Genomic DNA, 71754 nt, shown 5'->3' with positions numbered 1-71754 from the left:
GAGCTACTGTTATGATAACCCTATTTTAATTAAAGGCTCGTCCGATATGTTTTATTTAGGAGTGGATAATCATCAAAAATATAGCGTATTAATTTGAACAGGGTCACTTAAAAGTATTCAATGCATGTGAATCTCACTAAGATGTTTTCAATACCATTGCTTTAAACCGTGTACACAAAAAGTAACATCAGTTGCGGAATGGTTAAGGATGCTTACCTGAAATCTTGTTCATCTCGCCGCCAATGTCTCGAAATCTCTTTTGTTCAGTAGGAGAATTTCATTTGAGAAGGCTTTTTTTGAGAAAGCTGGTTTACGAAATCTCGGTTGTTCAGGTTCTCGCTCGTGCCTGAAAATATGCCCTGTTGGGGGCCTGTGACCTTCCTTAACAATCCAAAACTGGAAAATTGTCATGACAGATGTGTCGGCTAAACTTAACCCAAAAAAATATTGCATTTAAACACCATAAAAACTATTTGTTTCATTTCAGCTGCAGTACAGTTATTTCATAAATACGAAGGTAATGCCATCAGAGAAATAGAAAAGGAGCTGAAACTCATTCTGAAAAACAAAGTAGGAATTGTGAACTTTATAAACTGTCCAAGCGCAACTGACATTGATCAGGACAAGTTGCTCATCGTAGTGTGTATCGTCTCGACTAGATTAAGTGCAGATGCAGCAAAAGCTATAAAAGATATTCAAAGTAAATATATTTTTTTACCGTTCTGTTTTGTTCGTTTGGTCATCTGAACTGGTTTTGAGAAATATCATAGGTATTTTCATGCATACAAGACTGGTAATTCTGGTGATTGAAATAACGTATAACGAACTGTATTTTCGTAGCAGGTTTTTGTAGTACTTATTATGATTTTACGTGAAGCCGGATAAAACTCAGACACATTGATACCTGTCAAATTGTTCTAACAATATATTTCCCGCTTTAAAAGAAACGTTGTTTTAGGGAATAAAAACAGAACCTTTCACTGCAGATGATATAATAAAATCAGAGCTATTGCGTTGCGTTTGTCTCAGTAATGACATAACGGACATGACGGACGTATAGTTGTGAATGTGCTATTGTAAGACAACAGTGCTAAAAGAATGTCGTTTGTTAGAATTTAATTATTATAGTGTGTTGACTATGGCATGCAAGAAAAAGTTTCAATCACTGGTGGTATGTGCAAATGGAAATATCTGGCTTTGTTTACGTGGTAACTCGACAGTGCCTCATTACTACCCAAACAATTACCATCGAGTTACCACCAGTGGCAGAAACTTATACATTTCCCAGCGCTACAAAAATTATAACGTTCATAAAATTGCTGATTATAATGATATATATATATAATTATATGAATTTATATAACACAATTAGGTCAATTTTCGTCAACTTTCCATAATCTTGTTAAAAATGACTGCAGCTAAAGAATGTCACAAAGCGTCATTTTCGCTTAAATAATTGTGATGTATTTTGGCATCCATTTCCTTTAGTTTATACAATTACTCGTTTTCCAACGTTAGATTCTGATTGTTCTGATCTATCCATCATGCGTCGCCTCATGTGCCGTATATTCCGATTCTAAGCGACATCTCTCTCTTGACCAGCTTATACTAAAATTCTGATGAACGGAAGTTATGAATGGCACACTATCAAAATTGTTCCAAGAATTCGATTCAATGCAGAATTGTATGGTGGCTGATTTCTCCCATTTCGTGTTTAATATCTTATTTGTCGAGTTTTTGTGTTTTCATTTTGGCATATTCCGTTGAACATGCGCTCAAACATAACTGTACTGGACACAACATAACTGCATGCTAGAAAATATAAATGTATGCGTAAAAATTTTCTTATATTCTATGTTCATTTCGACCGAATACAATTTTGTTCTATAAAAATATCGAAAGACGAAGGCAGAATATCAAAATGATATTTTCTCACAATTTAGACCAAAAAAATGCACCATAGGCCACCATTGCATTACTATATTTCAAAAATGTCATTGGGAATACCATCTGACGTTCTCAATAGGTGGGCATGACCCTATCACGTACTAGTATTTCAAATTTTGGACACAAATGTGATCATACCTATATTTTAAAAATGACAAGTGAAATACCCTGTGATTCTATTGTCAGGAGGGGGTTAAACCCAATACCTCAAACATTGTATATTTCAAATATTTCCAGGCCCTGACCTGCCTAACATGAGGTGTTAACCCCTTCTGTACCTAGCCCCAATCAGCTCGCTGATGCCGCTCCATTTTTAAATTGTTGCCGCTCACTGCAACAGGAACCGTGTCGTTATACATACACTTTGTATTCTTACACAATAACTGACATCTGACATATTATTGTAATGTTTTATAATCTCAGATTTGTCAAGTTTTCATGTGTTCGTGTGGTCGAGTCGGCGGGGCGAAAACACTACATAATGAAAACACGACAATTTGACAAATACCCAATTTCCGAGTTTTCGTATTTTCATGTCGGCGGCGCAGCGAAAACACGAAAACTCGACAAGTAATGTATTCGTTGTGTGTTCGTACTGGCGAGGAGAAAACACGAAAACACGACAGATAAAGTATTTGTCATGTTTCCATATTGGATGGGCGAAAACACGACAAATAAAGGGCTCCAGCACGACAAATTTATATCCGGAAACAAGAAAACTCGCCCCGCCTACACGACAACACGAAAACTCTACAAAATAGCTATCGAGTTTTCGTGTTTTCGCCCCGCAAACACGAAATGGCAGAAACCAGCCACCGTAGTAGGTGAGAGGCTAGAGGAAAACATGTTTTATCTTAATCCAGATCATAAAATAACTTAACAGAAGTGTTTTTCGGGTGACTCTCTGATACGATTAGCTAAGCCATTATGAATGATGTAAATGACTACCTCTGTCAAAATCTGTACAATATTCTTCTCTAACATTACTGATCAAAGACCAAACTATTTAAGGTTTATCAAATCTCGGCGTTTAGTGTCCATGGTATTTTTCGTTATATGTATGTAGAACAGACTTAAAAATATTCGTACGGATCTAACGATTTCATAAAGTGAAAACAACTTGTAAACTTATTCTTAAAGATTAATATAATAAAAGTTAGTCTATCAAATACTTATCTCGCAAACAATCTAGGCTAAGAAATAGGCAATCCTGCTTTGGTCATTCAAAACGAAAAATTAATGTCACGATACTCTAGATTTATAAGTTTTCATACTGACTTTGTCCGTGTAGAAACTACGTTGGGGCGGTATACCCTAACAGACAGTTTGACATTATCGGTAAGATATCAAATGCAAAAAGTTTTTCCTTCCAAAATGATTTGTTTCTAGATAGCAATACTTATAAAAATGTTACGACAAAAAATTCTTTTCTAAGGGTACATTATTACAATCACGATTAAGCTAATACACTCTGTCTGATGAAATTCATCTTCCTTGAAACAAGAAGAGTAGTAAATCTAGGAATATAGAGTTTTGGAGCAGAATATATGTAAGGTATGCTATTTGACCACCGTTTCTTAACTAAGATGTTAAAAAGATGGTGTCCTGTCAAAAGTCTAACGATCAGGGAAATGCATTTTTAAATAATAACAAATGTACAAACTTAACAAACTATAGATTTATTTGTTGTTCACATTTACATAAACCTTAGAAACAAAACAAATCAATAGTCACTACAAATGGAATCGATGTCGTAAGTGAAAAACTTTTGACATCAAGCAAAATCTTCAATAAAGATTTGTTTTTCCTCGCATTAATAACTTTATTATTTTTCAGATCCTTTAAAAGCTGCACTTTTGATCATACATTTTACAGAGGCACATGCTTTGCCAAAACCAGAAGAGTTCTGGAATCGATGTCGTAAGTGAAAAACTTTTGACAACAAGCAAAATCTTCAATAAAGATTTGTTTTTCCTCGCATTAATAACTTTATGATTTTTCAGATCCTGGAAATGCTGCACTTTTGATCATACATTTTACAGAGGCACATGCTTTGCCGAACCAGAAGAGTTCTAGACATTTGACCGACCAAAGATTCAAGAACTTGCGTGGTATCTTTGACATGTCATTTAAGTCAGGGAATGGATTTTTTCAGTGCGACATGAACGAAGAAAGCATAAACGAATTGTGTTCATTTTGTAAACAAACACCTTTTGGAGAAAGATTATAATTTCATACTACACAATTATTGTCGTTTGGTGAGGTCGATATGGTATCGACCGAACTTAAAAAGGCAACAATTGTTTTATTATTATATCAGCCTACTCAAGTATAAAATAAAATATCTACAGCCTTTAGGCATTTTTCATGGTAAATTCTGTACGACGTCATACTGTTTTGACGTCAAACCGTGATGACGTCACAGCTGGCAGTCAATACGTATTTTGGCACCGCCTTCGAGTCAATACAACTTCTTATCATTGTAGTTTCATCTAGACCATTACAATGAACTATAAATACAGATTTAATAATAATTGGAATTATCATACGAATCAGATAAGATCAAATGTAACATTAGTGATGCATATTGAATATTCACGGTTCATTTAGTAGCTTGACTGATTGATTTTGTCATGTTTGGAGGTAGTTTTGTCTGTACAGTAAAACAAAAACGGTTCAGGCGACATTTGTTTCATGACAGCGTACCAACTTTGAGGTGTCAGTTGATGTATCTCAGCATGACAGTTTCTTATCTATGTTTAGCATATAACAAGTGAAGAAGCATTTGAAATCAAAGTAACTAAGTTGTAAGGCATAAAATGAACAACAATGTGTCACACCTTGGTCCTTCTAGTTAGTTTGTTAGCTTGTTTCTGAGGCATTGACAATCATAGACAATTGTTGAATATGTATAGAACATGTCCATGTCATCTGTATAGAAGTAATAAAACATCAATAGCAAAACCGACGGCGACAAATAAATAACCTACTAGTACATCTCACAAGAGATCTTTTAGATCCAGGTATACCCTGTTTTTTTACCAGAAACTCTGATTCTTTAACATGTATAAAACACACGAAGCCCTTATTCTTAAGAAAAACCATTATCAGAAATGTTCAGTGCCTGGACCTATGGATTGACGTTCAAACGTGCTACCATTTAATAGCCGTTACATGTGAAATATATCCCCCGGGATAGGTACAGGAAGGGTGACACCAAAACATTCCTCCTCCAAAATAAGTGTGTTTTCTTTATTTTCTTCGTACGTATAATCACTATGAAGTGTTAATGGTTGTGGTAATTTTTCCATCAACTTCCCCTCGAACAAAATGTTTAGCCCCCCCCCCCCCCCCCCCCCTCCCATCCCCGCGTCAAAACATATTTTCTATTTGAAGTGCGAATTTTTTCTTGAATGTACATGTACATACATTCTCGACCAAACCTCTGCCACATTTTCAAAGGAATTTAATTGGAACTGAATCCAAATGATTAAGTGCATATTTGTGTATAATAGGCAATGTTTAGGCCGAAAAAAACATACATATAAACAAATGAAAAACGGTATTCAGGTGGTATAGATACATCTTTCATGTACTTTGGTGCCATCAGATTATATAGTCAATATAATCACAATCTAGAAAACATCTCCTGACATGTGTATATTAGAGGTAGACTGGAAAGCGTAACCGGTTTTAAAGTGTAATTATAATAAACAAAACGCACAAGGTTGAGATTATTTTCTACACATTTCATATACTTCGATTTAGTATCAACACTGTGCAGTTTCAAACTTTTAAATAGTCAAGCGTAACAAGAACAAAATGGCCGCCGACTTCTAAAATTACTTCTATCAAAAGATGGAATATTATAACATAAGCTTATTGGATCTTCCAAAATATGTTTTATCTACCGATTATTCGTATGAAGACAGTTCGCTATTACCGAAATAATTTTATAAAGGAAATTGAAGGAATCGGCCGGAGAATCCAAATATTGCTCCTTTTATCCAAAAATTCGTATCAAGCGTGTTCGTATTAAGTGAATTTGACTGTAAATATACATTTGTCAAAGAATGGGGAAAATATTTAGAAAAAAAATCAAAGAAAACATGTTCATGACTGTTACATACATGATTGTGTTATCATGTATGGTAAGTAACATAGACAACTTACTTTTCTATTCAACTGATTTAATATGGACAGGATAATGATGTTCACGTCAAGTCAAGTCAAGTCAAGTCAAGTCAATATTTATTTATTGTCGGCAGATAAAATAACATTATAAAACATAAGCTATGTATAGCTTTTGACCGACATATTCATACATAGAAATCAACATGTTAAATTACACATTTTACATATATAAAATCTATCATAAATTGATATAAATTAAGAACTGAAAGACAGTACATCTCGAAAGACAAAGGTAATAAGCACAGAAGAGTACTATTTGTTTAAGAGTATGGAAATAAAATTTCTAATTCATTGGTTAAGTAAATAAATAAAATATACTTTATCTATATAATAAATTACTAATCTGAATAATAAATAACTAAACTCAAAATATCTAAGCACATGCACATGCAATGACAGAAATGGATAAAAAGCTTAAAATAAAGTACATGCTGTTTGCAACTAAGAATATAAAGCATACACAACAAACAGCCTAAAAGCACATAATAATTCAAAATTAGAGAACAGATAAACATCGAAAGACTAGAAATTAAGACTCAGACATAGTTAAAAATAATAAATAAAGCAGACTAACACAAGCTAAGGCAATGCAGGTTTACTGGCAAAATGAACATGAGCAGCTCTCTCCGTTCCATGCACCAATCAAATTTTTAAAGTTATTGTAATTGACCTCATCCCTAAGGTGTTGTGGCAATGAGTTCCAGAGTTTAGGTGCATAGGACCGGAAAGAGTTGCTACCATAACTGGTTGTTCTTACCTGAGGAATATTAGCTACATTTGTGTACCTAAAATTGAAAGAGTGAGTTTTAATAGTAACCAAGTCATGTAAATAGGTCGGTCCTTGTTTATGAATAATTTTGTGAATTTCTAGTGCCATGGTTCTAATTCTTCTTAATTTTAACGTTGGAAGTTTGGATTTGGTTAGAAGTAAATCATAATCAGATATATAATCAACATAGATGAAGCGCAGCGCTCTTTCCTGGATCTTTTCTAGTTTTTTAGTATATACTTCACCACAAAAATGCCAAGTAAGGGGGCAAAAGTTAAAATTTGATAAAATGAAAGAGTAATAGATATTTAATTTGCCTAGTTTACATAAGTGTTTCCCAATTCTCTTTAAAACATTTAACTGCCTTGAAGCCTTTTTACAGATGTTAGAAATGTGGGTGTCAAATTTTAGTTTGAAGTCAAAAGTTACCCCTAAAAGTTTAACATCGTCATCACAGGAAATGGTACTTCCATTTAAGTTAAAAGTTATATTTTGATCTTTTGTTTTTTTACCAATGGCAATTGCCTGAAATTTATCTGGATTGGCTTTCATATGGTTGTCTGAGAACCATTTTATTAAAGATTGACTATCTGACTCCAAAGAGTTAACAACGTTTTCTATATTTGTGTCACTGCAGGAAAGGGTGTTATCATCCGCATAATTATACAAGTCACATTTATGGACGAAATCAAAAATATCATTGATGAAAATATTAAAAAGTACGGGACCTAGAATGGAACCTTGAGGAACACCTTTATAAATATCTTTGAAAGTACTTAGATGTGAACCAAGTTTGACACATTGTTTTCTGTTACTAAGATAGTTTGATAGCAAACCTAGTGCTTCATCCGAGACACCATAACAGCTAAGTTTCATGAGTAAAAGGTCATGGGGGAGGCAGTCAAAGGCTTTTGACAGGTCCATTAAAATTGCAGCAACATACTTATTATCATCTAGTGATCTTTTCCAGTCCTCAGTTATTTTAAGGAGGGTACTTTGACAACCATAACCTGGCCTAAAAGCAGATAGGTATGAATTAAAATATCTGTTAAAAAATTCCATTAGCTGGGTATTAATTGACCTTTCAAAGATTTTAGACATAATTGGTAGTATACTAACAGGCCTATAGTTGCCTTTATCAAGTGTACTATTTTTCTTGTGAACAGGGGCAACCTGAGCTATTTTTAAGCAATCAGGAAATGCTGAAGTTTGGAAACTTAAGTTTACCATATTTGTAATGGGGTCTACAACCGAAGATTTGGAATATTTTAGAAGTTTAGCAGATATGCCATCATGCCCAGTAGCCTTTTTTGAAGACAGTTGGTCAATTTGCTTACTAATAAAAGAATTACTGACAGGCGTAAAAGAAAATGTTTTATCTGACTTTACATTCTGACGAATTGAATCTAAACTAGGGTGATTATCACTAATTGGAATTGAGTCCTTACCTATGTCATTAGCCACATTGACAAAGAAATCGTTGAAAATATCACAGACCTGGGTTTGATCGTTTATAAGTATATTATTTTCACAGAGAATTGTATCCTTTTTTACATTTGTACCTTTGTTTGTTAGAAATGGTTTGACAGTGGGCCAGAAAGACTTATTTTTGCACCCACCGACACACCTTTCTAAAAAATATCTATTAATTGATTTTCTTTTAATGCTAGTTACCAGATTCCTTTGTTTTCGATACTTTTCCCAGTTTTTGGACGTTTTATACTTATTAAATATATTTTGCAGCATGCGTTTTTTATAAATTGCCTGTTTCAGTAATTTATTCATATATGGCACTGACTGATTTAAAGAGCGCTTACGCTTCAAAGGAGCATGTTTATCTGCTACACTTACAAAAGTCTTACTAAAATTATTATAAACGGTATTTACATCATCTTCATTATGACTCAGGTTTAAAAAATCTGATTGCAAGTCTAAATTAAATTTTTCAGAGTCAAAATTTTTAAAAGATCTGTAGTAGCACCATTTAGTTTTTTTACTAGGTATTTCAACTTTTAGCTGAAAAGCAATCATATTGTGCACATCACTGAGCCCACAGTTAAAATTACATACTTTTCCAAAGCAGGAATGACAATTTGTTAAGATAACATCTAGAAGAGAGGGTTTACCAACTTTAGTAAAACAAGTTGGCTTTTTGACTAAACTTGACATATCAAAAATATCAATGATATTATTCAGAGGAGTGCATTTGGTAGAATCAAGTAAATCAAAATTCAAGTCCCCTGTCAAAACATAGTTATCATATTTACTTGTGCATTTATCCAGTGTAGTCATACAGTTTGCTTGAAAAACATCATTAGACATAGAGGGGGGTTTATAAGCACCTATCAAAAGCCATTTCTTTTTATTTAAATTTACCTCAATACAGATAGATTCAATATCATCAAATTCTAACTCAAGTTTTCTGTCCCCGGCTATGTCTGATCTGAGATAGGCTGCTACCCCGCCACCTTTATCATTTCTATCAGCTCTCCAAAAGTGATAATCATTCACCAAAAATTGGGCATCTGGAAAAGAGTCATTTAATTTAGTTTCTGAAATAAATAAAACATCAACAATATTCTTAACTAAGATTTCTTTCAGAAGGTCAAATTTGTTCCTCAAACTGTTAATGTTTATGTGAGCACAGATGAATTTGTTTGGGTTTTCTTTTTTCATGTTTACAAGTTCATCAAATATGGTTATAATGTCACTGTTTCCAGAAGTTGAGCAGGTGGAATCATCTAGGTTTACATCCGGTTTGAAAAAAGAATCACTAAAGTGAAAAGTATTACAGTTTCCACACAACCATGGGTCATCTGAGTTACCAAGATCAATATACTGCTTCGCAGAGATGCCTGCACATTTGATATGCCACCATAGATAACATGCCTCACAGTAGATTGCACGGTGGTTCGATGCTACTGCTCTATGGCATCCGCCGCAGGGAAATTTGATAGGTCCAGGGTTTGAGGCCACATCACCAGAAAGCACTATGATCATAAGCTTTATACAGAACCGAAAGTTAATTGGTTTCGAGAATTTCCTCCTGGTGTGCTTGGTGTGGTAGAATATTTCACAGAAAATATTTATTTGGTCTGTTTGTTGCACCAGAGGAAAACTGGATTTTAATAAATCATTTTCAGCATATGTATACACCAGGCTATTTTTATCAATTTTAGCTTTACTTTGATCCCATTGATGTATAGTTGTAATGGCAGCAGATATATCTGGATGGAACATATACCTTCTCCATTTGGGAAAGACCTGTTCTTCTGAAGTTACCACCAATAAAATAAAAAGTTTCAGAGCAGTTGATATTGTCATGATGTTTACAAAAGTCTATGTTTTACAGAAGCTTTATCACATAAATATGTATTGAGCGTCTGAATGACTCGCCGGTCAAGCGTAACTATTTCACTCCATATTCTATAAACAGATTGTTTCCGTTTTGATGATACAGACTTATTACATTTAAGACATTTTATTTGATCTTGGTATGCTGTTTGCAGTCGATTGCAATAAGCAGAAAAATGCCCCGACAACAGTGCTTCAAATGGCATATTCAGTTGGCAAATACACGTATTATTTAGTAAACGGGAGAAAATACGGTCTGACGTATATTGCAAAAATCAGCGCCACAAAGTGTAGTAACTTTTGTCTCCTCTGATAGATCTTTCAGCTACACAAAAAAGAAAACATCTATTTAAAAGAGTTATCTTCATTTCAAAGGAACCTTGCTTAATTGTGCACATGAAACTGAAATATGTATCTGGTGTCAAAATATGATTCCTTGGATGGAGCGCGTTATTTTTTTTTTATTATTATTTATTTTGCATTGCAAAATATCATTTTGATTGTTCATATTTGATACTTACAGTTAGACATAAATTTGCAAATGTGACTTTAAAACATGATTTAATTGGTGCTTTTTCAAAATGAAAATGGACAAGTCACACAAATTACGGAATATCGCCTTACAGTTTGATAACAATAAAACTTTATCAAGTTCAAATTGACATATTTTTTCGAAAGTCTAGACACTGTAACTAAAAAATTAAAACCGGATTTTTTTTAACATTTAGACTCCAAAATATATATTGCTAAGTGCATCAGATAATATAAACACAATATTAAAATGTTGTGTGTTATTTTTTAAAAGAGATATTTACACCAAAAATTTAGTCCCCAAAACATTTTTGCAAATAGGATGGACAACACCTGAATGACTATTCCATCAAATTTGCTGATATAAAAATAAACTTAGGTATTTTCCCGGGATACCCTCACTAAAGTTGGTTTCTTCATTTCATTCTGACATGTGATGTAAACAAATCTAGCAACTACTTAAACATACAAGGACATCAAACACTCTTTTTTATTTTCCTTCAGGACAGGTACACATGTTAGGTCATACTTGTAGTTAATAAACCAACATGTAAAACAATTAATTAGCTCATCAAAGAAATGAAGACTATTAACTTCACAATATTTTATTACCTCCCTTCATTATATTTTATCATCTACATTCTACATAATTTTTTATAGAATTATCTCCCTTTATCTCATATAAGCTTTCTTATATTGCAATTTAATCAGTCAGTATTTTTACCTTAATATTCAGACAAATAAATATTTTTTTATCCATGGTAAGATGAAAAGCATATATTATATTAAAGAATACCATAAAAAAATGATCACACATGAATGCAAGGTATACACAAAAATATTGAGCCTTGTTGCCAATGGCATGTTGAAAAATATTAAAGCTCCGATGACATAACAGTGAGATAAAAGCTATTTCAAGTTAATAATTCCCATATTAACTTATGACTACAAAAATTTAAAGCATGTTATTATTCCCATTTAAGTCCAACATATCTAAAGAAGTAAATACTACAAAGACTGTATATCATTTTTTAATGAAATTCTACCAACATAATTTTTTTTATTTCTTTTATCCTGATTATGTAGTGTACTTATCTGGAATGATGATATATTTTAAAATGTATATTTCTCTATTCCCCTGGATGGAAATAAATAAAACATATAAACAAAACAACCATTTATACCAACCAAATTGTGAAATACTTAAGTTTTGTTGATGTTAGTAATTATATGTTTAGACATCAAAACAACATAAAATATAACTGAAAAATTGTGGAACATCATTTCTAGATTAGACTAGACTGTAATATACAAATGTTTATATGAAAATATATGACAAATTTGGTTGAATAGAATATTAATTAAGTTATGGTAAAATGTTGGACTGCTTTAACATTAATCTACATGTGATGAATGAGTTCATCTGACAAATGCATAATTTTAATATTTTATGCATTGTTAAGAACTCTACAACATACAAGAAATGACTCACAGACAGTATAAGTTGCTGAATGACTTGGTCAATCTCCACAAATAATATGAAACTTCAAAAGTCCAATGAAAGGTTATAAAGACCGTTAAATTAGATTGATCACATTTTAACATTTCTATCAATGCAATTGTTAAGTTAATACTTGCTTCTTACATGAATGTCATAATGGAAATAAAAGTGATTTAATAATATATATGTATACAGTCTTGTCATAAACACATTCTGTACAGATGATAATGCATACAAAAGTCAACACATTTCATGTGTGGGTCTATCTCAGTTTACAGCTGGTGCATGGCTGTCTCACACTTGAATATACATCATGCCGCACAGTTAGGGTAAAGTCCACTTCACATGACAACACACTTGTAGCACTTCTGGAAATACAAAAGTAAAACTTTATTACATAAAGAGAATAAAAAATAGCACTTTGTAAAACAATTATAACATCATTTTTGACATTTGCAGGAATTCTTAGAAATGTATTATCAAGCAGCAAGTCAGGTAACTCTAAAAATTGACATTTTGTCTAATTTCAACTTGTCTGAGGAATAACCTGTCTTAAGCAGCAAGATTGTGTTGCTACTTGGTTTGTTGCTTTATTTAAATTTTACATATACTTAGATTCTCTAAATGACTAGTTATATAGTAGGACTGTCTGAAAAGGTTGCATATTTTATAAGTTTTAGTGTACATATTCAGTAAAATGGTGAAAACAATAAACAGATAATTCTGATGATATTCATCTATGATCTCACCTAAAAGCTCCAACAACAACCTACAACCTCCGATTAGTATATGATGTGATAACGATAAACTACCTAAAGTGTTTTTATATAACATGCAAAAACAATGAACTTGAGAAATGCCAAAACTTAACCTTATGAGTAATAGATGTTCACTTTTCCCCTTGTTGTAAGTGTTGTGTTTCATAAAGCATTTGAAAAAATAGATATTATAAGTACAGTGCAACCTCTGCAGAGCAACATCCTGTGGGATATACAGTTATGTTTAGTTATGTTGAGGTTGTTGTTCTGGAGAGGTAAATTTCATAGTTATATTTCAGCTTAGGGAAATTCTGATGATGTTGTTATGGAGAAGTTTTTGCTCCAGAATAACCTACTCTCAAGAGGTTGTACTGTATAAATTGCTTCAAACTCCATCTCTTTTGAACTGAGCTAAATGAAGAAAAACAACAAAAGATTCTCCAAATTTAGAAATTCCTTGTTTATAATTTGACATTTAATGTTAGGCAACTATGCAGACATATGTTATGTGATACAATGTCGCCTTTAGCCATTGTATCCCAATGAACAAATCGTCAGTCTTGACAAAATCATGTGGAAAAAGGTCACAGTAAACAACATTAATCCTAATCATTTCATACATAGTGCAAAATCAGCTTTACAAAACTCATAAGTGGCAAAATTAAATTTAAATGTTGCCTTTTGATGTGCAGCACTGGCCATGTCTTTTAATCACAATAGTTTACCTTATTAATATCTGTTACTTTTATGATTACTTTTATTTCCCTTCTGCACTAACCATTTTCTTCAAGTTCTGAAATATTGTAAAACATTAATTCACACACTTTCTAGGTAATCAGCATAAAATCAGTGTCAGAGCATTTGAATATAACTGTTTTCATTTTCTTAATATAAAGATACAAAATTAATGTACTTCATGTTTTTACTGTCTGATACAATATACTGATAAATTTGTATTTCAATGTTTGTTATCAAAGTACATTTTCATTCTATTTTACAGTGTTTACATTACAAAGCTATCACACATCTATTACTAAAACATATCTAGAAACAGTATCTTTAATGGAGATATGTACTTAGTAAATTGAGGGATACACAAAGCTACAGGAAAGAAATGTTTATGCCAGGCTGACAAAGTCCAGAAGGTTCACATCTTGTCAGGAATGTCAGTCTTATAGCTGACTTGTACAATTATTTTAGAAGTATGTAGTCATACAGCATATAACTGCTTTAAGATCTTTGTTTAACAATTACAAAAGCATAATTCCACCTGCATTTATTCATAATGGTAACATCTTCTGGGACTACCACAGGGTAAGACAGGTCAAACAACTATACATACCCAAACTTCTCTCTACCAAAACTGAAAATGAAAATTATACAAAAGTATTTATTTCCTTAATTTTTGTACAAAAGATGACCTGTACATTTGATATAGACTTTTTACATTTATTAATCTAAATATAATACAATTTATAAAATGTATCATAACTCATGTTTAAAATTCTAATCATTAATAAACATGAACCTGAAGTGTTCTAAATTATAAAGCTGCAATTAATATTTAAAAAAAACCTGCAACTATTGTATATATTAAAAACAGTAAAATGAACCTGATTATAAAACAGTCCAAGTTCAAATGTAATAACACATGAGGGTCAGAAAATCAAAGTATGGTACACTTTAATGATATCATGAATACCATCATAAACTTCATATATAACAGCATTATATTTGAAATGAGAAATATTTTTTGTTTGAGAAACAGCACAGACATCTCTCGGGACCAAAGTCCAAATAAACTAGTGTATAAACTATTAGGTTTTGCATTGCAGAAATGATATCAATTTCCGCACTGACCAATTTGTAGTTTTATAAACTGTCTCATCCGTACTATTCATAAAGAGTGCACAGCAGAACACTTTGATCTTAATTCCATCAAAATGTTCTTGTTGTTTTTTGCGTGGTGTGTTTAATTGCTTTCACTTGGTTGAAATAGCATCACCGTTTTCTTTCTAGATTCCAAAGTTCACCTTTATTCTATTCCACGGAATATTTAAACCATTTCCTTTCGGACAAGAAACTATGATTCTTCAGATTATATCTTTCACTCACTCTAAAATATTCCATGGAATATTAAATACGGCCATAAGGGTACCACACGTTTTATGCATGACATTGCAGATATTCCGTGGAATATATTGTTTTTCCAGATTATCACATGGAATATGTGTTAAAAGGAGATGAGTGGTTTCAACCTACCAGTGTATTTGTTTCATATCGTGGGCTGAGCGCGAAACTATTGTAACTGTATATAAATAAAGAACAAGATACAATAGTTTCGCGCTTATTAACTGCATCTTTTATGTAAGCCAGGAGGATGAATGAACCTAAGACATACTGAACATAGAAAAACATTATTCACATTTTTAAATTATTTTATTTTGTTCCAAATATAATTTCAAAATCTTTAGCTTTTCAGTTGCAACGGGCTGCTATACATACATTCACAAAACAAATTTTCACATAAAATCAGAAGCATGCACAAAACTTAAAATCATAATTAGAAGTACTAAATCATTTTTATTTTCTTTCTTTCTTTGGTTTTCTTTTAGTAGTTGTTAATGTTACCTCATAATTGGTCATGATTTAGGATTCAAAATCACATATACATTCACAACTGATTAAATACTATTTGTTCTTTAATTTTCAGCAAACATTCAAGATGTAAATACCCCTAAGTCATCCTTACCCCTTGAAAACACCTAAAATGCGTGTCTAGGGGTACGGATCCGCACCCCTGGACACTTCCTACTCCAAAGTACCACTGGTAACCTATATAAGTTTTTCAAGTTAATGTTGATATTTTCAGATTAAATAAGGAAAATGCAAAAAAAAAAAACAACCCAACATATTGGCGATGATTAATGAGTGCCAGGTCCAAAAATACGTATAAAATTTTATAAATCCTTGCTTTTGACGGAAAACAGACAAATCATGTTTCTTCTCTTCCAATCAAAATTTTTTTCTATGCCTTATTGGGAGATTCAATTCCCCCATGTTATTACAGAAAAGATAAAAGCTGTTAACTAACAAAAGTATCCGAAGAGATTCGACCGGTATTTGAAACAAAAGGGCCATGATGGCCCAAGGTCACCAGAGTAACACAACATACACCACATGACCTTGTTTCAAAGTCGTCTGAATTTTTTCAAGGTGATCATTTAAAATATTATGATAAAGTTTTATGAAGATTTGAGCAAAAATGTTGATTTTAGTGATTATTTTTGCCTAGTTACCTAGTTTTTTAGCCAACCTGACGTAATTTCTAATCTGTTCTAGATTTTACAAAGACCAATATTCTGACCAATTTTCATAAAGATTGGGCCAAAAATCTGGATTGAGTGTAAACAAGCATTTTCTTTCATTTCACCTAGTGAACTAGTTTTTGACCCCGAATGACCCAGATTAAAACTCGTCCATGATTTCCTGAAAACAAACATTCCTACAGAGTTTCGTGAAAATTGGAGCGAAAAAGTTGCATCTAAAGTATAAACAAGCTTCTCCTTTGAGTTTACTAAGTGACCTAGTGGTTTACCCTACATGACAGAGTCGAAATCATACAAGACTTCATAATATCAAACATTCTGACCAAATTTTATGAAGATTGAATGAAAATGTTCCCCCTAGAGTGTTTTCAAGATTTCCCTTTGATATGACCTTAGTGCCCTAGTTTTTAACCCCACATGACCCAGATTTAAACTTGTACAAAATATCATCTATATAAACATTTTGACCAAGGTTCATGAAGATAGGTCATGAATATGCCTCTTGGAGTGTTAACAAGCTTTTCCTTTAATTTTACCGAGTGACCTAGTTTTTGACCCCACATGACCCAGATTTAAAATGGCCTCAAGGTCATCAAGACAAACATTCTGACCAAGATTCACGAAGATAGGTTCATAAATGTGGCCTCTAGAGTGTTAACAAGCTTTTTCTGTAATTTGACTGGGTGACCTTGTTTCTGACCCTATATGACCCAAATTCAAACTTGACCTAGAAATCACCAATATGGGGACTGTGTTAAAAAGAAATGTTGTCAGCAAGAGTTGTACTTTTAACACTGCACTCTTTCTCACTCACTGAGTTGTATCAATATGTAAAGTATAAAGTCAAAATCTTAGTCTGGACAAGGTTTTCAAAAAAGCGAATTAATTAAAAAATGTGAGCACTTAGGTTATGGTTCCTAGACTGCACTTCCTATCACTGAACTGACCTCTTTCAATATATTAAGTATGAAGTCAATACAATATAAAGCATTCAAGTTAAGCACTGGACAAGTTATTCAATAAAAGAAGATAATTCAAAATTCATAATTCAGAGTTATAATTACGTGTCACTGCACTCCCTGTATAACTGACCTCTATAAATACCTATAGTTTGAATTCAATATTTTCATACTGTTCAGGTTATACACCGGAGGAGGTATTCTAAAAAGGGAGATAAAATAAAAAGTAGGAGCACTCAGAGTTATGGTTCTTTGTCACTGCATTCCCTTTTACGGACCACTATCAAGATATAAATTATGAAGTCAATGCCATAGTATTCAAGTTATTCACCAGACAATGTTTTCAAAACAAGGTAGATAATTCAGAAATAGGAGCACTTAGAGTTATGGTTCCTTGTCGCTACACACCCTCGCATTGACCTCTAACAATATGTACAATATGTATAGTATCATGACAATACCTATCGTAGCTAGCGAGTTATTCCCTGACAAGGTTTAATACACAAATGTATTTTCAAGTTATACTCCAGAAAAAAAAGTATGACGGACGGACGGAGTAGAGCATAAAAATAAATATAACTATGAAATTATTCTTCTTCATTGAGTTTCCTTTTCTTCACCATGTCTTTAAAAATTTCAGTTTTTATTTTTTTCTCATATTTCTGCTTTATATCTTCGCAACAAATTTCTCCACCGTCATATTTAATTTCAATGTTGACTGAGAGCCTATCGGGATGTACTGGCGGTGTCTGGTCCTCTTCTGCGTTCTTTAAGAATTCTAGTAGTGGTCTTGGAATGTTATTCTGCATTCGTAGCCCTGGAATATGTAAATAAAAAAATTCTGAAAGGAATTGGCGCTGTAAACATTAAAGGAGTTACCTCAAGTTTACGGGTGAAAGGTATTATGGTGATTTCATGTATTTGCAAAATGTTAACAAATAATTAAGCCATTCTGTAGTAACGTCATCAGAAAAAAATCTACATACTTCTATATACTCAATTATAGAAAATGATTTTCATTTGAAATAATAAGACTTTTTTCTTTCTTAACCAATAGTTTTCCGGGAAACATGACAAATATCCCGATGGTTAACATAATGTTTCTTGATTGAGAAAAACATTCATTATTCAAAGTGATTAGATATCTTCTCTTTACAACGCTGTTATTTAAGAAAAATCGAGGAGGAAATTTAACCCATATTTGCATTGCGCTCAAGGCGAATTACAGGATTTGATCATTTGTAACAAACAAAAGGGTCACGAAGACTCTATATCGCTCAACTGTTAAACTTGGAATCATTAAGGTAATCACTTTGACCAAGTTTCATGAATACTGGGTCATTAATGTGTTTTTCACAGTGTCACGTGCTTTTCCTTTAATTCGAGTCGTGACCTAGCTTTTTATCCAACATGACCCTGTTTCGAACTTGGCCTAGGAATCATCAGAATATTAAACATTATGACCAAGTTCCATAAAGATAGGGTCCTAAATATGGCCTCTAGGGTTTTAACAAACTTTTCATTAGTTTTAATGCGACTTAGCCTCCAGCTGCAGATTGTTGACAACAAAAATATTGTTTTAGATATCTCTAAATAAATGCTATATTTCTTAAGAAGGCTTTAAAGCTAAATTATGCTTAAAATTATTTGTTTTCGGTAACATGCAAAAAAATAGGGTAGGTAGGTCAGACTTTTTAATTTTTTTTTTATTTAGTGAGACTTTTCGGAAGTTATTTTAATGTCAAAAATGAATACAGATAAGGGGGTTATGCCTTTAGAGCATCTGTAAGCTGATTTCTAACTAATTTAGGGTAGGTTGGGATACCGGAAACGAACAATTTTTACGCTTTACTGACAAACTTTATGTTACGGAAACGCATGAGAATTTGATGTTTTTACTACTTTTCACGATGAAAATCAAAAAGCGTCTGTCATGCTTTCACTCGGGGTAAACTGTCTCGATAATAAATATCTACATTTTCAAGCTATTATTGTCTACTTCAGCTATAGCGCGGTTAGTTACGACCCCTGCAAAATGTCTTTATTGCTGCGGCGGTCCGGTGTTCGATTCCCGACGCAGTCATCTTTTATTCTTGATTTGGATTTTCTGAAATATTTTAGAAAAACGTATTCTTATGTTCATATTATAACTTCAATTTGAAAGAATGATTATTTTTTCGCCAAGTCTGGGTGTCAGTCTTTAAGCGGGTGACCTAGTTTCCCAAATAAACCAGTTTGAATCATGGCCTAATTCCTCAAGATGAGAAATCTAACCAAGTTTCATATAGGTCGGGTGATAAATGAGAGCTCTCTATCTATTGTTATTAAAGATATTGTGCAAGTTTGTACCAAATCAAACCATAAATGAAGTTTCCATATGGCTGCAAAAGCCAAATTTTGCAAATATTGGCAATTTAAGTGGCCATAACTCTGGAACCTATGATATAATCTTGCCAGTTTTCAAAAAGAACCAAGATATTATGTAAAAATTTTGTACAAGTTTAATTGAAATCGTTTTGAAAATTTGGTTTCTATAGTGTTCACAAGTTTGGCCCTTTAAGGGGTCATAACTGTGAAATCTATGATGGGATCCGGCTAATTTTCGAAAGGAACCGAGATATCATTGTACAGGTTTGACTAAAATTGACTTTCAAAATGTGGTCTCTATCGCGTTCACAAGAAATTGAAACACGTCCGACGGACGAAGGGCGATCACAAAAGCTCGCCTTGTCATTACTCGACCGAAGAGCTAAAAGAGTTTAGTTTTTTGCTAAGTCATTTCAAGTTAACTGATGCTTGATTGCTATATTTGCTTCATTTCTACGTGTCTTTCCTGTACTGAAATCAACATTCAGTTTCAATTTCAACCATATTTATCTATTTATATCGAAGCACGAAATCGATCACCTTTTGTTGTAGCATTTAGCAACAAGGTTTGCATATTATTAATAAAAAGTAGCCTTAAACAAAATTGTCATCGCCAATGTATCGGAGGAACTATTTGCATTTTTTTTGTAATTTTTGGTGTTATTTTTCTTTATCACATGTTTGATATCGCGGAAGTGAAATAAAGCCATTACTAAACATTATTCTAACACGATCCGATTCATTTTCCTTTTAAACAAAGAAGGCAGAAAACAGTGGATTATTATACAACAAATCACTGTTCTGGCGTCACAATTATTACGTCATGGCGTCAAACGGCATAGCGGCGCGCTGGAAAAGAAACCGATTGAAAACGGGCAAATATTTAATGCATGTCATCAAGGATGTACTTAAAAATCCTTTGTAACGTGTTAGAATCGAAATAATATATCTCATTTAGTGATTTGCTCTTGAATAAATCATTGTTTTGTCGTTCAGATGCGCCCTAGTGATATAATTCCTTCGCATCTGAACTCCAAACAATGATTTATTCAACGACAAATCACTGGATGGGATATATTATTTCTTAAGTAATACACTTAATGTAATAAAGTTTTGACGTCGACGTCGTTAAAGTATATGAGACGTTAGTCAAATCAGCTTGTTTAAAATAGTTTAAAAAAAGGTAGAGATAGCTCGGCTTGAAAAGCTAACATGTGATAAAAAGAATATTACATTTGTGATTTTCCACATTGAATTAATTAAACTCGTTGAATAAAATTGACAATAGGGCCAGGAAGGCCCTGTATCGCTCATCTGACCTACTGACCTAAAGACCATCAAGATTAACATTCTGACCAAGTTTCATTAAGATATGGTATAAATGTGGCCTCTAAAGTGTAAACTAGCTTTTCTTTTAATTTGACCTAGTGACATATTTTTTGACCCAACATGACCCAGATTCAAACTGGATCTTGAAATCATCAAGATTACCATTCTGACCAAGTTTCATGAAGATACAGTCATAAATGTGGCCTCTACATTGTTAACAAGCTTTTCCTTCGATTTGCCCTAGTGACCTAGTTTTTGACCCCACCTGACCAAGATTTGAATTTGACCTATAGATCATCAAGATTAACATTCTGACCTAGTTTCATTAAGATATTATCATAAACGTGGCCTCTAAAGGATAAACTAGCTTTTCCTTTGATTTGACCTGGTGACCTAGTTTTTGATTCTACATAACCCAGATTCAAACTGGACATTGCAAATATCAAGATTATTACTTTATCCAAGTTTCATAAAGATACAGTCATAAATGTGGCCTCTACAATGTTGACAAGCTTTACCTTTGATTTGACTCGGTGACCTAGTTTTTGACCTGACAAGACCCAGGTTCGAACTTGTCCTAAATATTATCAAAATTAACATTCTGACTAAGTTTCATTAAGGTACAGTCATAAATGTTGCCTCTAGAGTGTTTACAAGCTTTTCCTTTGATTTGACCTAGTGACCTAGTTTTTGACCCCACCTGACCCAGATTCGAACATAACCTATACAGCCTCAAGACTAACATTCTGACCAAGTTTCATTAAGATATTATCATAAATGTGGCCTCTACAGTGTAAACTAGCTTTTCCTTTGATTTGACCTGGTGACCTAGTTTTTAATCCTACCTGACCCAGATTCAAAATGGACCTTGAGATCATCAAAATTAACATTCTAACTAAGTTTCATGAAGATAAGGTCATGAATGTGGCCTCTTCAGTGTTATAAAGCTTTTCCTTTGATTTGACCTGGTGACCTAGTTTTTGACTCCAGATGACCCAATATCAAAATCCTCCAAGACTTTATTAAGGGTAACATTCTGACCAAGTTTCATTAAAATTTGGCCATAATTGTGACCTCTAGAGTGTTAACAAGCTTTTGCTTTGATTTGACCGGGTGACCTAGTTTTTGACCCCAGAGGACCCAATATCAAACTTGTTCAAGATTTTACTGAGGGTTACATTCTGACCAAGTTTCATTAAGATTGGACCAAAATTGTATCCTCTAGAGTGTTAACAAGCTTTTCCTTTGATTTGACCTGGTGACCTAGTTTTTGACCCCAGATAATCCAGTATCAAACTCATCCAATATTTTATTAAGAGTAACATTCTGACCAAGTTTCATTAAGATTGGGCCAAAAGTGTGACCTCTACAGTGTTAAGGAGGAACCACACTATAACTTTTTTTCAGAGCCCACGTTATTGACTGGTACCAACAAAAACTGGAAGATATTTCTGATTTAGATCTGTGTATATTTTTACGTTTAATGCATCAGTGACGTTTCCATGACGTCGCAAACATGACCACTTCGCGCACTTTTGACGTCAGATATACGGGGACAAAATCTGCCTTGAAATTATTGTACCGGCAATATTTTTTAACATAAACCCATAAATTATACATGAAATAAAAGCTGACATGAAACTCCAGACGATGATTTAAAAGGAATTGCTCTACGTTTTTGCTTAATAAAATGAGAGCCAAAAAACGAGTTTTCTTTTTACTTAAATTTTTCACAAAAAAATAGCTTCGCTCAGCATCAAAAAAAATCCATCCGTAATTTTATTACCAAAATTTAATATGTTTTACACTAATACGTCCTGTAAATATGTAGTAAAAAACAGAAAGTTTTACCGTGCCGTTTCGTGGCTATAAGAACTTTTTAAACAACACTACAGTAACATTTTTCGACGCTGAAAAAAATGACGTGACTGTGAAGATATGGCCCTTAAGGTTAGGCAAAAAAAGTTTGTTTCTGGTAACATGCTAAAAAATAGGGAAGGTAGCTAAAGTGCCGCCAGTTTTTATTTACACAGTTACAATTAACTGTAATATATTCATTATTAGGTATAAGGCCATGTCACGGCTACGAAGTAGGTTCGAAATGGCTTTTTTGACCATGTCTGGAAGGTTTTCGACCCAGTTGGGTCCCTTTTGACATAAACTTGTACCCTTTTAATACATGGCCGACTAGGTATGGGTCCTGGCTACGGATTAAGACCATGTTCGAAAACCTGGGTAAGCCATATGTGTCAGGGGAGGTAATACATAGAGGAACGGTATTGTATTAAATTCATACTGAATTTCAGCTGATAATGACACTATGTTAGATTTTGACCCTAGTTCGAGTCTCTACACCACTGGTACCTACCTATACCATATATGAATATGTTTGTAGATGTCCTAGCTTTACATTTAAGCTACTTACAAGTCCATATGATGCCATCAGAGCTCAGAACAGGTATTAGAAAATGACCAAACTTGTTATTTGCAGTAGGGTGCTGGCCAAGACTGAGCTGGTCCGCCCCGGGGAGCCGTGAGAATTGCCCCAATGGTGTCATTGGACTCAGTGAAGGTAGTGCCTGAGTTTTCAGGACTGTCATGACTGCTCTGAAAAGTTCATATTTTGAGAATATTACCGGAATTTGACCTATGACCTTGACCCCTAATCGACCGGGTTCGAACCTGACGTGGCCTGTTTTCTCTAGGTACTTGCTTGCCCTTCGCAACAAGGTATCATTTATTAAAACTGAAGATATGACTCCTCTGACAAGGCCAGACCCTCTATTTAATATATGAAGAAGTATGCATATTTTCACGAAAAATGGTACACTTTGAGACGGTCCTCCGACGAAACCGTCGGCGATCAAAAATATGCAAATTACATATCTGCTTAGGCAATGTTAAGATATAATGTATAAAAGTTATTTCATTAAAATATCTTGAGTTTGGAACATTCTACAATTATATGAATTTAATGAAAATCACTGCCTTTTACCGTACGGAAAAGTACGGAAATACAGCTTTTATCCTAAATTACGTACAGACGGACGGAAAGATGTTGTCTTTTTTGTCACAAACATTCAAATTTTGTCATTTTCTGTCAAGGCAAGTTTAAATTTGCAGTTATTTTGCCAAAGTAAATATTTTATAAGCACTTTTTCCTTATTTTACGGCAAATATTTTAAGCTAAAATGGCAAAGTTCAGCAAATGTTCCCGACAGCGTGCTCATCGGGGAAGACAATTGTTTTTCATATTCGATTAGATAATATTTCCAACTACTTTTTAAAAGAAATTTCAGTTTGATATCTTACTCTTAACGCTTTTTATAATAAAAATAAATTGATGAATTTTTCGAAAAAATGCGACCAAGATTAGCGTTATACGGTCCCTATAGCAAGTCTACAGATCGTACAGACGGACACAACTTACCTAAAACTAATTATTTCCATAGAAATAATTGATATTCGCCAAAAACGTGTTACTTAAGAGCCTTAGTTGATGTAAAATATTTTTTTCAGAAAAATAAAGTGTATTTTCGTAATGTTTTTGCTTTTTGACATAATGGCACCCATGTTCGAGCCCGGACGACCCTTGGGGTCGGGTTTGAGCCTTGCGCTATACCTTTATGAAATAGTTCTTGAATAGTTCTACAAATGAATGTAACTTTCATTAAGATATCTAGAGTAATATATCGTATACCAAGTAATAAAGAAGCGATAAAAATCGTAAAATATGCGTCGATCCGTGCAGAACTACGCGCTATTATCTGAGTTTACATGTCTTTTTGACCACACCAAGCACGTGATCGCGATCGGCCAATTTGCTCTGAACAAATGTGTAATATTTTGTGCTATTATAAACAAATTCGGTCATTTCTGTAAAATTACTACATAAATATGGTACGCTGTATACAAAGTATATAAAATATGTTAACTATTTGCGTTGTTAAATAGGCTCAGGTCTATATCTCTCTTTTGCGAAAATGTATTAGCAATAATTTTATATATGTTAGAAGAGTTTCAAATAATACATGTTTATTATCTTGCATAACTTCGAATATGACTACGTAGATAATGAGGTCACTGAAAGGAAATTTACACTAGTGTTTCTAATGATGTGATAATTATTCTTATCACTATAAACTAATGCCATAGTCTCAGCCTATTCTTTAATTAGTACTTATCCTCGCAGAAACATAATATTTCCGTATTTCGGGTCTGAACGGTAGATATTCGGATCTGGCAGTATGTTAACTAATGATAGTGTTACCGTCTGTGTGATTACACATTCCATAAAAGCTACCACAATTACTAAATAATGGGATAACTAATGTAATTTCATGTTTATCTGAACGTTGCGTAAGTTGTCAATTCTTCCAAAAAAAAAAATGAAACGGTGACGTCGAGAAAACGTAAATTTATTGACCTAGTATCAACGCATAACAGCTAATTACCTTAAAAACGACACCGCAGTACTTTCTAAATTTTTACTGTTATTCAGAAAACATACTAATGTAAAACATAATCGGTTTTAATAAAAAAATTACGAATGGATATTTTTTTAATACTGAGCGAAGCTATTTTTTGTGGAAATTTTAAGTAAAAAGAAAACTCGTTTTTTTGGCTGTCATTTTATTAAGTGAAAACGTAGAGCAATTCCGATTAAATCATCATTAAATACAAATCTATTAGAGTTAATTGTAAATGTGTAAATAAAAACTGGCGACACTTAATCTTCCTACCCTATTTGTTTAGCATGTTATCAGAAACAAACTTTTTTTGCCTAACCTTAAGGGCCATATCTTTACAGTCACGTCATTTTTTTCAGCGTCGAAAAATGTTACTGTAGTGATCCGTAAAAAGTTCTTATAGCCACAAAACGGCACGGTAAAACTTTCTGTTTTTTTACTACATATTTACAGGACGTATTAGTGTAAAACATATTAAATTTTGGTAAAAAAATTACGGATGGATTTTTTTTGATGCTGAGCGAAGCTATTTTTTTGTGAAAAATTTAAGTAAAAAGAAAACTCGTTTTTTGGCTCTCATTTTATTAAGCGAAAACGTAGAGCAATTCCGATTAAATCATCGTCTGGAGTTTCATGACAGCGTTCATTTCATGTATAATTTATGAGTTTACTTTAAAAAATATTGCCGGTACAATAATTTCAAGGCAGATTTTGTCCCCGTATACCTGACGTCAAAAGTGCGCGAAGTGGTCATGTTTGCGACGTCATGGAAACGTCACTGATGCATTAAACGTAAACATATACACAGATCTAAATCAGAAATATCTTCCAGTTTTTGTTAGTACCAGTCAATAACGTGGGCTCTGAAAAAAAGTTATAGTGTGGTTCCTCCTTAACAAGCTTTTCCTTTGATTTGACCTGGTGACCTATTTTTTGACCCAGATAACCAAATATCGAACTTATCCAAGATTTCATTAAGGGTAACATTTTGACCAAGTTTCATTAAGATTGGCTCAAATTTGTGACCTCTAGAGTGTTAACAGTCAAATTGTTGACGACGACGACGACGACGGACGACTGACGACGGAAGACGGACACAGGGCGATCACAAAAGCTCACCTTTGAGCACTTCGTGCTCAGGTGAGCGTATAAAAAGCTCAGCACATATACAAAGACACATATAATATCCTCTAGATGTACATTGTTTAACAAAAATTGGCTTGGTCTGTATAATATGATAAACTGCCTACCCGCATAAATATCTAACACTTCATCGGATGTATAGCTGGGATAGTGAGTCTTAGCTTGCTGCCAGTCTTTAGCATTCAAGCATGTCACCACATTATTTTGTATGATTTTCGTCTTCTTCAAGGCTTCTGCTGAAGTGGTGGCATTAGAGATTCCTTCATCTCTGGCTTTTATCAACAGTCTTGTTTTCTCTGGCAATAGTACACGTCCTTGGAGCAGGCGGAATAACTGTAAATACAATAGGGTTATTATAACAGTAGCTTGATCTGGGATGCAGTATTCGGCTCGAGTGGATTTTGCCAGATCGGATCTCAAGAGGCGCGCAAGCGCCGAGTGTGATCCGGCCTTGCAAAATCCACTCGAGCCGAAAACAAAGTCCCAGATCTAGCTACTGTTATAATGACCCTTTTATTATATACCTTTACCATTTTGATTCTTGTTTTGTTCTTGAACGAAATCTTCAATGTTTATCGATATTAAATGGAACATAGTGAAGTTTTTATGTCCGCTTTTTATAGAAATGTGTCGGGTAATGCATATTAATGAAAATAGTCCGGCAGCAAACAATACGGAAGAGGTACCATACGGAATTTTTGTCTGTCTGTTCATATTTAATTGTGAAATACAAGCAGATTTTTTACAGAATTTATATAAGTATATTATAAAGACTGATACAGTAGTTTTAAACACAAATGATGCTTAATGAAAGAAAAATGTTTTTGAAAAATTAAATCTTGTGCTGCTTTGATGTTTTAAACAACAATATAAGTGATGGAAAACGAAAAGTTTTATATAGAAGACATAACATGAGTGACTTTCCACACTTAAATTATTGAACAAGCAGAACAAATTAAGCAGAAGAGATTTTGATAAATTCAATGTAGAAAGACACAAATGAAATATCTGAGTGTCACATGTAAGCATTTCTTGCTGAAACATCAAAAAATGCTTCTATCTTTACTTTTTATTGACACAATTAATTCGACAATCGTTTTCTATTTTGTAAACGACGTGAACGTCCAAGCTATATAACACTAGTGTAACGCCAGCTTTACTTAGTGGCTTTATTTCACTTCCGCGATGTCACGAATGTGATAAGATGCTGAATATTCTAGATTGAATCTTGTCGAGTGCGATATGCCCTAGGCTTGCAAAATCCAAGATAACAGAGTACGAAATCAAAGATCTAGCCACTGTTGTAATGACCCTTTTATTATAAACCTTCACCTTATTGATCAGACAAAGTCTTAATGGTTTGATGATTTTAAAATGAAATGAGTTGTGTTTTTGCGTTCGCTATTTAAATGAATGTGTCAGGTCATGCACATTCAATGAAAGAAGTCCGTGAGCATACAATACAAAAGGTACAATACGGATTTTGTCTGCCTTGTCATGTTTACTTATGAAATACAATCCAAATTTTTAACAGAATTTACATAGGTTATATAATAAAACATCATAAGTAAAGTACAGAAATCACTCCGTTTACGTAATACATCGGGATTTTATTGCTATTATTAGTTTTTTTTTTTCATTTCACGATGTTTCCGAGTAAGTTAGGAAAATATTTCTTTCTATGTAGCAATAGAATAAATTGCATAATTTGAACCATTTTCATAGAGGACAATTAAGCCTAATATTAAAGTTCTACGCCTTGTGGTTCTGGACAGCAAGATATTTTTCCTTTCTGTTGCCATGGGAAACAGGCTAGTGCGTGGAATTCATTCTTTTAACAATCTTAAAATAGAGCCATACAATGATCATTACTGTGAAGTTTCATCCAAATTGAACTGGTTCTTAAGGAGAAGAACTTGTATAAAGGAAAGTGCGGATAGACGGACGCCGGACGGATGGACGGACGCCAGAAGGTGAGCGGTAACAATAGCTCACTCTGATCCTTTGGCTCAAGTGAGTTAAAAAAAAAAACTCTCGTTCTAGTTTCAAGTTACATTGATTTAACATACATTGCTATTTTTACGGTTTGTTGATGATGACAACATTCATGTACGCTTACAATCCAAGTTCCTTATATCTTTTGCTTATAAATTACGAAAAATAGATTTTTCGACATGCATACATCATTTACCTTAACAGGAATACTTTTCCCTGCTCCTGCTGTTCTCTCATAATTCTGGAATATCTCTTCAACCAAAGCATACTCTTCTGCCGAGTACTTTGCAATGGACACAATTGTTGTACACGTTCCTGGTGAAACCTCCTGTAGTAGGGAATACAAGTAGTTGCATATTATCATAGGGACATATCAAGACAAGTAGAAAATGTGCAACACCGTTCACGCTCCCGTGAACTATGACTTACAGACATTCATGATATGAAATGTTTTGAATCACTAAAAGTGATTACTTTGATGTTCTTCGTTAATCACCTCTTAAAAGAGTGTATCTGTTCATGTGAAATTTCATTATTTTCAGTCTATTTGAAGCTTAATCCACTTTAATGTATTTTCCAAGTATACAACATACAGTATGTCAATCAAACTATTTGGAATAGATTAGTTTCTCTTGTCCCCAGTTTAATAATTAGTTATAATGGAACTTCCTCACACACACAAATATATCACATTTTCTCGAAATATGTAAGCAAATAGTACTGTATGTTGGTTATGTTTACATAATTGACCAACTTTAGCGGATTATGCCTTATCATGTTTCTGAATGTACATATTTACCATAATTGAGCCGTGCCATGGGAAAATCAACATAGTGGGTTTGCGACCTGCATGGATCCAGACCAGCCAGCGCATCCGCACAGTCTGGTAAGGATCCATGCTGTTCGCTAACAGTTTTTCTAATTCCATTATGCTTTAAAAGTGAACAGCATGGATCCTGACCAGACTGCGCGGATGCGCAGGCTAGTCTGGATCCATGTTGGTCGCAAACCCACTATGTTGGTTTTCTCATGGCACCGCTCATATTAAATTTTGTAGTTTTTTTCACAAAGTTGAGGACGTCACTGTCGTAAATGTAAAAGTTATTTAAGAAAGGAGATATTTGTTCTTAGCTAATAGGCACATTGATATAATACACTGACAAAACAACATTAAAATAATAGCCAATAGACTAAAGTCGAGCACCCTTTTATACTTCACCTGAAGTGTAACTTCAGTGAGCATTTTACTCACAGCTTGGCTCAGTTTACTTTCATCTACAACTTCTGTAAGTTTCCTTGCCTGGTATACCTTATCCTGAAGCATAAATGTTATGCTATTAAGGAATTTCATTATATAAAATCCTAAAAAAGTCACATTTTGGAAGAGTAAGTGAATATAAGTTACAACTAGAAGATGCTTTTGTAAAAAAGCGCATGTCACCCCCACTGCATAGTCGTAGTTACTGACCGGAAATGGTTTCCCATGTTTAACCCCCTGTGACCTTGACCTTTAATAGAGTGACCCTAAAATAAATAGGGGTTATCTCCTCTGCATGACCAATCATCCTATGAAGTTCCAACATTCTGGGTCAGGTGGTTCTCAAGTTACTGACCGGAAACGGTTTTCCAAGTTCAGACTTCTCTGACCTTGAGCTTTAACTAAGTGACCCCAGAATCAATAGGAGTCATCTACTCTGCATGTGCAATCATCCTATGACGTTTCAACATTCTGGGTCAAGTGGTTTTCAAGTTATTGATCGGAAATGGTTTTTCATATTCAGGCCTCAGTGACCTTGACCTGTAATAGAGTGGCAAAATATCCCACTATGTCCATGTGTAACCTCTTTCTTTTTATTTCAACAGCTTCCAAAGACAGGCAGCAGCTATATGTATCAGACACTGAAATCATTACACAAGAAAATTTTTCATGATAAATAAAGGGAGTTAATTAAATGCAATCTGAGACATTATTGCTAAAAAGTAAAGGGAAGTAGTTATTAATAAAATAAATGAAGAAAAATGTATATATAAGGGAGGTAATTTAGAAAAAAAACTTCAAATGTCAGTATAATGATAGTTGACATGACAATGACCTATATCAAGTATGCACAAGATAAGAAACAGCAAGCACTTGAATAATGCATTATATTTCTTCGCAATTTCAAGAATATTTGACTGTATGTAAGGGTTCCCTAGATGCTGTTATACTGAAACAAACTTTAGTCTAAATATAGCTTGTATCTATTTATATCTTCAAAAAAGGAAGTCCCAAATTTACACAGCTATTCACAGGCTGAAATTTTTAGGTACTAATATTAGCAAAGAGGTTGATATCTATACTTTTTAATAACTATCGTCAAAGGTATGGAAACCTTACTGGAAAGGCATACACTTCTGATCTAGTCATTTCAATGCATTTTCAGCTCATTTGCATATAAGAAGAAATTTACAGAAGTCCCCCTGTTTCTCTTCATTTTCAAAAAATCTGTACGATGAATATAAACCAAAACATTCTCCTATGTGTCAGCTATCAGATATATATTTCAACAAAGACTGTCAACTTAACTTGTTTTTAGAAGAAGACAAATTCCAGCAACTTTCGCTTCCCCGCAAAAACTGTACCGGTGCGCACATAAAAAATCTCAAATGTGATTTTCAAAATAATACAGTCAGACCACAATTATTTCCCTTGAAAATAAAATGCTCTAGGTAAATGCCTACATGATCATATTACAATACATGAACTAGACAATTACGTTACATGATTATTACCGCTTTCCCTTATGCATCCGACCACGCATAATATACTGAAACAAACTTTTGTTGTTGCATGACTTCTCGTTTTGTTGTTGCATGACTTTGTTTTTGTCGGAAAATAGCTGACTAGCTAATGTTTCTTTGTTTATACTACCCGACTTAAAATAAAGCTTCTTGTATCTTGTATCTTGTAATATAACACTTTATACATGCCAATGCCTAAACTATGTGTAGATGGTCTAGATCAATCTATTTGAGATCATATGACAACAGTTCAAAACATTGCACAATAGATACTGTTAGATTGCGCAAACCAACATGTTAGCAACAGTATTTAGTAAAATATCTCCAGCAATGTTTCCACTCTTTATGGGTTAACGGTATCCATACAAGCTTCTTACTAACATAGAAATTATAGACTACTACAAGAACTTAAGCACGTGCAAGTATTTCGGGTATAATCAGAAGGTCTCAAATGTGTGTTTTAGACTAATAAGTATTATCATATAAAAGGCTGGTCATTGTCAACATTGTTATCATTACACTGTATAGGCATGCCAAACATGTTTACTTTTCCGCTTTATAATAACAGGATACACAAGCTTAATCACAATTATTCTGTGCTGTATACAGTAGAGATTATAAAGTTCGGAAAGAAAATGTCGTTAACAAATGGAGGTTGTTGAAAATGCAGAAGTTTTGACGTTTTATCACAACGCGTGCAAGTAAGAAACGTGCGGTAAAATGCACATATAAATTGAGATGTGTCAACAAACGTTGATAATCTAGCGTTGCTACTTCTAAATGTCATGATAATCATTATGCAATTTAAACAGTTTCATTGAATGAAACAAACGTAACAAAAAGTCACATCAATTAATAGTTACTCCACATGTTTTCACTTATAGCATAAGATTTCTCCTGTCAAAGCATTAGATAAGTGGACAAAAATATTATTTGTATGTATAATTCAAGTATAGACAGCAGTGTCATATGCCCATAAATTATATGTTTTGTTTATGTCGTAGTACAAAATTGCTTGACATTTCATAAAGGATGTAAGGAAAGTTCGTTCCAAATGGAAAAATAAATAAGCATATCAAAAAACATTGAAAGTAAGACATATATAGTTTTCCGTCCTATTAAATGTTGTAATGCTGCTACATGTATAGAAATTTTGTTAATTTCAGATTCCATAGTAAAAACATATTTTCTTTGCATTAAGTAAAATTGAAAATCATAAACGTTCGATTATAAATGTGCGTTTTTTCTTTCATTGATATTAACACATATGACAGCTGAATTACAATTTGTACAATACAAATTCAACTGCTATAATATATAGTAATACAAATAGCTTCCAAATCTCCCAAATTTATTGCAACACATGTGTGCTGTTCGCCGAATGTCATACATTAATGATCATGCATCCAATAGTAAAACCCTGAACATGGACATTTGAAGTCTTTTAGTGAATGGAGTGAACTTTTCTATTTTCTCTTTAATATAAGTAAAATATTATTGGTATTTTGTAACCAGAACGAACTTCCCTTACACACTTTATGATCAATTGATATTGTACAAAACATGCTCAGTTGTAAAATAATATGATTGTAAGGTTAAAAAATGCAAACAAAATCATAACTAAAAACATAATATAAAACCAATAATGTTGATATCGATACGATGTCTCTATACAGTTTTGATATACCGGGCTCAAAACATACATTTGTTTAATCACTCAACAGGTTGAACTTATATACAAAATGTACTAATTATTAGTACTATTTTTATGATTGTGTACAAGTAAATAAGGTTATCTTAAAAAATCCCCAAAAAATAGGCAAAATTTATAATGAAACGGTCTTGATATATTTTATACTCACTTTTGTCAGAAACAAAATGTATTGATTTAAGTCATACTCATGAAGTTTTTGCATATTTAGTTCTTTTAATTTTGCTGTAGTTGGTCACATCTGTTTTTTTTTCTTCTATTTTGAACCGAGAATTCCGAGTTATATTTTTCCGTTCTACCACAAGTTTAATTGAAAGGTTGTTAACTCCTAATAAATTTAGGTATTTATTCCTAGAAAATTTGTTCCCCTTTGTAAAGACGTTAACATTTCATTACTTTTTTTGTAAATTCCTGTTCTCGGGATTTTTGTCAAAGTATTTGTGAGAATTTCATTTGTTGTCAAGGAATTTTATGTTTATGATATTACTAAAACTGTATTTTTTTTTGTTAAACCCTTATATGACAATCCACTGAACTAGTCTGTTTTTATAGAAACTCTAAAGAAATACTTGGAATTAGTTTAATCTAGGTCAGCATTCTGACCTTACGTTTAGTATGCTTATTTGACACAAAGCGGGTTTCCAATAACTCTTTTCTGTCATAAACCTACTGGAGGTTCCAAAGTGGATCCCTGTTATTACATACGCTTATGTACCTCTAGAGGATACAGACAGCCATATTCTATCACGATTCTGCAATGAGAATTCATATAAATTTGGTTATGGGTGGCTTCTTCCATCACAACCCGTAACTTCCCTTGAGGATCTCTATATTTAGGATCCGCTGACTGACGATGCTACCTAATTTTACTTGTTGTCACAGATTGCCTAGATTATTTTATCGTAGTATGACTTAAATTTGGCAAACAAAAAGTTATTGCTAGGGGCTTTGTAATAACATCGAAAACTGTGATTCGACTTGGTTTATTCAATTGAGACTAAATTTGATATACCCGGTGTATGAAACTAGGGTTGTAACTGTCCGTTTTAAATGTTTTTGTAGTTAAAGCATGACTGGACATCTACATCACTCCGGGAGAACTACGTTCCAACGTAAGTCATGTCTCAACGATATCATGTGACATATCTCAACGACTTCTGGTTACCGTATCGCTCAATATGACACGGCTTATATTATTTTCATATATAGCAATTACTTTTATGATATTTACTTATGTCTTGACTTGAACATGTATTCAGATTCTAAAAGTAATCGCATAAATTTATCAAAACATTTAAATTTTAAAAACAGTTGTCTGTTATTTAGAAAATAGAAGCATTTTGCTATTTTCCAGAATAAAACAAATATACTACATTTTTCAACAGCAATACTTACTGACAGTCAATGATCGATTAAAGGCAATGCCAGTTATAATCTTAGAAATATATTACTGCAACTGCTTTATCATAAACAGGCAATATTTATTTAATATGATGTTCCTCATTCTAACCGATGATGTTACTAACTCTAAACGCGACATAGGTAAGCGTTACTGACACTCATCGAAGTCTTGCGGCTAAACATTATTTATATTCGAGTGAAATGTACCAGCAAGTCTGTGACTGAAAATCAGATTTTGTTCAAAGTATGTACATATGTACTAGTATTTTTTTTATCCGTTTCTTTTATTATCATTTGACGGTTTCCCCAAGATATCTTACTAGCAATATGTACGGGGTAGCGTGGAGTTGACTTATACTATTGCATGCACACACCTTAATTATTATTAAGTCTGTAAAAAGATTCTTTTGAAGCACAGGACGCAACTAAGAAACCTGAAGTAAGCATGTAATCGTAAGTTATTAGATTTGTATCTAGGTATATGCACGCGTTCTGCAGCGGAAATAGAGAAATATTGCGCGACTTTATGAAGAATGAATGCTTATTTATCGATGCAAATCTAAAAATCTTTTTATAATTACTACGTGTATTATTCATTATATCAATGATAAAAAAATTGTTCTTTAACCCAAGTGGAACTGAAAATGTCCTAGTTAAAGAATTTAAAAACATGACGATATCCATGAAACTGACGTCACAACTGACGAAACGCATCCGAAATAAAACTAAAACGTCAATATTTATAGGTTATTGACTTTGTATGTGGATATAATGCACTTGTTCTGCAGCAGTAATATTGCGCGACTTTAGGAGCAATATTATACGCGAAAGAACGAGTGCATATATCCACATACACAGTTGATAACGTTTTCATTACATATCTACTATCAAGTAAATACTTTATGTCTAAATTTTCTTTCTGGTACGAAAAACAGGAGAAATACGAGAAGAATTTCTCCGAAAATCTAATAAACAAATCAAGCTGACGCGCATTCATATTTTCCGCAAGTTGAAACGTCAAATAGATGTCGCAACGTGCGCGTGGACGTCATGGACATGACGCGATTCTTTCCATTTAAACGTTTAGAAAACATTACTCTCCGACATGAAAGCGTTGTCCACAATATGTACAGTTTAATATATGGGAGAGTGGTGCCTTTGAGTAATAATGGCCCTGCCAAGGTGATAATAGCCCGAGGGCTATTATTTTCTTTTATGGCCATTATCACTAAAAGACACCGTTCTACCATCTATTTACCTGTTTATCACACGTGTACCTATAATCGTGTAAGAAAAGTTTAAAGTGCATTTTTCATTTGTTCAAGCATTTACTGGGGTTTTTCAATTTCTATACCATTTGGATAAGAGGCTACATGTTGTATAAAATCAAATGCCTTGATAGTTGTACTTTCTTACATAAAGCATAATTTAGGGTTGAAAAGAAAATCATTTCATGAAGAATTGCTACGAAGTTAATATACGACTGGGTTGTGCTTTCTTGCCATAATGGCACGTCTAGTGTTATAATCGCCCAAGGGCTTTATTCCGAGGACCATTATGAAACTAGGTGTGCCATTGCGGCTAGAAGGCACAGCCAGCCGTTTATTGACTTTTTATCATATACGTTCACTTCATATTTATTTTGGTATTTTCATTTTATATATTTTCCAAACACCTCAAAGAATTATTTGTTTTGCTTTTTTTATCAACAATGCCATCAATATTTGACAATCGATCTGATTCAGCGACCTTTCAATCGCCATAAATAATGTTGCTTCATGACGTCAACATCAAAACGCGCTGACGTTCTGGTTACCCGGGGCCGTTATGGTTATGGCGCCAGAGGCGCACCGCGCCATTATGGATACATAAACAGAAGCCGTAATGACCGTTTTAAACGGCTTTTTGTTACTATTTATAGTAACGTATATAATAAGGAAAAATATTGCACGATCGCAGTCCATTGAAACTCAGTTGAAATAATTTTAGATACGTAATAAGGAAAAATACACCGGACTGGCCTTTCCGTCGACTTTACCAATGCCTGCAAAACCCATCTGGCACCCCATGCGATGGCTCTCGTGCTGGTTATGACAACTTGTGCTGCTTTGATATTATATGGTATGGTATATGTGAACTTAGACAATATCATGTACCTTGAGACCTTCTCTTCGTCCTATTTACATGTAGTATTTTTGTCGGTCTGAAATACGTTATTTTACGGAAAGAACATACCGTAACGCTTTAAGGAGGTAGGTTACCTTGTTACAAGGGTAAATTCAAATTAGTTGAGCCGCAGCATGTTTTTGTATTTCGTCTAATATGAAGTTTTAACTGGTACAATTTCAATTTCGTTTGTCTCTGTCCCTTCAAGTTCAGTTTTTATCCAGGTTTGAAGAACATGACCCTCAAAAGGTATTTCATATTGAAAGAAGAAGGAAAATACGGATATTTAACACTTTTCAGTGTATTTTAGTTTCATTGATATCCGTAGAAGTCTACATAATTGATAATTTTACTAGTATGTACGTTAGCTTTCTAATATAAGCTTAAAATGTATATGTCGCGGGGCTCGTGTTTCCATGGTAACGCATTTTCTCTCATTTTTAAACAACTATGTATAAAATACGGGTTTTCGACGGCTTTAGTGCCATTCCATTAATGACCAACATGGAATATTTTGGTAATATTATCAGCAAAATACCAAGCGCTTTACATGGTACCCTATTTTTCTCAAAGTTTAAAGTAACCATGACAACAGAAATGTTTAAAATAGCCTGTATCTTGCTTTTTGTCGTAATTTCTTATTAAAAATATTGAATAAGATTATCTTTCTAGTTAATGTAGTTTTAAAACATATTATTTCTAACGTAAGTTATATTTTCGTGTTATTTGCATTTATTCAAACAAATTTCACAGCTAAGAATACTCAGTGCAGTACACCTCGTCTGGCATTTTTCATGGAAAAATCGTTCAGCATGCTGCTATTATTCTGATGGATATTGTTAAAATGAAAATAAAAAGCTGAAGCTGTGTTTCTTAAATAGACCAGTGTCAACGCTTTTGAATTTTACATTTAGATACATAGGTCACGGGCTTCGTTTCCATGGTAACATCAATTTAATTCAAGAAACCACATTTTCTACTGAAATTTGAACAACTTTGGGTCTTAATTTTAGTATATACGTTACAAATTATCAACGGAACCTGAAAAATAGGTATTACAAATCAAACTGCTAGATTTTTTATTTGAAAATGGCCGTAACAAGTAACCTTTCACCCAGTTGTATTCCAAATAACATCGGTTACCATCGTCCATTTCCTTACATTCCGCATAACATTTCAATATAACTACATAAAAGAAGCAAAATATTGATTATTATTCAGAGCAACAGACTCATAAAAAAATATTTCAGCAAATAATGGTTATTTGAAAATAGTTAAAATAAAGAAAATGCACAGAATTACGTACTTTCAAGATAACAGCTATTAATTTTGCGCGATAACTGACACGTAACGTCTTGACGTCAATGACGTCATTTTAAGGCAACATTGTTTTGAAGCGTTTCTGCGGCAATTTATTCATTATTTCTGCACTATAAAGCCATAAAGCATCAGTTCGAAGACAGGTTCATGATTTGTTTTCAGAAGAATGAATATACAAACACATTTAGTTTGTCGTAAACGTCGTCGTAAATCGTCACGTTAGCTTCCGGTTGGACATGCGCACATACAAATATGAAGGTAACCTACCTCCTTAAACGATAAAACTAAAGTGGAACTTTGTTATTGTGCTTCACTTGAATGTAATGACGTCACTTCGGCTTACGGACGTTCATTTCCCGCGCTGTGGGGGCATGCTCTGCCATAAGAATGAGTACTGCAAATGAAGTGCTTCTAATTGCTTTTAAATTTCTGTTGTTATTTGTAAAATACGGCATGCAACAAAAATGATCTGTCAGAATGAAACGCTATTTTTTATACGATATGCAAAAAGAAAAAATCAGTTATGTGTTTACGAACTCGACAGAAATATCCGTCCTGAAGGCACTTGCGCCTTGTATGGTTACGAGTTATGACGTCTCAGGTTCCTAATACATTTGCACGGCGTAATAATAATTATTATATGCGGACAAAATGAGCAATACGTCTGCACATGATATCGAAAACATTTGTTACGAAATAGCTAATTTATGTGGAAAGTTCTCGAAGTAATGCTTTACGATCCTGATTATCTATACAGTATTGATTACCGGCGTACGCATGTACGTACTATCTAATAAGTGTAATTTTCTACAAGTTCAAATGGTAATTATGATGCTGAGACTTTGCAACACTGTATGTGAGACGTTGTCACATAATGTATGTTATCGTTGCGGCCTTGCAACATTTATGTAGCCTACATAAGTGTATTTGTAACTAGTTCGTTGTATCTTGCAAAATGCTGCAAATAGCTAATATATCTTCTACAAATCAAACTTATCTTTTCAGTTTTGAAAACGTAAAATATATGCTTAATTACACATAATAAGTGAATCAACAAGGTCATTCGAAGCGATACCGTAGCTTCATCGTTGAGGTATGTCACATGATATCGATGAGACTTGACTTACGTTGGAACGTAGTTCTCCTGGAGTGTACATGCTGTGTGAAACTTAATAAGTGAAATTTAGGGTTGCTAGTTTAGTGCATCGTAAAAGATCAGCTTAGACTGACATTATTAAAATTCAAGAAGGTAGAACGGTTAAAATATCATGAAAACAGATAAATAAATCTAAGAATAACATTAAAGCGACTAAACAAAACATTGAATTGTAATTTTAAACTAATTTATCATCTGTATCACCGAAAGGCAAAATATCTCCACTGTTTAATATGTTTAAGTGAAACATAATAGTTGACCAGTTCATACTTTCCAGAATTACGGTGACTTTCGAAATTTTACAATGTCTTCATGTATTTTTATAAACCGTTACAACGCTTTATCTTATAAACATTGGTGAATACAGAACGAGACGCCACAGTATATTTAGACGCTATCATCACGCGGGCAGCAAATCAAAACTGCGCGTGTAGTTTGATGGGTCAATTTATATATATGTCTACCAATAAGGGAAGTCAGCATGATTTATTTTCCTATATTTAGGTAAGAACTACTAAATTGTACCGAATAACTACCTAAATAACGGACAGTTCCATTATTAAAAGTACACAAACATCGCTGGCTACAAAACCGAACTATAGGTAGCGAACATTATTAAAGTAGTTCAAAATATATATTATAAAATTAAGTCAAAGCACTAAGTTACGATTTAGTTATTGATTTTTCATTGGCCGAGCGGTTACGGTATTTCTATTATTATCTTTCGTCGGGAGTTCGATCCCCAATTTGTTTTGTTTTACATTACATGCTTTGTGTAAGTTTGTTTTTCTGTGGTTTCTAATCTATTGTTTTATTTCTTATTTTCGTATCAAATTGAAATTATCTATAAATCAATCAGTCCTAAAATTATGGCAAGGCAATGCTTGTATTGAAGTGAAGTGTAAGACTGTTATAAGATCAACCTGTACAGGTTAAAAAAATATCACTGGACAGCTTAAAAACATTAGATCATATTAAAGGTGGAGACAGGATTTAGACAGGATTACGTGCCAATTGTGACATAAAATTTTAGTGAACGTGTTAGAACTAGATTTACTGAAAATCGAACTCATGACTTCATATTATGTTATCGTTTTGTTTGTTTGTTTTATTTCAAAACGTCAGAATAGTGTGCGATATCTATACCTGTTCTCTTTTTTCGAAAACCACGCGATGTTTGCTGACGGGAATTACGTTTTTTTTATAAACCGGAAAACATGGAGCGGAATTCATATAAGTTTTAAGTAGCTTGTTTTCCAATTCATTCCATTAAAATTTTCTATGTTGTTTGTACTATTTTGATTGATGTATGTTTTTTATCAAACTTTGTTAATTTAAATGTACTACTAATGTTTGTAAAATATAATAGGGTGATTATAACAGTAGCTCCTTCTGGGATGCTGTATTTGGCTCGAGTGGACTTTGCAAGATCGGATCTCACGAGGTGCGCATGCGCCGAGTGTGATCCGTCCTTGCACAATCCACGAGAGCCGAATACAAAATCCCAGATCTAGCTATTGTTGTAATGACCCTTTTATTATATACCTCCATCTTTTTGTTTGTTTATTTGTAATCGAACGAAATCTTATTATAAATGTGTGTTGATGTTAAAATGAGTGATGTTTTTATGTGCGCTATTTATATAACTGTGCCAGCTCATGCATATCAATTAAAGTAGTCCAGCAACATACAATACTGAAGATACAATACGGGATTTTGGAAGGTACAATACTGGATTTTTTCATGCTGATCGCAAACCCCCTATGTTGGTTTTCTCATGGAGCGGTTCATATGTCATTTCTACTTAAATAGCATGTTTAAAACTATATTTCAAGCTTATAACTATTTTCAAGTGGCTATTTAGAGTAGTCAGAGTAGCAAGAAATCTGGTCACTTTAGCCAGAGTTTAGCCAGAGTAGCCAGAGTAGCCAGAACTCTGGTTTCTCTGGCTGGCTAGAGTAGCAAGAGTTAAGCAAGAGTAGCCAGAGTTCAGACAGTATCCAGAACTCTGGTTACTCTGGCCGGAGTAGCCAGAATTCAACCAGAGTAGGCAGAGTTTCTAGGTTTTTAACATGTTCTGGCTACTCTGGTCAACCTGAGTAACCAGGTCCCGTTTTCGTAAAACATTTTCAGTCTTATAATAAATGACATTTATGGCCAAAATACCAAATAAAGGAAAACAATAGATAAGAATTGATTTTTATGTGTAAGTATTATTCAAGATGTATGTAACAACACATAAAAAGTATAGAAAAGTATCAAGATGCAAAATGTCTACTGTAGGCTTACTTGTTTTAGTGGTGTACTAATAACAGCGCTTTTAGCGCTATGCCACGTGCGCTAATTAATGACCGCGCATTAATTCGCCAAGCATTTTCGTGTACATTTTCATTTGATGATGTTTTCTCCGAACTTTTGCAAATAAATACTCCTGAGAGTTTGTACTAGTTACACTGCTTGCTAATATTTTAAGGTTCGTATGATATTCCTGTTTATTGTTCATATTATTATTTTAAATATATGATCATGCAAAATAAAATATTTAAGCTTGTAGTTTGTGTCTTTTTTTTTTCATTTGATCAAGTTGTTATCGATTTCCGTATCACCTTCGGGCATGTCCGTTGCTGCAGTCGCTCGTTTACGGAAAGGTGTGAACGTTTGTATTAAGACACAATGCATGTAGGACAAAGGGGATCCAATGATTAAAATGTGTGACAATCTCGTTTCATTTCAGCAATTATAACTAGTATACAGAATATAAAACACGCAGATTATTATAATAAAATACAAGAAGACAATACAGTTACGTAGGCAATATTATACTGGGAGCTCGACAAAACATCGACAGACAAAACATCGACACGACAAAAGCTCGACAAAAACATCGACACATAATTTATTTACACTTTTTCTTCATTTTCCGGGGTTAAATTACCTTGAAATTTTTACACATATCTGAAAGGTGCTGTCTAAGTCTTCAGACAGTCAAGATTAAGACTCGAACATTTACGGTTAATGTTCAGTTAATGGGTGGTGGTATTAAAATGTGCAGTTGTGAAAATTGTTGTCAGGTACTGACCAAACTTACACAGCTGACACAAAATTTAATACCAGTTCGATTAAGTGCAACACTGATATCTTGTATGTGACAATAACTCGATTTTGATGACAAAGAGCTTAGCTTGGACATATTAGGACATACTAGACAAGTTTCGTGTCAAATAATATCATTCTATGTCACAGATAACAGCTCATTTCTGCATTTCTGTATGTTCATATTCGTAAGATAATATCTGTAATTTAGTCAATAATGAAAAAAAGTTAGCAATATGGTTTAAATTCATTCAAATTAATTGAAGTATGACAAAAATGATATATGTTCCCTTACTCTGCAAAATTAATGACATTATTTCGGTAAGGTTTAAGATATTGGCAAAACAACAAAACGTCTATTTAGTGGATTATATATGTCAGTATCGACTTAAGTTATGCGATTTCCTTTGATCATAGCAAACTTTATTTAAATAGACTGGTTTTCATTGTACAGTTTAAACAGATGTATTTGTCATTCATAAGTTGTTGAACTGTATACATTTAGTAATTATGAACAAAAGCATAAAACAATAAAACAGAGATAATTTGACAGCCCTGTATACGATACCATCGTTTTTAATCATTTGATTATTTAGAAGGAAATATTAGTATAAGAATTATTGTTATAAATCAACGCCATAACCGTTTTTTACGAGTTGTCAAAAAATAACCACGGAATACTTACTGTAGTTAAACTATAGAATTTCAATAACGCCGCGCCACATTGTCTCAAACGTCGTTAATTTTGATCATCATATCATGATGGATAGATAGCCTTCAAGTAACTTATAAAAATATTGGACCTTGTTATGGCGTAATGACACCTGTTTTATCTCATAGGAAGGTATTCATTACATAATAATCGACGTAGTCTTTTTTCAAGTGCAGTTATATATATAGAGAGAGCAGCCATCAACACACTGATAAATGATCACTCAATTATAATTAAAGAAGCAGATAAGGGTGGTGCAGTCGTAATCATGGATTCGTTACATTATAAAGATATAGTTAATAATATGCTGAATGATACAGAATACTACGAACATTTAGCTGAGGACCCCAAACGAATTGATAGGATGAAATATAATAAACTGATTCAAGAATTTGAAAACTGCTTCACTGAAAAAGAATTTGATTATTTACACAATTTTGAGGTTAAACAAAGAAATTTTTACGGTTTGCCTAAAGTTCATAAAAGTAAAGAAATAAGTGCAGCCTGTAACAGATCTACAACACCAGTAGTTGAAGCGAAAAATGTTTCTGATTTGAAGCTGCGACCAATAGTTGCCGGACCTTCTTGCCAGACTCACAGGTTAAGCAATTTACTTGACATTTTATTACGTCCACTGACAAAACATGTTTCCAGTTATCTCCGTGATAGCACAGACTTTTTAAACTCACTTCCGCAACAAACACCTGATGGCAACTTACTAACCTCATTTGACGTAGAGTCTTTATACTCCAATATCACACACGACTTAGGAATAACAGCACTAAAATTCTGGATAGAAAAACACAGAGATGATATACCGACACGTTTCTCAACAGAATTCATAATAAATAAAGGCAGCAACATTCATCTTAGAAAACAATACATTCTACTTCAATGGAAACTATTATCGTCAATTGAAGGGAACAGCTATGGGAACAAAGTTCGCTCCAATCTGTGCAACACTTTCTCTTGGGTATCTTGAAGAAATTTTATATCAGAATATTGAAACAGAATTTGGTTTGGATTTCGCTGGTTACTTCAAAGCCAACTGGAAACGATTTCTGGATGATATCTTCATTATATGGACACGTCCCCGATGCGATCTAGACAAACTAAATTCTTTGCTGAATAAGTTACATCCGGACTTAAAATTTATTATACAGTACCACGAAAGAGAACTACCATTCTTAGATGTACTAGTTAAAATTATCAATGGTAAAATCGAAACGGACATATTTTACAAACCTACCGATAGCAAGCAGTACCTACTCTTTAATTCTTGCCATCCAAAACACACCAAGGAAAACATCCCTTTTTGTTTGGCTAGACGCATTTGTACAATCGTATCAAATGATATAATTTTGCATGAACGCATGAAATAACTGCGAGAATATTTATTAGCACAAAATTATCCAAAAACCATAATAGAAAATGGAATTGACAAAGCCTTGAGATTAGACAAACAGACCCTCCGACAAGTCCAAAAGAAAACAAATTCTAAAATAATTCCATTTATAAGCACACACAACCCTAGAAATTTTGAATTTTACAGTGCGATTAAAAATAATTTATCTATTCTACAGACAGACCCAAAAATCACAAATATTGTACAGAATTATACCATCATTAAAAGTAAACGCCAGCCTGCAAATCTGAAGAAAATGCTAACAAGGGCCAAATTTGATGAAAACGAATCAGTTGCAAAAGTAACGAAATATGGTAGATCAAACTGTGGATTTTGTCAACATCTTTTGGAGGGAAACACATTTAATTTCAGAAGCGGAAAATAGGGGATTTTTACGCAAACGAATACCTGTTCACCGACAACAGATAAGAGACAAAAACACACGAATGCTATATGTCAGTGAACATATCGGCAGATGTGCTGGACAAAGACAACCACCATTTATGATCTTTCCATTATATAAATTACAATCTACAACTGCGATTTTAAGAAAAGAAAAAGAACAATTCTTTATCAATATATTTAAACCAGAATTTAATTCAAGACATAAGTAACAAATGCAAATAACTAGACAAGAGTAACGTCCCTTTATTTTGACGTCATTTGACGTCGTTCCTATGCAACGTTATTGACGTTATTTTCACTCCTGAAGATCTGCACAAGCAACCGGTAATTCAGTTAGTATGTTTATTAAAATATTATGTATTCAGAAAAGATCGTTCATGTATTTTGATGTTTATGATCAATTTAATCCAAAAATATATATTACACATTTAAAAAGCTAATATTCGCTCATGTTCGGTTATTTATGGTGGTACAGGCTTGAAACAGATCGCGTGTAAAAAAATATAATAATAACGTGTTTATTGCCACTATGATTTACTTCCAGAGTAAGTTCTTGCTTTCTTTTTCAGTTTGTTTATTAGATATTGGTAATTCTAAGGGCCTCTATGATGGTGTAGCGTTTTGTTCCTCGGGCATCTTCGGTATTCGGTGGTTCCCCGATGGTTACAGCTCGACCTGAACATTCTTGTATGACACGTCGCCAATACGTTTTTACTACTTTATCCTTACGACGTTTGTCCTTATTAAAATATATCCATCAAACACAAGTTGTAACTTTCCTTTTTGTGAAGTAACGAGCTCAATCACTATGGACGAAGATGAAAGTGTTCGTGAAAATCTTCGTGAATCTCCGTAAAACTCCGAGAGCCTCATCTCGGACAGCGCTAAAATTAGAAATTAGTGGTCTCGCGAGAGTGCTAATTATCATCCACGCATTAATTAGATATTTCACCAAAATTGCGTTTGCGCTAAATTTTTGCCGCGCTAATAAATGTACGCCTACAGTATTTTTGGGGTAAAATGTTAAAAATATATATTACTGCGGATTTCTGGAATCAACCCACAACAACAGAGCTATGCATCTAAAGAGGTCTGAATGCGGCACAACATTAGATTATTATATTGTGCAAAATGTAAACTAATTAGAAATGTAGAAAAAATAAAATGGCGTCCTAAATCAAATATGGCCTCCATAAAAACGACATTTAAACCAGAACTATCATCGATTTTATGTCACATTGTCTCATATCATTGCTTTTACATATAATAAGCTGGTTATTGTAAGAAATAGTATGCAAGATGAAAAACAATTCAATAAGGGGCAATAGTGATGTACACTGACAAAATTGCCGAGTCATTCGGCAGTAGAAATTGTCGTAAAGCAGCGGTAATGTCCTTATTTATTATCAAAACGTATGAGTATGAATACATTTTATCTTAGTATGATCATTTCCCATCTGATAATCAGGTTTTTAGGCAAAATTACATTAAAAGGTGTTTTCAGTTTTATTTTTTTTCCAAATAGGAAAACGGCGCGAAAAAGAAATGGATGGTAGATTCAAATAGTCCTCAATTATTTCTTCTTCTTTTTTTGCTCTGTAGAGTTATTTTCCATATTTTCATTGCAATTAATTTACTGAAATGACATGAAAGATCTATGCTTGGCATGTAGGCAGCAATTGCACAATGAAATAATATCATGACAGTATTTGTCATGGAACCTTAGATCATACACCACCACTACAATTTGGGGTCTCATTTTAACTGATTTTGCAGTTTGTGTGTTTGACTGAAAATATTTTTCTTGCATAAATAATGACTCCCACTTTTCGTTAATGTTTTTCAGCTCTGATAATATTCTCCGAGAAAATGTAAGTTACAGACATTTTAAATTGGTCTTGATGTGTGCTGCGTTCATTGGAAATATGTCATTTTATATAGAATAAAGAAGAACAGCTATTTAGTGTGTTATGGACAACTTCGGTTAATAACAGCGATAGCTGGATCTCAGAAACACATATTATGTTATGTACAATAGTAAAAGGGAACCGACTATTTGTTAGAGCATGTACTTGTGTACTTGTTGTAAAATATATTCGAATTTGGACCAATCAGAAACAAGTTCCATAAAAAGCACCAATCAAATGACATGTCTGCTAGGGTGTAGATAAGAAGACGGATGACAATGAAGTCATTCTGTATCCAGCGATTGATGTAAACACACCGAGGATTCAACTTTTTATTTATCCCAGTTCCTTGATTATGAGCTGTTGCAGCTACACTGTCAGGGCAGATAAATTATATAAAAGAATACGCTTGAGACTAAAGAAGAGTTGCAGTAGTGTAACTAGGTTTCGAGCTTTAGGGCCAGCGCATAGAAATTAAACCTTAACGGGATATACAATAGCAAGAACAGGCTGAGCATCGGAAAAATGAGACAGAGACCTTTTGTTTGGTAATATTCTGAGTCAGTAAGAGAGTCCCAGCCTACAGACATAAGGTTCAACGGTATTAGCAAGTACAGCCAAGGCATTGGTGTCATGCCTAGAAGATAGTTTAATGCTATTTGTTATAGAATATAAGCACTGAGCATCCGGGAGTCAGAGTAATCATATTGAGTTGCAGCTTCATGTAAGAGAACTTCAGTTGCATATCTATGCGAAAGGACTCGTATGTTGTTGATTCAAAGACATTGTCTGACGGAAACTTCAACAAAACGATTAGTCAAATATACTATCCCCGTTCAAGAGGAGTTTGAGCTGATTATCATTACTTGAAGGTTGTTAGTTATAAACATTGCGTGATTCACCTTATCCCTGAAATTATCTAGCTTATTTTTGAAATCATTTTAAAATTATTGGTACACGAAACATTCAGGCGAGGAAACTAGAGAAATATATATATATATATATATCTGTGCTTCTGATGGTCTCACCAGCTTTACGTTTTAACAAAAGACATTCTACATAGTTTGTTAGCTAGTCCGAGCAATAGCAACCTTAGATTGGACCCATTGCATTGTTCTAGATAGTGAAGGCGTAAGCACTTTCCTTGGGTCATCTAACACATACATAATATTCGAAATAATATGTCTATATTCTGTGTGCCCAATCACGTGATTGCACTACGTCATTTTGAGCTCAAAAGTGAAAGTAGGAAGGTAAACAAAAATTAAAAATCAGAGGGTAAGTTTCTTATTCTATATATTGTGTTAATATTATGCCCATGATTCGAAACCTATTTGTTAAGGCTACCCCCGGTACTACAATTTCCCCACCAAAACCTTCTCGTTTTAATGGTATTCCTGTTCAATTGACTTGTACAATGAGCGCACAATGTCGAAAGTGGTCGAACAGGAATAACGTTAAAACGAAGATTTTGGTTTGGAAATTGTAGTACCGGGGGTAGCGCTTTCAAATAGGTTTCGAATCATGTGCATGATATTAAAAAAATATATTGAATAAAAAACTTACGCCCTGATTTTTAATTTTTGCTTCCCTTTCCACTTTCACTTTCAAGCTCAAAATGACGTAGCGCGATCACGTGATTGGGCACACTGTATTATCAGGTTATCTATTATTTCAGTTTCAAGGACATTTAACGAAAACCTGTTCTCAAATCCAAACATGAATAATGCACTGGGTTTCAATACCCGAAAAATCGTGTAATGTACTCCAAAATGTGTCAAAATAACGTTTGTTAGCGTTGCAAAATTATAAGAACTAAAAACTCTTACACATTTTTATCTAAGAACAAGTCATTGACACAAATCACATACTTGCTTATTTGAACAAACTTTCTTTGAATTTAAACAATATCAAATTGTACAAGTATTTATTACGAATTAAAGGTATCACGTCTTGATAAAAACCTTTAAACTAACAAACAACGTGCTCTCTTCTCTGAAATTCACCAACAATCAAAATGCAATTACATGACCAACAGGTTGTCTAACTAACAAATTACCCTCTGTATTCAAGTAATCTTGTGAAATGATTGACCACTACTTTGCTTACGAAATCGAAATTATCTAGGCCTTCTGCAGATCTATATCTTTAGCACTCTTAATGACTATCACTCCGTCAGTTTCTGTCTACCCTGTTTTGCTTTTATGAAGGTGCAGACTTTATCTAAAGAAATGTCGTTCATTTCACATTGATAGATTCCTCTTCTATTAACAAACGCCAAATCAAATACGCCTCCTAGTTTCTGGAATGCGTGGTCAGTAAGGACAGATGAACTGGTAAGTTTTGGTAAGGCATGACTTTCTTTGTTATGGATAAGCATAAGAACAGTGTTTGCTGGATCTGTTAAGTAAAGCAAAACATCATGTGTCACTTTCATTTCAAAAATGTTCGATCAGTGTAGAATCTTATTTAAATAAGAATGATAAAACTCTGAATGAAATGTGTACGAAGATATTTCTCATTAAAGTACAGGCAATTTTAACATGCAGAGAGATGGAAAGTGATCGAAAATAGTATCTGAATAACTGTTGAAAGATGCAATGCTATGTTTACTTTTTTTCTGCTCACTTCTATTTCAAGGAGACCTCTTTTAAAATGTATGCATAATCTTTTTAATGCGACTATAAAATGTATGTTATAAAATAAATATAAATATGAGATATTATTGACAAAATACGCATATATGAACAGCAATAACAAAAATAAAATCTCACTTTTAATGTCTTTTATAGCGTAAGCGGCGTCTGTTACTACTCTAGATGAAATGATACACAGTACAATTAACATCTTTTCCCATTCTATGTCTTTGAGTTCGTTGCACTTAACAAAACTGCCATTTTTCAGCTTCTTCGTTAGCAATTCTATAAACTGCACTTCTATATCCTTTATCGTATTTCCACTATGTGAACTGAAAAGCTGCACAGTTGCTAAAAAGAAAATTTCATCAAAAAAGAGTTCATAAACTGTTTAAATTGACGCAAATCCTGTTTGTAATTTCTTTTTGTTGGGTTTAACGTAGACCTGACATGATTACTGGTATCATTGTGACTTTCCAGCTTTGATAGTGGTGGAAATTTCTAGGTGCCACTCCATGCACTACAAGTACTTCATCACAAGCGGGACCAGGGTAGAACAACCGACTTTCTGTAAGCCGGTGTAATGAAATATTTCGACCCCCATAGAATAACGAACCCCCCCCCCCCCCCGGTCATTATTCTATAGAAAATGTGACTCCTTTCCTGTAAAATATTGACTCCCCTTATAAAAAAAACTGACTCCCTTTGAAAACTCTATAGAATAACGACCCCCCGGTCATTATTCTATAGAAAAACTGACCCCTCCAAGTAAAATACTGACTCCCTAAAGATGACTCCCTTCGAATCTCATAGAATAACGACCCCGGTTATTATTCTATAGAAAAAGTGACTCCTTCCATGTAAAATACTCACTGCCGAAATTACTACATTCGAACTCTCATACAATATCGATTCCCGGACATTATTCTATTTAAAAAAAGTTACTCTTTCCGTGTAAAACACCGGCTCCTAAAAAGACTTCCGACGATAATATCTATTAAAAAGTGATCCCCACTAAACCTAACGGACAATTTTACTAGATCTACAACTCTAATACCCTCCATTGCCAATAGTTAACATTTTGATTGTACTACTACTACTGGTGCCGCTACTTCTATTGCTATTACTACATGTACTTCTTCTTCTTCTACTACTACTACTACTATTACTACTTCTACTACTACTACTACAACAGCTTCTACTGATACTACTATACCTGCTTCCACTAATACGTCTTGTACATCTACCTCTTCTTCTCCTGCTGCTGTTGTTGCTGTCACTTATTCCTCTGCTGCTGCTGCTGCTGCTGCTGCTGTTGTCTGCTACTGCAACTGCCACTGCCACTGCCACTACTACTACTACTACTACTACTACTTTCTATTGTTGCCGCTACCGTACTTTACTGCCAATGCTAAGTATTGCAACTTCTATTAATACTAAGTTCTATGCTAGCAGTTTCTTGTGCAGTTTTCTTCTGAAGAATTACTTCATACCGAAGTTTGCAGGGATTATTGACACTGGTGTGTTTTGTGAACGTATTGTGAATTGTTATTTTCCTGAAAAAAATGTATACACCAAGATACAGCGTCTAGAAATAGAATCCCTTTTCCCGTTGTGGAATGCTCTGATTTCTGTGTCAAGTGATGGTATCTTGGGCTAATGGTCAAACGGAAGGACGGACGGACGGACATGGGCAAGGGCAAATCTATATGCCCCCCCCCCCACCCCTCCCCCGAGTGGGGGCATAAAATGCAGCAATTAGGCCTTAGATACATGAGTTACAAATGTATCACTAAATTTGACCAAATGACCGGGGGTCGTTTTTTATGGGAGTCAATATTCTTCGTGAGGTTCAGTTTATTTCACGCGGGGGAGTCATAGTACTATGATCTGGAGGTCATAATACTATGACCGGGGGTCATTATTCTATGGGGGTCGAAATACTGCCGGCTTGAGGCTTGCTCATACGACAAATTCAGCGACCTGAGTGAGGCACTATCTTAGTGGATGAGAGGCATGCGATTTTATTTGAGGATAGTTAGGTCATGACATGCATTATCTCTATTGTCAAATGTTAAGTGACATGGTTGACTATGGCTCTCCTTGATTTTGCAGCTTGTTATTTACGTTTTCATAAAAAATATCTATACATATTCTGGAGCAAATCATAGATTGATCGTGGTGTTAACTTCTGCGTAGATCCCGTGGGCTCTATAGTAAGCATCGTCTTTAAAATCAGCAAAGAGACATTACACTACTTTTCACACAAGTCATTTTATAAACATTCAATCACATGACAATTTGGTTGAAGTGTTTAAAAGGTCGGTTTTTATTTTATGTCAAACAGTGCGAAATCGGTTATATGGAATAAACCTAATTCAATGATTATCCTAGCACTGATCTAGATTTCATTACGTAACGCGAAGGTTTAAGACATGAAGGAATATTTTTGATTTTACCGTCTACCTTCCTCACTGTCTGACAAAGTTAAAATGTTAGATGTCAGATCTTGCAGTATATACACACACTGTGTATTCACCTACCTACCCGTGTGAGCGATACCGTCCTCATGTGATTTACATACGTGTAGGTGTACTGGATATTAACACCTAAAACATACTATATTTATCCTTATTTCACTGAAGATTTGAAAAGGTTTAGTAAGTAATGTGTAAGATCATACCTTAACTATATCCAAGTCCAATTTCTATCTCATATGATATGAATAACCGTGAAAAATAAATACGTTTTTGTCGCGAATATAAAGATATTTTACGGCGATGTCATCTCTTTTCATAAATAATGGTATTATTTAGGATAAACTTAGGATTTTTTTGTTAAGAAAATGAACAACGGACATTCTTTGTGTTAGCTGTTGCTTTCGTTTCACAAATGATGGAAGCACAGTAAAATAAGAACTTCTTTTTCCAAAGACATTGTGCAGAAAAAGGGATACCTCTGACGATGTACAATGATAACATCCTTGTTGTTTCTGTCAATTGAGAGGATATCATCCTCGTTACTGAAATGAACATTACATTGACACAGACCCCTTTTCTAAAATTTAGCGATAATCAACCAAGATAAAGATCAAACTTGCGTCGTCTATACACTTCAGCTACCAGAAGCAGCCTATCCAAAGAAAACTTCTTCTCGCATAGTCTTCTTTAAATTTGCTACTATGATCCGTCCACATAGACCCATTCCTGTGTGTACTTACCAATTGAATTGAGACTTCAGAAGCAGCAAAGTCTATCAGTACGTGTTGCCTTCTCTTGTTTAAAATATTCACCTACCAAGAAGAAATGAATTCGGCTGTTCCACTAATATTTTATTGCCGCGGTGTCTACAGATAGAAGTATTGCCTATAGAAATTGTGACGCTACCTGTTTGCCTCCTCTTTTGTTCATGTCTGGTACTAGAATTTTGGCTAGGATTGCCCCCCTTGCCTCCGCCCCCCCGTTCCTACGTGTCCCTATAAACCGAAGACACCCAGGACCGTAGGCCCTGCAGAAATTGAAATTGAGACAATTATAACAATGTTCATTGTTACCCCTTCTAATAGGTTTGAAGGTTTATCGGGTAAATTCAAGCTTCAAGACATTTGATATTTTCTTAAACTGTATAAAAATATCATCTTATTTGTTTCGCGTCTGTCGTCATTTTTTGAATTCATGTTTGCAAATGGTGATCATGAATCTGAAGTCGGGCAATAAGTTGAAGTATGAACAAGCCAATCTGTGTACAGAAAACCCCAATTATAAGGAACTCGGATATAAGGCACACTCGGTTATAAGGAACAATTTCAATTTCCCATTCTAATTCCTTTCAATTCCTTCTTTATTCAATGTAAAAGTCTTCGGTTGTAACTAGGTTATAAGAAACTCGGTTATAAGCAGCACTCGGTTATAAGGAACACTTTTTCCAATCATCAAATTACCAAATAATAGGCAATAGTAGACTTATATTTATTCAAGATAATGTTCGAGAGCTACATGTATTAGGTATTTCAAGCAAACAATAGTGAACGAAAATCAGTCACGGTCACGGTCATACTATCCTAAATAAATGTGCTAATTATACGTGATTAACAATGAGAAACAGTCCAGTTTTCCAAGTTTCTAATTATAAATATCATAACAGGTGCTAAAATTAGCAACAGCCAAAATATAGGCATAATATACACTTTAATCCGTCTGTATTGCGCCTTTGTCTAGTCGTATTACACTGTATGTTATACACACCCTACTTATAAATTTTAATGGGTAGTCCAATTTAATATTTTTCTAATTGAAAATTGAAAATTTGTTTTATAATAGTATTGATGTATATGAACACAACATGTAGTAAAGCAAGGTAAGGGAGGTAACTGCAACATATCCTAAAGGCATCATGTAGCGTTCTTTAAAAACAAGATATAAATAACCGACAAAAAAAAAATAACATAAATAACGGGCATTCTTACCGACGGACATTTTTACTTGTTTTAGGTTTATCGCCGCGTTTTAAAACTATTTCAGTCATGCAGAAACATGTAGGCAATTTACCTTATTATCCCTCCGGGAAAAGACAGGAACTAGAAATGCAACTTTCTCGCATAAAGATTCAAGGTCGTCCCGGATTGTGAACTCATAGCCCTTATCAAACGTCAGTCAAATAGTGTTCACTGTACAAATTGTGTTCGTCAATATACAAACCTTGCTACAAAAAACTAATAAACAATTTTAGAGGTCCCAAGCTGATTCTTATAAGCGAGGTAGAATGGGGGTGTAGGGAAGGCTAAGTATTGGAAAAGACTGTCAACACGGACCTAGCTCACGTCTTTACAATTCTAATCATATAGATATATTAAAGCTTCAGGTTTCACATGATATACTCCATCATCTATAAATTATCAAGCTCTTCAAGGCTGGTACCTTCCATTGCCTTGATTTAGTGTACCGTATGGGGGAAAATCGCTGCGGGAAATTTTTTTAATGTTCATTGACATAACCAATGGGGGAAATTGTCCGATCGCGTTATTCGGGTATTCCCCTAACACCTTGCCTGATCGAGAAATTTTGCACTAAAAATTGCCAGATCAGACAAGAAAATTGTCCATTTTATACACTTTAGAAAAAATAACCTATGCATAAGGATATTTGACCTAGAGATGATCTAAATGCACAAAAGTTATATCTAAGATCTTACCGTTCAAATAGTTTTTTATTGTCTAGATTCTGAGATATTTAGCCTTACACTTTCCCGTTTTGGCAACTTGCTTTCCAGATCGAGAAAGTGACTTTCCCAATCAGGAAAGTGACTTCCAGAGAGTATACAGCAGCAACACAAATTGAAAACAAACAATAAGAATCTAAAATGCTTTGTTCTTTGAATCGGTACATTATACATGGGCGTAACCAGGGGTGGGGGTGCGACGGAGGCGATAGCAACGTTCCCCCACCCCAGTTTTTGGCAAAGCTGGCATTTTTCATTACACCAAAATACCATTGAATGTCCATTCTGTAAATTTTTCGGCTCCCTACGCTCGCAAACTTACATATGTTTACTAATATTGACGCTGTTACCTTTGTATAAAGTCTGTTGATGCAAATCTATATCTCGCGAATCAATGTATTGAGTCCCGGAATTTTTACAGATTTTTACCTAACGTTTCAATGTTGAATCTGGCGACTTTACAGGAAGTTGAATATATTTATCGATACAGAGGGCTGTTATTACAACCCTCATTAGACCGACAGATTTACAAACCTTCATCAAAGGAAACTCGAACTCAAAAGTGTTATTTACTGAAAGTATGAAAAGACTAGTGAATATGGATAAGGTGCTGATGTGACAAATACATTTCTGTGTAAGTATTTGTTTATCTAGCTTGATGAGAAATTAAGCTAACAGGTTATTCAGGCTGTACATTTTTACATGAACTGCATATGAAATCAAAATTAAGCTGTGCCTTTCCTTTCAGTATTTTTTTTATTATAGATATATAATAAGAACAAGAGGGTCATGATGACCCTGGATTGCTCACCTGAGTAATATGAGCTACATATTTCAAATGTCAAACTAATGATAAAATATTAAGAAAGTCAGTAGGTCATATTCATGGTCAATGAAATTCAGTTTTACGATTTGTGTGCAAAACTGTGTATGTCGTCAAAATTTCAAGGCTGTATCTTAAAAACCAAGAAAGTAGGTCAGAAGGTCAAGGTCACAGTCAAGTGACATCATATTACTTGGGGTCATCAGGTAATTATAATTAAACAGTCTTGGAAATAGGATCAGATGATTTTTAAGTATTTTCCTATGTTACTCACATAATAACTAAATGACCCCAAGGCGGGGCCTCTTTTAACCCCAGGGGCATAATTTGAACAATTTTGGTAGATGGCTACTAGACAATGCATCATACCAAACATCAAAAGCCTAGGTCGTATGGTTTCAGACAAGAATATTTTTAAAGTTTTTTCCTAAATAAGTCTATATAAAACTTCGGAACCCCAGGGCAGGGCCTCTTTTCATCCAAGGGGCACAATTTGAACAATTTTGGTTGAGGACTATAAGACAATGCTACAAACCAAATATCAAAGGTCTAAGTGTTGTGGTTTCAGACAAGAAGATTTTTAGACTTATTTTCCTAAATAAGTCTATGTAAAACTTGGGACCCCCGGGCCGGGGCCATATTTAACCCTACGGGGACAATTTGAACAATCTTGGTAGAGGATTACTAGATGATGCTACATACCAAATATCAAAGCCCTAGGCCATGTGGTTTTGTACAAGAAGATTTTCAAAGTTTTCCCAATATAAGTCTATATAAACCATGTGACCCCCAGGGCGGGGCCATATTTGACCCTAGGCGGATAATTTGAACAATCTTTGTAGAGGACCACTAGATGATGCTACATACCAAATATCAAAACCCTAGGCCCTGCGGTTTTGTACAAGAAGATTTTCAAAGTTTTCCAAATTTTAGTCTATATAAAACATGTGATCCCGGGGTGGGGCCATATTTGAACCTAGGGAGATAATTTGAACAATTTTGGTAGAGGACCACTAGATGATGCTACACACCAGATAACAAAGCCCTAGGCCCTGTAGTTTTGGACAAGAAGATTTTTAAAGTTTTTCATTTCGGTTGCCATGGCAACCAGAGTTCTGCATGGAATTCAATTCTTTGAACAATTTTGAAAGGGAGCCACCCAAGTATCACACCTGTTGGTGTAATTCTGCCCAGTGGTTTTCAAGAAGAAGATTTTTTTAGAAATTGTTGACGCATGACGGACGACTAACGACGGACGACGCACGACGATCATCAAGCGGTCACAATAGCTCACCTTGTCAGTTCGTGACAGGTGAGCTAAAAACACAGTGTCACGCTACAGGTGCTAAAAACAGAAAATTTATTTTGTCGACCTTTTCTTTCTAAAAACGCAATGACGACATTTCTTTCCTTAGACATATATTTACCTGCGTTTTCATGAATTAAGATTAGAATTGAATTGACCGAAAAGCGTATTTTAACCCCCGTTTCTTTTCTTTCTATAGCTGATGACTATTTCACATTTGACCCGGGCGCCGTGCGATAATTCCTTGTGGACTTTGGGGCATGGTAGATGGCTACGGTCTACGGCTTATGTGTTCACATAATATACGAGCATCGTAACATTTTTACAGACTCTCTGTGAAGGCCGGAAGAAATCCGTACGGATGCTGCGCGGTGATTATACGGAAATCGTGACACTTCAGTGCAGTCTCCGCAACTTCCAACAGAAATCTTACGACATCTGTACTGCTTCCGCGCATTCAGAGGCTGCGCGGAGAAGATACGGTGGCGGTACATGTCTGGACGGCAGACAAGGTGCTTAGAAATTCTGGGGGTCAGTCTGTCTACTATCTCCCGAAACATTGTTGCCTCGATGTAAGCTTAGAAGTCTCTGTGGCATTCCCGCATCAACTCCTGTATCAGAGTGTCGTAGTGTCTAAGGCTGACCCGTCTCGGCAGCAAGAGCTTCCTCTTTCTACGCGCCGCCTTCTTCATGGAAAGGATGCTAAGGGCAGTCTACTGGTCCCCAGACGCATCGCAGGCCAAATGAGAACTAGGCATTTTTTGCCAAAAATTCTCAGCTGTGTACATATACATGTAATTATTCTTTGTATTATAGAATATGTTATAGAAAGCCCAGAGCATTACTTGAGTAATCATTATATATGTCTTTTCATATGTATAAACGACAGTGCAAGTTTACATCATTTTTCTAATAAATGGTACAATATAAACATTGTTTCATTAAAAGCAATGACCTTATTCTATGCACATCGCATCTGTCAAATATTCTTTAAAAAAAATAGTGTGTCTTTCTTGATATTACTTTTGTATTATTTTCATTATCTTAACTTAGTGATTACAAATAAAATAAATGAACTTATGAGAGTTTATGTATTATTCACAGAAAAAAAAACGAAAAAATGAGTCACATATTAACCCATCAGTAAGCTTTCAAATACACTCCAAATTGCACGAAATGACTTCTTCTTAGAAAAAATTATGGGGGAGGCCCCCATACACCCAACCTGCGCGAGGGTGCAACACTCTCCTACACCTACCTACCTACCTACCTCCTACCTATATTCAATGCGATACCAGACTGCACATTCGCACAGTCTGATCAGGATCGTTTTTGTTCGCTAAGTGCGTCTCTAATCCCATAGGTTTTGGATCCTGATCAGACTGCGCGACTGCGCGGGCTCATCTTAATTCATGCTGGTCGCAAACGCACTATTTTGGTTTTTTCATGGGGCGGATCATATGCTATTTTAGCTAATGGCTAAATTAGTTTTTAATTCAAATGTACATACAAATTAATAAGAACTTCATAAAATTGTTTATTATTATATATATTGCCTATACATGAATCTTCAAATATCAAATCAAGCGCTTTAAATTCAAGAATTATAATTTAGTATTTGTATTTTATAATAATCATAATGAACTAGATCTATCAAAAATGTTGATTGTGTTTGCAGTATTTTACCTCTGATATCGATATTACATTTATCATCATAGTCCGTGTCATCTGTACTACAAGATGCTTCAGTCTATCATTTGTTTAGGCAGAGCTTCATTTAATGCGCGATGGCATTCACTACAGTTCTTCACCACATAAGAAACACATCAATGAGAGTAGGACACAGTAGTTCCATATTGCACACTTTTGTAAATTTTGTCTAATTTTTAAGGGCATTACTGTTAATATTACGTTGAACAGGAATACGTTCTTCCTTTGAAATTATCCAGTCAGTATGCATCTGCTAGCCATTTCTCACAATTTAGAATATATTCACTTTTCTGATTGGGAAAGTCTTTTTCCCGACATAGAAAATAAGTTGCCAACACGGGAAAGTGAACAAAATGCATAATAATTAAAACTGGCCGAATTTGTAATTTTAGGCTAAATATCTCAGAATCTAGACAATTAAAAACATTTTGAACGGTAGGATCTTAGATATACCCTTTGTAATACGAAACAAGCATTCATATCATCTTTAGGTCAGATATCCTTATGCACAGGTTATTTTGTCTAAAGTATATAGAAATTGCCAGATCTGGCAATTTTTGGTGTAAAATTTTCCGATTGGGCAAGGTGTTAGGGGAACTCTCGAATTGTCCGATTGGACAATTTCCCCCGCTGATAGCGAGGACTGTATCAATGTACCAACGGGTAGGCATCTTTGTTTATTTCCATTCATCGTCAGCGGTATCATCTAATACAGCGACAGGGTGCATATAATTGAAATTTTGTCAACAAAAATAATTTGCAGGTATATGATCCATATTTTTTGTATATTTCTACCAAGGAGAGTGACAAATTCAGTTATCTGAACGTTGAACTAAGAAAATACGTCTCCAAACGTCAAAATTCAAGAATTGCGATACATTTCTTCAAATTATATAGTCATATCAATATTTCTAATGACTGATATTTTCACCAGTACAAATTAATGCATTGTCTCGGACGAATCTGTCTATAAAATATTCAACATCCTTAAATATGTGTCATATGATGGCATTGTTTAATTTACCCTATACAGCCTAAATGTATATAGATCTAACGAGGACGGCATCGCTCACTCAAGTAGGTAGCCGAATACCCAGTGTGATACCTACTTATTGTATTCGAAGTTTGTATTTCGTAAGAAATTTCCATATTTATTGACTTCATTTACTTTGATGTCCATTTCAAAAGAAACTTCCACACTTTATTGTCGATTCTAACACGACCATCAAATAACCTACATACATGTAGAGCAAATAATATATCGGGTTATTCTGCAATACACAACTCGCGTGCAATGACGTCATCAGATCCAGGTGCGTAGCACGGTCGTAAAAAGTAGTCACCATTTTTTGGTTGCGGGTTTATCCTGCTACAAAAGTTAAGTGTATTTCTGACAATTATGTAACATCTTTATTTGATTCCAAATCACATCCAAATGATGTTCATGTGTTACACAAAGTTGTCCCATTCATGAAGAATGCGGATGAATTATCAATGATCAATTTGCATGCAGTTCTTATTCATCCTCTATCTATTCACACTGGCCATTTAGATTATATAAGATCTGTCCAGCCCATAGTTACATCACTGACTTCCAGCTGTTTATGTTAGGTCAGGCAGAGTTTATCTTAGATATGAGGCACATTAGTATTTGTTTCTTATACATGTATATTTGTAGATTGGCATTTAAAATGAAAATAACTCTAGCAAAACTCGCAACCACCAGACATCTCAGGGCTTTGATTCAAACACTGTTGATACTAGTATGTCGTGTTAGAAACGAAATAATAAGTTCCCAAGAGTAATTTATTCTATGATAAACCACGTTTTGGAACTTATTATTTTTTAAATGACATATTTTTTTTCTATTGAATCTGCCTTGAAAAGAGTTAGAAAAACTATTTCTTTCTTTCAAATGTATCTATTATACATAAACATATATATTAAAAATGCTTTATTATAGCAATATATCTTTTATGACAATGTATCCATATAACATGTTTGTTAATTTCTTCCAAGAGAAGTTATTAATCTTTAAATGCCTGTAAAATAATATTAGTTATTTTACAAGGTATTTTGTCATGATTCAGCTTAATCTAAAATGATAGAATCCCGTTTTTGATTTTTAATATAGATACCTCTTTCTGCTTGAACAATAGTAGCTTTTTCCGACATCCTCGATTCATCTGTATTTTTCCTTCGCCGAAATATCTAAATGTGGAAAAATATTGATTAAGTAGATACATCATTGAATATTTATAACTTTAAACTCAGGGGCATTTTCCCACACTGTTAGTTGCTAAGCCACTTGTGAAATTTAAAAAAGAAAAAGAAAAAAAAATGATACCAAAAAGTGGTGTGTGGTGTATATTTGACTTCAAATATTAAAATGACCATAAAATATATGTTTAGACTGACTGCATGAAAAGCCTACCAGAAATCCTGAAAGTAAGTGCTGTAAGCGCTCAAGTAACATTCGGATTTTCCTGGTGACAGGTTCTACAATGTACAAAGCAAAACAATATGAGTCACACCTGATTTGTAATTTTCAACGCTTTCATAACAATATTATAGAATTGTTTATTTTCAAGCAACGAAATATGCTATCAACGTTAATGCCAATTTTGCAAGCCAATAACTAAAAGTAACTTTTTCCAGTGTACATCACGGAGAAATTGTAATAAACAACTCAAGGCGGAGTACGACCTTTAAATTTTTTTGAATAGCTCTATGAAAAATTAACGGAGGAAAATTGAGAATATTCTGACTTATACCTGTTTTCCGCGAGGCTCTTATTCAAACCCCATTTGTTTGGTACGCTGTCAAGCTTTTAGAAAGCTAACCTGATACAATTCTTACATTACGAAATGTGTGACACAATGTGAATGTAAATTTCATTTTACAATCAATGGCAATATTTTTCAAGATATTTGCCATAACACATTAAATTCAAATGTGAGACTGATGCTAAAATATCAAGAAAGTAGGTCATAGGCCACAGAAAGTCAGTTTAAAGATCGATATGCAAAACTGTATTTGTCATTCAAATATCAAGACTGTATTCTAAAACAAAAGAAAGTAGGTCCAATATAATGTAATATCTGTTTTATCTCGAACTGCCGGAATAAATTGTCAAAAAATGGTGACATCTAACATGGCATCCAAGATGTCCTCCACACTGCCAATGCCGATAAAATTTATATAACAGTATGGCAATAAGTCAATTCGTAGCCCAAATACCCCTGTCTCAACACGATCCCCACCCCCTCATACCGCGCTGTTTTATGTAATAGAGGAAGGGAAATAAATATTTTTCAATTGACAAAATTGAGAATTTTCGTAAAGGTAAATAATGAACATTTTTAGCAGTCTTTAGCAATTCATTCCATCTACTCCTAACATAGTCGAAACGTTAAAGTAGTATGATATTTGTATGCATTCTTTATATATTGTATTTAAATCAGGACACTTACTATTGACTATTTCCAATTCATTTCAAACTTATATTATGGTCTTTATCTGCTAGGGAACAGTTTATCCAGTCATTTAAGCTATTGGCAAAAAGTGTTGAAGTCGATTGAATATTATGTAAAAGTTAAAACATTTAACAAGGTAATTGCCTAATTTCAGTAAGTAACAATTAAAACATTAAAGATTATCATATATTAAAAGAGTTGAAACATTTAACAATATAATCGCCTAATCCCAGTAACAATTAAAAACATTAAAGATACGATAGCTTACTAAAACCTATAACAGTCAGAAAACATTAAAGAGCAAAGATACCTCCATCAACTGATTTACTCTTATGTTTTCGAGAAAAAATATTGTCTTCATCGGCTGCCTGTGACAATTCTTCTGAGTTTTCACCTATCAATTAAAAATGAATTATATATAATGACATTTTCAAACTGTATTTTAAAACTGATCAGCTTAAATTATATCTCTTTTCCCGTTATCTCAATATCATTCCAATCAGGACAATTTCTTTAATTTATCTTCTGATATCCACTTTAAGATTGAAAATTAGGAAATATATACTCCTCCGCATTTATTCGATATGTAGAATTGTAACTCTCATCGTCAATCAAAAAAAAATCACAGCCTCTATATTTGCAGTCAAATAGGGCATTTACATCCATCGTCTTTCGAATTCACAAAACATTTATACTGGAAGTCAGACAGAACATTTATCTCCTCAGTAATCGAACACTTACAACCTTTTGATTGTTAACTAGGCAGACGTTTCACCTCCCTCATCCACCGAACACTTACAACCTAAATATTGTTTGTCAGGAAAAACATTTATTCCCTCAAGCGAACACTAATAACCATTTTGACTGGCTGTCACGAGGTATAGTTCAAATTGTTTCTGAGCAAGTATAGTCACTTGCGCTGTTAATAGAACTATCAAGACCTTTAGATTGGTAGAAATTAAGTCAGCTCCACCGTCAAGACTAATAACTTATAGATTGGTTGTCAGCGAGTGTAGCCACCTTTTGATTTGTTGTCAGGGCCTATAATCACCCCACTCCCTGTTAATCAAACACTAACAACCTTCAGATTGGTAATCAGACACACAGTTTACCTCCCTCGTCGATCAAATACTCACAACCTTAGAATTAGTAGTCAGGAAATACAGTCACCCCTACCCCGTTAATCGAACACTGGCAACCTTTAGACTGGTTGTCAGGAAGTAGTCAACACGCCCGTCAATTGAACTCTCTCAAAAACATTTTACATAAATCGTCATGGAGTAAATTGAACACCGCAGACAATCGAACACTAACAACCAAAAGACTGGTAGCAAAAGCACTCCGCTCCCTTGTCAATTAACCGATCCCAATCGTAAGACCTTTGTAAGGGGTTATAGTGACCTCCCTTGTCATTTGAATACTCACAGCCTTAACATTGGTTGAAGTTTGTCAATGATAATTGTCACCCCCCTTTTTGCGTCATGTTAGTCGTACACTGACAATCCTAAGACATTTTCTCAGGGAGTAAAGTCACCCCGCCGTCAACAAACATTCAGACCAGTTAGGGTAGAGTGCTAAAGATGAGATGGGACCTTTCTGTTCGCAAATCATACTGTTAACCAAATTGTGTGGTAATGTCTGTTCTATCTCGAACTGCCGGAGTAATTTGTCAGAAATGGTGGCATTTCAAGAAATCCAAAATGGCATCCAACATGTCCTCAATACTGCCAATGCCGATGAAATTTATATATCAGTATGGCAATAAGTCATATCGTAACACCAATACCCCTGTCTCATCACGACACCCACACCCCTCATACCGCGCCGTTTTATGTAATGGAGGAAGAGAAATAAATATTTTTCAGTTGACAAAGTTGAGCTAGCTTTTGTGAAGGTAAATAATGAACATTCTTAGCAGTCTTTCGCAATTTATTCCATCTACTCCTAACATAAACTATACAGATTATATTAACGTTAAAGTAGCATGGAGATTAATCCATTGATGTTTGTATGCATTTTTTATATATTGTATTAAAATGAGGACACTCACTAGCGAATATTTCCTCTTCAGTTCATAAATTGTGATATTAATCAGATAGCGAAAAGTTTCTCCAGGACTTAAAGTTATTGGCAAATAGTGTCGAAGTCGAACGAACGTTAAAATATTAAGAAATTTCACAGCTTTGCTTAAGCCGGTGCTAGGGGGCGTGGGCAGTGTTGCTTTTTCCATTACTGCCAATGAACAGACTCAATCAAACCGAGTCTGCAATTTTCACTATTTGCCTTGTTCTCGGTGCTTCCGAGGGATCTACTTTCCAGATTTTATTTACGAGGGATGTTCGAAATGAATTGCTTATTTCTATCTAGAGACTTCAAATTTCAAGTTAGCCCAAAAGGGCTCATTTCATGCCCTCGAAGTACTCCCCGTGGCTAGAAATGCAAAGTTTCAGCCGATGTATCCACTTCTTGAAGGCGTCACGGTACGCTGATTTGGGCACAGTAATAAGGTACCGATGAATGGCAGATCCAAGTGCCTGTCGGGACTGGTATTTCCGCCCAGCAAGGAATGATTTCAATTTCGGAAACAAAAAGAAATCACATGGGGCAAGGTCTGGGGAATACGGGGGGTGAGGCAAAACAGTTACTTTTTCTTTCTTCAAAAACGCCGTAATTATTGCGGAGGTATGAGCGGGGGCATTGTCATGTAGAAGACGGACATGTTTAAAACCAGTGGCAGGGCGTCGTTTCTGATAATACTTTTTCAGTTTCTTCAGTACTACGTCTTTGTAGTACTTTCCGGTGATGCTTTTGCCCTTTTTCACCGGCACTTTTATTGCGACTCCTTCACCAGAGAAGAAGATTGCATACAAAACCTTCTTTGCACTCAAAGAACGTTTGGCAATTATTGGGCGTTTGCTGTGTTTAGTGGCCCAGATCTTATTGCTAACCTTTCTGACGGGCTCAAAATAATGGACCCAGGTTTCATCACCTATGACGACATTGGCAAACTGCCTTTTGTCATATTTTGGAAACATTTGAAGCAGCTTTTTGGCCACTTTAACCCGTTGCCTCTTTTGCTCATCAGTCAACAGATGTGGCACCCATCTAGCAGAAATCTTTCTGACTTTCAAATGCTTCTTAAAAATAAGGTGAACCGTTGATAGTGATATGCCTACCTTTCGTGCAATATCATGAACTGTAAATCTGGCATCTCCTTCAATGATTTCCTTTATTTTGGAAACGATTTCTTTACGAGATGCAGATTTTGGCCTACCTGATTTCGGTGCATTTTTGATGGACTCTACACCAGACTCAAATTTCTTTTTCCACCGCCGAACTGTGTCATAAGACACACAAGAAGGTCCATAAGCAGTAGAAAGTTCAGTCATCAGCTGCTTCAAAGAACAACCAAGTTTTGAGCGAGCTTTGATGTAAGCCCGTATTTCATCTTTCTTGTCGACGCTTCTACCAACCATTTTTACTACAGTGGTCAATGATTGCATGCATTCAAATGGCAAATTTTATGTCTTACACTTCGTCTAACATGTACATTTATACACCGTTGTGTAGGTATTGAATAACCGTATACAGGTAGGTATTGGTTTTTACCGTGCCCCACGTGGATATCGAGCTAGAGGACAATATCGAACACTCCTCGTACTTCAGTAACATCTTTAATATCTTTAATCTTTAAGATTTAAAATACTGCTATTCTTTTTTATCTTTAAAAAGACGATAACTTAGAAGACGTACAACAGTCAGAAAACATAAAAGAGCAAAGTTACCTTCGAATAATTTGCTCTGATATCTTTCAGGAGAACTAGCATTGTCTTTAACAGCTGCATGTGACATTTCTGCTGAGTTTTCACCTATTAATTAAAAATATATAAAATGAAATTTTCAAACTGTCTTAAAAAAATGTTTTTTAAAATTGATCAGTTCAAATTAGATTTCTTTTCCCACTTCCTCTGTATCATTCCATTCAGAACAGTTTCAATAATATAAATTATCTTCTGATATCCACTAGAGTATTCAAATGTTGTCTAAACCAATATTTTGCAGACCTGTAAATGTTGCTGTATCCATGATGACTTAAATATTCAAATGCAAGTGGGTAATTTTACCTAGAATCTTTGCATCGGTTTTATTTCTCTAATACATGTTGTATATGTCAAATTGGTATGCATTGCTAACCACTCTAAGGTCAATGTCAATGTCGTTTCAAGATAAAAAAGCCATATTTCTTCTTTTTTCCAAGACTTTTACATTGAATTTGTCCTAATGCTTCTAAATAAGGCATATAATTGGAAATGGGATGTAATTAATGGACCAAATAGGCTTTTTTTTTTAAAAATTGAGTGTGTTTGTGTGTGTGTGTGTGTGTTTTGGTGTGTTCGTGAGCTCGTGTGTCCGTGTTTAAACAATTAAAATTATTTAGTCAGAAGAATGTGTTTGCGTGTTTAAACAGTTCAATTTCTTTTTAGAACATATCTTAATAACAAGTATTAAAAAATGTACACAAATTGATATAATCCATGTCACAATGTCGTAACACTACTATTCCACAACTACCTATACACCGTCATACCGCACCGTTTTTGAAGTGAAATAAAAGCAAGGAAAAAACTTTTTCAATTGACATGATTGATTTTTTAAGAGTTACTTAGATGCCATTTTAGTATATAAAGCTGCTTTTATTACTCTGCTGACACTGGCTATTGACCATTTACACTTCTTTTGATTGTAATCAGCTAACAAAAAGGCAAATAGTGTATACGTCTATTGAATATCATATAACATATAAAAATGTTAAAGATATTGCTGGAATAACCAAGTACATGTAGCTTATTAAACGTTTATCAGTCCGAAAACATTTAAGAGCAAAGTTACCTTTATCTATTGATTTGCTCTGATATTTTTCGGAAGAACTAGCATTGTCCTCAACAGCTGCCTCTGACACTTCTCCTGACTTTGCACCTATTAATGAAATAATATAGATGAAATTAGACTTTCAAACCGCATTTTAAGAGAGATAAAGTCAAATTGTATTTCTTTTGCCATTACATCGATATCATTCAAATGAGGACGGTTTCTGTAATATATATCTGTTGATATATGCTAGTGAAATAAATTCAAAATGTCTAAACAAATTACTCAACAAAATGTGTTCTCTGACAATATTCATCTTCCCGTCAATCGAACACATAAAACTTTTGGACTGATAATTAGGTAGTATACACTTTCTTCCCTGCAGTCATTCGAGCTGTCACAGCTTTTAAGATATTATTCATGCTATGAAATTTTTCAATATAGATTAAGACTGGTAGTCATATAGAATACTTACCTTCATCGTAAGTCAAACATTAACAACAATTATATCAGATTTCGCAATATTTATACTGGTAGTCAGATAGGGCATTTACCTCCCTTATCAATCGAACACTAAAACCCTGTATTATGAATTGTTTAAACCAATATAGACCTGAATCTTTGACTAGTTCCTAGAAAATTAATTCCACTCGAGACTGACAGTCCATACTGAATACAGACTTGCATAAGTCATTTGAGTCCTTTTAAACAAACATTTCTATTATAAAATCCTTTTTAATAGCACTTTCTTTTAAAATTTACAACATCTCTCATCTTACAGAGGAACTTTGAGATGAGCCTTAAGCTAGAGAGAAAATGATTTTCTTTGAACATATTGTTGTCAGTATGAACAAAGAGATTAAATTAAGATTATTACAGATCATTTGATCTCAACATACTTTTTAAGTCTATACTGAATCCTGAAATGTCACTTGAAAATAGTCATGAATTTAAAATTTTATCATGCAATTTTGATATCAATGAAAGAGTCTCATTTTCAAACTCGGCTGACCCTCAAAATCGCAAACGTCCAGGAATTCAATCTTGACCTGACCTATGTCATCAAGATGAGCCTGGTCATTTTTTTTTTTAATCTGATATCATATTATGAAAATACGAAGCGGCTATTTCGTTGTATCTGTTTTTGAACATGCTGATACAGAATTTATTCAAGATGTTTGCCTAAATTATGATAATGTATCGGATCTCGTTTCGACGGGGATGAAAGATACATGTGTGAGAATCTCCTGTATACTTAGACAAAGTGTTGAACTAAATCCTTCAACATATTTCATTTAAATTCTATTTCATGGAACATTTTTCAATCGCTAAAACAAATGAAAAACAACGACTTAGAACTCAGTATTTGTACTATGCAACAAATATTATTCATTCATTTCATTTTATTCAGAATGTTTAATTTTTCACGATAATTTTTGTACTGCGATTTTTTTTTTTTTTTTTTTTTTTTTTTTTTTTATCTTGTTGTCTAGGAGTCTAGGAATCGTATAGACGGACACAAATTAAAACCAAACAGTTTTATAGTATAGGAATCGCCGTTAAACATACTAATTGAAGTATTATCGTAGTACAATGGGTTCTAGTCGCGCGGAAGGTAAGTAACGACAGAAATGTCGCAATATCAAAACCAAGTGTTAAAGCATATGGCTATTTGAAAGCATGCTTAAAGCAAGTAAAGTGCGACCAAGTTTAAGGCTGAATCTAGATGAAGACATTTATGAAACCGAATCGTTAAAATATGTCATGAACTAAAATAATGGAATGTGACATCTAAAAATTGCGATTAAATGTAGAGTGTTCACTATCAAAAATATTTTCAAACGTACGAATTATATTATGAGATAATTATTTCACAATACACTAATGAAGGTAAAAGTTACTACACATTCAGGTAAAAGAAACATTACAACTTAGGTACATTTTCTTTCTTGTGACCCTTCAAACATTTTGAGGAAACCCTTTCTGTAAGTACGCAGTCCGCTGTCCATATTCCGCGTCAAAGTAAGTTGAAAACCTCTAATATTACCACGCGTGTGATAATCACGCGACAATGGTGCATATAGTACTGACTTAAGAAAATCTTGACACTTTGCAGAAATTCTTAAAACAGAGATCTAATTATTGATCACATTTGAGAATGATTTGGATTTCTAGCTTGGCAAGTTTTTTTCTATCTTTTAGAAGGATTACTTTTCATCCTTTAGAAATTAAGACTTATTAACATAATTCCTTTGAAATAATAACGCGGGTTAAATGCATTAAACTTTTTGCGTTAAATACGAATTTAAATTTTCATTCTTCCCTTTATTATCATCAAAAAGGGCACTGTTCATTACCACTCATGAGCGGATTCAATCAAATCGAGTCTGTGTATATTGTCTTTTACGGTGTCTTTACACGCTTATTTAAAACAGGATTTAAAAATACATTAATCTGCTTCCAAAATAAAAGAGAATCTTCCGGTCTGTCCCTCTTTTTGTCGCTATATGGAATTTCAAAAAAAAAATTAAATGTGTTTCAGAATAATGGTTCAACATGAAGTTATATTAGAACACATAGCGACGACCGGCTCTAATCGTTACGTCACCGTCACCAATATACAGCGTGATGTGCATACTTTCTCAAAATACTTCAGTGCATGCTAAATACAATTTCGTGCCCGAGAATGCTATTACAAAAGAACACCCGATACCTAGACTTCGTTGGTACAATGAAAGTATTCGTCTTACAGAAGAGCAGTTTCAGTATCCAGCAATATCTTTACCTATTCAAGATAACTCTCACATTATCACGACGTCTTGTATTTGTCGCATATTGTTATCATAGCAGCTTCGTGGTCACTTTGAGGCCTTACTTCTGAATGTCCAGTACGAAATATGCGCTGACACTAAGAAACAATTGTCATGCCTCTCAACATGTTCCAGTTTTTGTGTACAATGTAGGAGTTATTATCTCTTCACGTCCCCTTTTTTACATACTGTGTTTAATCACTTATATGCATGAAATAACAACAATTCTACTAATGATTTAATTGTTTTAAAAGCAAAATACGTATCTCCAGAATGATTTACGCTAACGCACATATGAACTATTAGCAACCATGTTGTCAATATGTTCTGTTTTATAAATTCAAAGACGGACGACCAATTCTTAATTGTTGCGCCTTACGGGAATCGCCGTTCATATATATGTATAGGATGCAAAAACTCATAAATATTTCCTTGCAAAATAATGTTTTAACAGAAATACACCATATTGCCTTGGAAATATACAAAATATGCCTGTATGTGTAAAATAATTGCAAAAGGTTCAATTTATTTGGACAACAATCGTATGTAGCTAAAAAGCCTATTAACAAATGCGGTGTGTCTGTTTTACTATTATTTATTAGAACACCCTGTAGATACCATTTTTCTCAATGTAAACTAATACGTAGATATTATAATAAAAAAAGATGTAAACTTGTTGATTGTCAAATTAAATAATGACATGTTTGGTGCTTAATAAGCAAAACGGTTATCGAATATTACTAAAATGTGCAAATCTACATCTGTATCTAATAAAACTAGAACATAATACTTCTATAAAAAGCAGCATTGACCACATTTATCACAATATGAAAATTCTATACCTGTCTGTGTTTGTGATATCTTGTTAGCATCATTCGAGCTTACAAATGATGTTCCAAATGGGTCTGTTTCTTGATACAAATTATCCTAAGAAGTTTAAATAAAATAATCATACATATTATATATACAGAATAAATGTGTTTGCTTTTTTTCACACACTGTTAAAAACACATTTTATGTTAGCTTTTCCTGTAGTATATTCAAGTAAATAAATTATACGCATCAATCCATATTAAGTCTGTCTCATAAGGAATTTGTTTTTATAAGCTGTAGATGTATAAATTTCACATTGAAGGTTCCGTATTATCATAATCATAGAATATCTGTTCAGAATAGATGTTATCAAAGACCTACCAGAAATCCTGAAACAAGTTGTGGATTTTGTTCAATTAACAGTCGGATACTTTCCATTGCGACAGGTTCTACAAGATACAAATTAATATGAGCCACCTTTCACTTGTAGTTTGCAACGTATGATAACAATATAACGATAATATTTATTTTCAAATCAAAACCTGAGGCAATGAGATTTGCTATAAGTTTTCAGGAGAATTGAATCAGTATAAGAGACCGTTGATATATATTCAGTTTAGTGCAGAAGTAAGTTTGTGCATCAATCAATAGTTCAACTTTTACAAGTTATAGTTAGATGATATTACAAAAAAAGTCGTTAGATAATTTCAATAATCAGGTACTTAGTAAATGACACAATAAACTAAATATTTGATCGAGCCCTTAACATAAAAATAAACATGGCGTTTGAAATACAAAATGTCTAAGACTTTAAAATAAAAACGATCAATTAAGTAAAATTTAGCAAAATTGATTTTTATAATAAAAATATTTATTTCTCTTTGTTGAAAATAAACAAGTTCTGCCATGTTTTGTCTTTTGTATAAAATTTTATTAAATAACAGTGAAATACACTGCCATTATCAGTAGCTCAACTGACATTTTTCCAAATACCAAATGGCTGCTTAGAGTCCCTCTCAGATTTTATAGTTATTTTATCACATGTTTGACGTCGCGGGAGTGTAATAAAGCCATTAAATATAAATGATAATACACTAGTGTAATAAAGCTTTGACGTCGACGTCATAATAGTACATGAGACGTTGGTCAAATTGACTTGTTTATATAGTAAAAGGAAGTAGAATCTTTGATGTTTCGACAGGAAAGGATAGCATGTGATAAAAAGAATATTACATTTGTGACTCGTTGAATAAAATTGATAAAATGCTCAGCAGAGCCTCGCATTTTATTATTTTATTCAACTCCTTTAATAAATCAATATGAAAAAGACACTTATGTAATATCCTCATTTAAAATCCCTTTGTTTCCTTGATATGTTATGCCATTGATTTG

General features: G+C 34.0%; 3 protein-coding genes across 3 annotated transcripts; 1 reads left to right on the top strand and 2 right to left on the bottom strand.

Moving 5' to 3' along the window:
* Nucleotides 1–487: 487 nt before the first annotated feature.
* On the top strand, nucleotides 488–4908 carry LOC128554933 (uncharacterized; the record flags this gene model as incomplete). Its single annotated transcript, XM_053536265.1, has 2 exons — nucleotides 488–700; nucleotides 3951–4908. Coding segments are annotated over 2 exons (440 nt in total), but the record flags the coding sequence as incomplete, so codon positions are not given.
* A 10572-nt stretch (nucleotides 4909–15480) lies between these two features.
* On the bottom strand, nucleotides 15481–29453 carry LOC128554934 (uncharacterized). The gene is made up of 3 exons (XM_053536266.1): nucleotides 28842–29453; nucleotides 26758–26983; nucleotides 15481–18159 (listed from the first exon to the last, which is right to left on the bottom strand). The coding sequence occupies exons 1-3, from the start codon at nucleotides 29007–29009 to the stop codon at nucleotides 17930–17932; spliced, it is 624 nt and encodes a 207-aa protein (XP_053392241.1). The 5' UTR covers nucleotides 29010–29453; the 3' UTR covers nucleotides 15481–17929.
* Nucleotides 29454–48653: 19200 nt separating this feature from the next.
* On the bottom strand, nucleotides 48654–60893 carry LOC128554935 (uncharacterized). Its single transcript, XM_053536267.1, has 4 exons — nucleotides 60829–60893; nucleotides 60533–60605; nucleotides 49477–49689; nucleotides 48654–49102 (listed from the first exon to the last, which is right to left on the bottom strand). The coding sequence occupies exons 1-4, from the start codon at nucleotides 60868–60870 to the stop codon at nucleotides 48870–48872; spliced, it is 561 nt and encodes a 186-aa protein (XP_053392242.1). The 5' UTR covers nucleotides 60871–60893; the 3' UTR covers nucleotides 48654–48869.
* Nucleotides 60894–71754: the final 10861 nt, after the last annotated feature.

The sequence above is a fragment of the Mercenaria mercenaria genome, unplaced genomic scaffold (genome assembly GCF_021730395.1).
Source record: "Mercenaria mercenaria strain notata unplaced genomic scaffold, MADL_Memer_1 contig_883, whole genome shotgun sequence".
Classification (NCBI taxonomy): domain Eukaryota; kingdom Metazoa; phylum Mollusca; class Bivalvia; order Venerida; family Veneridae; genus Mercenaria; species Mercenaria mercenaria.
Note: the sequence above shows the minus strand (reverse complement) of the source record. Positions and strands in the feature narration are given on the sequence as shown.

Coding starts and splice junctions, on each gene's coding strand:
- LOC128554934 (XM_053536266.1), bottom strand. CDS start 29,009: ATGATAATATGCAACTACTTGTATTCCCTACTACAGGAGGTTTCACCA. Junction 26,984..28,841: donor GGAAAAGTATTCCTGTTAAG/GTAAATGATGTA, acceptor TTGTATTTACAG/TTATTCCGCCTGCTCCAAGG. Junction 18,160..26,757: donor AGTGTTAGATATTTATGCGG/GTAGGCAGTTTA, acceptor TACATATTCCAG/GGCTACGAATGCAGAATAAC.
- LOC128554935 (XM_053536267.1), bottom strand. CDS start 60,870: ATGTTACTTGAGCGCTTACAGCACTTACTTTCAGGATTTCTG. Junction 60,606..60,828: donor ACTTACTTTCAGGATTTCTG/GTAGGCTTTTCA, acceptor TTCCACATTTAG/ATATTTCGGCGAAGGAAAAA. Junction 49,103..49,476: donor CGCTATAAAAGACATTAAAA/GTGAGATTTTAT, acceptor TTTACTTAACAG/ATCCAGCAAACACTGTTCTT.